The sequence below is a fragment of the Ascaphus truei genome, chromosome 6 (genome assembly GCF_040206685.1).
Source record: "Ascaphus truei isolate aAscTru1 chromosome 6, aAscTru1.hap1, whole genome shotgun sequence".
NCBI lineage: Eukaryota > Metazoa > Chordata > Amphibia > Anura > Ascaphidae > Ascaphus > Ascaphus truei.
Window position 1 is genome coordinate 135,930,020 of NC_134488.1, and position 70,820 is coordinate 136,000,839.

General features: G+C 55.2%; 1 protein-coding gene across 1 annotated transcript; it reads left to right on the top strand.

The window, feature by feature from the left end:
- Positions 1–4,900: 4,900 nt before the first annotated feature.
- Positions 4,901–57,723, top strand: LOC142498175 (uncharacterized). Its single transcript, XM_075606686.1, has 5 exons — positions 4,901–5,081; positions 14,344–14,412; positions 55,220–55,366; positions 55,470–55,613; positions 57,040–57,723. Exons 1-5 carry the CDS (start codon positions 4,901–4,903, stop codon positions 57,222–57,224), a joined length of 726 nt encoding a protein of 241 aa, XP_075462801.1. The 3' UTR covers positions 57,225–57,723.
- Positions 57,724–70,820: the final 13,097 nt, after the last annotated feature.

Below are 70,820 nucleotides of genomic sequence, written 5' to 3' on the forward strand. Positions count from 1 at the left end.
ACACAGTAGAAGAAAGGTTTCTTACAGTTAGTAGATGTGTTAGGAAGGGAGATTTAAATGATATCAGACCCCACCGCTTTCACACAGAATACTAGGAAACGTGCTTTATATATCCACATATAATATGTCCTTTGTATAATCCCACCTCTACCTCCATATAACCCAGTCAATATGGTACTCTATACGTCTCTGTGGTCACAGAAGGGATACGAGTTCCTCCCGGAATTAGTTCTGCTCTGCAGGTCTCACCACAGAAAGGGAACAATCCTCTCCTTCCAGTCTCGCTCTGCAATGAAGAGGATTACAGGAGCATCGCGTCTCTCTCTGCCAGGAGCCCGGAAACATTGAACTTTGCCTTTTGTTGCAGGTCCTACGGCAGCGAATGGGTGCAGAGTTCCTCTGCTATTGTGGCTTTTGTTTCTTCATCTGTCGTGCATCATTTGCAGTCAACAATTGAGTGTAAGCAGTGCCCTGGCACACACATGCCCGTCCCCAGAGATGTGTGTGAGCGTGTGTGTCAGGTATTGATCAGGTATTTCATCATCGCCGCTTCAGAGTTTCACCACCATGCCACTCTCAGATAAACTGAACACTAAGACACAGCAAGTCACCGCAAACATCAGTAACAGCCTAAAGGCAAAATGCGTCAAATAAGAATAAAATCATAAAAACGAAATTCAATTATTATTATTAGAACTAAATAACTTGAAATAATTAAAAAAAGAGATGCAGAGAAACACAAAGTGGAAGGTCAGGAGATGGCATTCCCATCTCATATACTATCCCTCACATGGAACTGCCGGAGTATTATACTATACCCAGCAAGCCCAGGTCACCTGTGATATGGTGAGTAAGTCTAGCAGAGGTGAAGCAGTGATTTGTGGGTGGGTGGGAAGCAGCAAAGAGTTGCACTCAGACAAGACAATGAGCCAACAATTAAAGACTGTGCACTTACAGTACCATAAGGAGAGGTGAGGACTTCTACTTGGAATTGTATGGGAACACTGATAACAAAGGACCTAATCCAGCAGGGGAAGAGTGAGAATGAAGCGGACCTAGCCTGAATGGGCGGCACACCACGTGACCGTGGGGCTCGGCCTCCCCGAACTGGATTTGCCACAAGGGCTGCCGGGGGAGGGGTCTCCCTATTAAAGCCGGAAGCCAGGAGGGAGGTCCGGCCTCTTGCTCCTGGCTGGCCAAGGATTGGAGTAACAGCAACGGCGCTAGCGGGGGCGCAGGATCAGCAGCTAGCGGACACGTTTAGTAACAATTCACAGGAGGGTTCGGAATGGTTCGTATGGCCGGCAGGGAGGGGACGCGCAGTCGGTAAACAGTCGGGCATATGCTGGGGTTTTAACGAGTCGAAATGCAGATTCCCCAATTGTCATTTCCAGAATAGCTGCGCCGGGTGCGGGGGCCAGCACCCCAAGTCCAAATGTTATAAGAAAGACAGTAATGGGTTAAAGGGGGAGGGCGCGAACGCCAATTTCGGTAATGAATATGGCGCCTTGGCGGGAAAGGCACCCCAATAAAGCGTCAGCAGGGTTTTGGCAGAAGGGTTCGGGAGGCAGCGAGCGAGATTATGGCGGTACGGGTCTGATTTAAGGGGGGGTTAAACAGGCCCGTCGGTGGCGGCAGTTGGGGGGGGTAGGTGCTTGTCCTGCAGAGGGGGCTCGGAGCTGGTAAAGCAGGTTGAAGCGAGGGGGCAGGTCACCGGGACGTACTTCCGGGTGCCCCCTCTTGCAATGCCCAGCACCGAGCACTTTCTGGCGCAGACGGGCAGCACGCTACCTCACTTATGATTATGTTTATTATTAATAAACAAAGCCGCGGCCATTTTACCTCCAGACTGTGTCCTCTCGTTATTGAGGACACAAAAATAATTCTAGGTGAGGGGGGGAAGCTCGCACCTCTCTGGTCAGAAACCAGCTGCTTACATCTCAGCCCTAATTTCTCGCTATACTCCTGTCTGACGCTTGTGTTCTGATCAAGGATGTCTTCTCTTTGCCCCTTTTGTATCTAAAGCCCTGTCCTGCCTTAACCCTCTCTCACTGACTGCCCGACACCTCTGGAATGTCCTTCCCCTCAATACCCGACTAGCACCCTCTCTATCCACCTTTAGGACCCATCTTAATCCCTCCTCCTTAATGAAGCATATGAGTAGCACCGTGGCTGATACTATACACCTCATACATTGACCACAGCCCCCTGCAGGCGCACTTCCAAGAACACCTTCCTACTGTCTCTGTACGTTCTTCCTACTTACCAATTAGATTGTAAGCTCTTCAGGGCAGGGACTCCTTTTCCTAAATGTTACTTTTATGCCTGAAGCACTTCTTCCCATATGTGTTATTTGTACTATTTGTTATTTATATGATTATCTCGTGTATTACCGCTGTGAAGCGCTATGTGCATTAATGGTGTTATATAAAGATATATATATACATATTATTGATGTACCATGCGTCCTCCCAGAAGACGTGGCAAAAGCAATACATGTGTGAAGACAGACCCCTGTCCGGGATCTCCACTGAACTCTCTGTACCTCAAGGAGGAGGAGGGGGGGGGGAACATGATCGCAGCCATGTTTGCAGCACACAGAAAACCCGGCCGGCATCTCCAGCAGCGCCCCCTAGCTGTTTATTTTTTCCCCCCGTACATCGATTGTAAGACGCAGTTCAATTCAGCCATGTGAAAATGGGGAAAAAAGTTGCGTCTTAAAATCACTTGCAGAGGATCATAGCGAACCAGGTTGCCAGCGGAGGAGAGCAGGAACACAGCGCTATTAAAGCGCTATAAAAGGCAGACACCGGAAGGAGGGGTGTTTAACATCACAGCGCTGGGGCATGCTCCTCCAGGTAGCTCCGAAGACCCTGCGTGTGTGCACACACCATCCCGTGGCCGCCACCTACACTAGCCTGTTTGGCCGGCCGCGCCCCCTAGTTTGCGCACCGCTGCTGTACAGTATGTCAAATTGGAACCTGGTTGAAACCCATATGCGTGTCATCACATTTATGCGCATGCGTGTATGTTAAATTGGAACCTGGTTGAAACGCATATGCCCGTCATCACATTTATGTGCATGCGTGGATGTAATTTCCTCATGGCGTCGCTAGATACTGTATCTGCTAGACCCAATCATTTTTGACTGAACCACCTGTCCACAACCAGGGATATGCTTAAAACCTGCCCTGTTGGGGTTCCTAGAGGACTGGATTTGGGAAGAAGTACAGTACTGTTAGTGTATCTAGACAGTAAAAAACACATTTATTTTAATATATTTAATTTATTATTTATTTTATTTCCTAGATTTATATATTATTTTGTACATACTGTACAGTACTGTATTCTGTACATTTTTATATATTGAAATGCCCAGAGAAATTTAGGTATACAGTAGTACATCTGTAAGTGTATAAACAGTAAAAACATGAACACCCAAAAAAGTATATTTAAAGAATGAAAGGTTGTATTTGTACAGGAGAATATTCAAAATGTACAATCTTGTCTTTTTCTTCTTCATAATGGCAGCTGCTTCTTGGACATCTGGGTCTGAAAAGACAGAGACAATATTCTATATAACAGTTGCACCGTACATTATGGTTAAAGTATGCCTGTATCTTATATAGAGTTTACAGCATGATCTACTGTACGCCAAAACCAAATTGTATCCAACAAAATGATGCATGCTAACAATAAGCATTAGGTTTTGCTAGAGGTTTACATTAGGTTTTGTGGGGTTTGGGGTAGGGGTGGGGGGAAGGGATTTGTTATGCATGGATTGGAGCACTGTGTCTTATCTGGCAGTATTGTTGTGAGAGTTTCCTGCACCAAGGGGGGGGGGGGGAGGGGGTTACCAGGGAGAGTGTAGCAGGGTTCCCCCTAGGCCCCCTTACCTCCGCTTAGCGGGGGGACCCCTGCGCTGTGTCAGGGAGCTACAGGGGTGAGCACGTTGCCGGGGGCTCCCGGCAGCATCTGCAGCCCGGCGTCGCCATTTTGTGTGCATTTGCGCATGCGCGGAAGCTCGCGCCTGCGCAGTGTAGACCCAGGAGATGCGGCGGCCATTACAGAGAGGGAGGCAGGTCGCAGATGGCGCTCCATAGTGCAGGGATCCCTAGAAGTCGCGCATGCGTATGCGTTAGGGCAATGCGGCGGCCATGACAGAGTTGCGCAGGCTCAGTGGAGAGTAGCGGCGGCCATTACACATCGTGCACGCGGCCCCAATGCTAAAGAGGTCCTGAGTGGACTACAACTCCCAGCAGCCTCTGGGGACTGTGTCACAGGAGCTTGTGCAGGGTTATAATATAACACAAAAATCACTGGGTTGAATCGAATGCGACTATGATATAAAAAAGAAAGTTTATTCCTTGAAAAAGGTGAACACACAGAATATACAAATAACAGACAGGATATATACACTTACTTGGGGTTTGGGCAATGAAGCAATCAGGATCTGGATTGGCAATCCATTCAGCAATACAGGATACAAACGAAGACACTGGGCATAGAGCTTACAATCAGTTATATAGGATTTAAGCCCTATCCCTTCACACTGGGTGTCAGGTATTGGTTACCAATTACCTACACCCAATTACAGTACCCCTTGCCAGTTCATGTGGGAAGGGAGGCAATACCTGCCCACAGGGGTAGGCATTATTCTAATCAGGGGCCCATTTTGCTAGGCCCACTCCTAAAAGATTGGCGTCTCCTAGTCTGCCTTTTGGGTCTCTGGACAGGAAAATCTTTGGGATATATGAGAGTACGCTGCTGAATAACAAGGAAAAGCACAAAAAACGGTCATAGTAGAGTATTGTTGAGTACAGTCTTGGAATAGCGACAATGGCGAGATATGCACGTACGGAAAGAAATGGGTTAAAAGCATGTAGGTAAAAGCCGTGTGATGGATGGTGGAGAAGCTGCAGGTCACCGGGGTGGGTTGGGACCGTCCTCTGGAGACCATGGAAAAGCTGTCCAGCTGAGAGTCATTCAGGGGAACCGCCTGCAGCTTGGATCACACAGGTCTCTGGGACCCACCGCATATCCCCTCAGAGCCGGCGTGGCTCAGCCAGGAAGGGCTCACAGTAAGACGCGCATCGGGTCAGCACCAGCCATGCAAGTTGATGATGTCGAGTGCAGATACACTCAATTAATTATTTATTTAATAAATCATTTGTAAAATGTGTTACCAGGAAGTAATACCGTGAGAGTTACCTCTCGTTTCCACGTATGCCCCGGGCACAGAGTTATGATACTGTAGCAATACATGGTTACATTAAATTAATAGGGTTATACAGTCACATCACAGGCATTTCAAGGGCAGTTAGAGTTGGGAAATTGGGTGCAGGGGATAAAAGGGCTGGAGAGGTTCAGATTGAATGCAGCTGTGGTTTCAAAGTCCTTTGGGGCATTAATATTACAGAATGTGGGGCTGACGAAACACAGCAGTAAGCAAAGGCTGATATTAACCCTTAGCACGCTGGTTCTGTGCAGAGGGGAGCAGCTCTTGGGGAACCCCATCAGGCGTCCGCCTTTGGGGCGATGCAGATGTAGTCTAAGGGATTCAGATTGAATGCAGCCGATATGCCACACGTGGCATTAGGTCAGGCAACAGGAGACAGCTGCATGGCGCGGGTAATATACTGGTTTTCTGTAGCACATATAGATGAACTATAGGTGCCTTGTGACCCTTAGCAAAGGATCACTACATTCATATTACCTCACGTTCCCCGTAACCGCCGCGCAGGCGCATGTCAGCATCATCAGGAACGCGGGTTCGAGAAAATGAGAATTCCCGAAGGCTGAAGCACGCCCGTTCCAGGGGCGAGAATCCCGAAATCCGACATACACGGGGGGACCCCGAAATCCGACATACACGGGGGGACCCCGAAATCCGACATACACGGGGGGACCCCGAAATCCGACATACACGGGTGGACCCCGCAATCCAACATACACGGGGGGACCCCGAAATCTGACATACACGGGGGGACCCCGAAATCTGAGATACACGGGGGGACCCCGAAATCCGAGATACACGGGGGGACCCCGAAATCCGAGATACATGGGGGGACTTTGTAACGACATTCTGCAAGAAGGGGAAACTGGGAAAAATTACTAATATTTCTGTGACTGGATAGTGGCCAGCCCCTCCCTCTGTACTGCACCGCCAGCCCCTCCCTCTGTACTGCACTGCCAGCCCCTCCCTCTGTACTGCACCGCCAGCCCCTCCCTCTGTACTGCACCACCAGCCCCTCCCTCTGTACTGCACCGCCAGCCCCTCCCTCTGTACTGCACTGCCAGTCTCTCCCTCTGTACTGCACTGCCAGCCCCTCTCTCTGTACTGCACCGCCAGCCCCTCCCTCTGTACTGCACCGCCAGACCCTCCCTCTGTACTGCACCGCCAGCCCCTCCCTCTGTACTGCACCGCCAGCCCCTCCCTCTGTACTGCACCGCCAGCCCCTCCCTCTGTACTGCACCGCCAGCCCCTCCCTCTGTACTGCACCGCCAGCCCCTCCCTCTGTACTGCACCGCCAGACCCTCCCTCTGTACTGCACTGCCAGTCTCTCCCTCTGTACTGCACCGCCAGTCCCTCCCTCTGTACTGCACCGCCAGCCCCTCCCTCTGTACTGCACCGCCAGCCCCTCCCTCTGTACTGCACCGCCAGTCCCTCCCTCTGTACTGCACCGCCAGTCCCTCCCTCTGTACTGCACCGCCAGTCCCTCCCTCTGTACTGCACCGCCAGTCCCTCCCTCTGTACTGCATCGCCAGCCCCTCCCTCTGTACTGCGGAGAGAGGGGGAGGGGAAAAAGAAGGGGGGAAGGAGAGAGAGAGAGGAGAGAGGAGAAAGAGGAGAGAGAGAAGAGAGAAGAGAGGAGAGAGACTCTCCTTTAACCCATAATGTGTATATTTTACCCCTGAGCCTGTCCTGAGCCTGTCCTGAGCCTGTCCTGCTCTTTTTATTTTCTAAAATTTTTTTTTCCAGTATTAAAAAACAGGATGTTTTAATCTCTAGTTTCTGATGTTGCCATGGTTACATAGTTACATAGTTACATGTTACATGGTTACATAGTTACATAGTAGATGAGCTTGAAAAAAGACGTTTGTCCATCAAGTTCAACCTATGGTAACCTTTAGGGCGGCATTTCAACCTCCCGGACACTTATTTTCAACGCTTATATCTCCTGTCAGATTTAAAAATAAAGCCAGTTCTGTAACGGGCACGAGGATCTCTCTTAATGCAAGTGCCCCCCCAAAAAAGGGGTGATCAGCAAGGGGGGTGGGAGGGGGGCCTTTAAGCCCAAATTATATCAGTTTGGCTCTAGCCAGCTGCCCCATCACCTTCCCCCTCTCCATGTGAACAGGTGAAAGTGTGTATCTCCCAGCCCCTCCTCTCCCCTCCCCAATAAAGGCACTGAAGTGGGAGGCTGTGTGTGCTGCTCAGTCCCAGGTGAGTTTGGGAGGGGAGATGGAGCCTGTCCCAGCCTGTCCTCAGTAACACCATGTCTGACTTTTTACTATGTATACAGAGAACACCCGCACAGCTTAGTAATTTGAACATATCAATACAACAATATCATCCTATAGGCTAGTAGAGGCTTGGGGAAGAAACTCTCACATGGGTCTCTCTTAAGTGCCTTAGCTTAACCCTATCATTTGATACACAGTCAAGGAGGCTGCCAGCTGTCTCTGCACTGATTACACATATAGCGGATGAATCTAGCATTATATAGCTAATCATTACTTACTCTAGATCTGCCCCTATGGGGACAGAACATTTTTTGAGCAGTGGCCCGGTGACGGCCCTAGTCCTAAATTTACAGGCAGCTATATATTAGCAATGGATCCTGAATATCCATAAGGGATCCCCATATGTTCCATCAACCTAACTTACCAGAGTTACGTTATCAATGACAGTCACGTACTGTTTGACATACATCTTATTTTAAACCCCATTTTTTTATTTATTGGTACAAATAAAGTATTTTAAAACATTCACTATACATTCAGCTGTGAAACAGAGTGCTTATATACTAGGTTTCTTTTCTCTCTTTGATGCTGACTTTTTACTAGCATTATTCCTCCTGCTCTGAAAGATAATGGTGCAGTGTGTGGGGACGTGGAGGTTTTCGATTTATTTTGTTTAACACCCTTATCCGTCTACTTATTTTCCTTAGTGTTTAGGTTAAAAGGCCCCTGTTTTCCTATTTTTTTACAGCAGAAATGGTGATAACATGTACCCAAAACACAATTCATAGGGGCAGATTGCTCTGGGTTGGGTGTGTTAACTTGTACTTTGAGTTGCTGAATCTGCCCTATAGATATTTGTCCCAATGTTTTGTTAAATGTAGATCCTTTTAACATTGGGCACAGTGTCACTACTTTTTATTAAGCCACTTTGAGACCTTCTGCTGTGTGTTTCACACACCACACACTCGCACACCAAATGGTATTGCTCCTGCTGGTTATTTGTGTGGTTATAGTTGGCTGGGTTCCTGGCTAAATCTGAAATGTTTTATGTAACTGTGGAATGTGACACGGTTGCATTACATCTCTTTTAAATGTGGGGGGGGGACAGCAGCGCAGCACTGGGGGGCCGTGTTATTAAATCTGTGTGTGGGGGGGACAGCGGCCCAGCACTGGGGGGCCGTGTTATTAAATCTGTGTGTGTGGGGGGGACAGCGGCCCAGCACTGGGGGGCCGTGTTATTAAATCTGTGTGTGGGGGGGGACAGCAGCGCAGCACTGGGGGGCCGTGTTATTAAATCTGTGTGTGGGGGGGACAGCGGCCCAGCACTGGGGGCCGTGTTATTAAATCTGTGTGTGGGGGGGACAGCGGCCCAGCACTGGGGGGCCGTGTTATTAAATCTGTGTGTGTGGGGGGGACAGCGGCCCAGCACTGGGGGGCCGTGTTATTAAATCTGTGTGTGGGGGGGGACAGCAGCGCAGCACTGGGGGGCCGTGTTATTAAATCTGTGTGTGTGGGGGGGACAGCGGCCCAGCACTGGGGGGCCGTGTTATTAAATCTGTGTGTGGGGGGGGGGGGACAGCGGCCCAGCACTGGGGGGCCATGTTATTAAATCTGTGTGTGGGGGGGGACAGCGGCCCAGCACTGGGGGGCCGTGTTATTAAATCTGTGTGTGGGGGGGGGGGGGGGACAGCGGCCCAGCACTGGGGGGCCATGTTATTAAATCTGTGTGTGTGGGGGACAGCGGCCCAGCACGGGGGGGAGGGAGGGCGTGTCATTAAATCTGTGTGTGTGGGGGACAGCGGCCCAGCACTGGGGGGCCGTGTTATTAAGTCTGTGTGTGGGGGGGGGGGGGAGAGACAGCGGCCCAGCACTGGGGGGCCGTGTTATTAAATCTGTGTGTGGGGGGGACAGCGGCCCAGCACTGGGGGGCCGTGTTATTAAATCTGTGTGTGGGGGGGACAGCGGCCCAGCACTGGGGGGCCGTGTTATTAAATCTGTGTGTGGGGGGGACAGCGGCCCAGCACTGGGGGGCCGTGTTATTAAATCTGTGTGTGGGGGGGACAGCGGCCCAGCACTGGGGGGCCGTGTTATTAAATCTGTGTGTGGGGGGGACAGCGGCCAGCACTGGGGGGCCGTGTTATTAAATCTGTGTGTGGGGGGGGACAGCAGCGCAGCACTGGGGGGCCGTGTTATTAAATCTGTGTGTGTGGGGGGGACAGCGGCCCAGCACTGGGGGGCCGTGTTATTAAATCTGTGTGTGGGGGGGGGGACAGCGGCCCAGCACTGGGGGGCCATGTTATTAAATCTGTGTGTGGGGGGGGGACAGCGGCCCAGCACTGGGGGGCCGTGTTATTAAATCTGTGTGTGGGGGGGGGGGGACAGCGGCCCAGCACTGGGGGGCCATGTTATTAAATCTGTGTGTGTGGGGGACAGCGGCCCAGCACGGGGGGGAGGGAGGGCGTGTCATTAAATCTGTGTGTGTGGGGGACAGCGGCCCAGCACTGGGGGGCCATGTTATTAAATCTGTGTGTGGGGGGGGGGGGGGGGAGACAGCGGCCCAGCACTGGGGGGCCGTGTTATTAAATCTGTGTGTGGGGGGACAACGGCCCAGCACTGGGGGGCCGTGTTATTAAATCTGTGTGTGGGGGGGACAGCGGCCCAGCACTGGGGGGCCGTGTTATTAAATCTGTGTGTGGGGGGGACAGCGGCCCAGCACTGGGGGGCCGTGTTATTAAATCTGTGTGTGGGGGGGACAGCGGCCCAGCACTGGGGGGCCGTGTTATTAAATCTGTGTGTGGGGGGGACAGCGGCCCAGCACTGGGGGGGCCGTGTTATTAAATCTGTGTGTGGGGGGGACAGCGGCCCAGCACTGGGGGGCCATGTTATTAAATCTGTGTGTGTGGGGGACAGCGGCCCAGCACTGGGGAGGCCATGTTATTAAATCTGTGTGTGGGGGGGGGGACAGCGGCCCAGCACTGGGGGGCCGTGTTATTAAATCTGTGTGTGGGGGGGGGGGGGACAGCGGCCCAGCACTGGGGAGGCCATGTTATTAAATCTGTGTGTGGGGGGGGGGACAGCGGCCCAGCACTGGGGGGCATATTATTTATTATTATTTATTTTATTTATAAAATATTTTACCAGGCAGTAATACATTGAGAGTTACCTCTCGTTTTCAAGTATGTCCTGGGCACAGAGTAAAACAAATAATACATGGTTACAAATACAGTTACATAAATGAACAGGGTATACATTTATATACAAGACATTGCATGCACAGTTACAGATAATATATATTATGGGCGTATGAAACAGTTATAGACCAGATTAAAATGTGAGACAGCCTTAGATTTGAAAGTACTTAAACTGGTGGCTGTGAGTCTCCGGTAGGTTGTTCCAGTTTTGGGGTGCACGGTAAGAGGAGGAGCGGCCGGATACTTTGTTGAGCCTTGGGACCATGAACAGTCTTTTGGAGTCTGATCTCAGGTGATAGGTGCTACGTGTGGTAGGGGTGAGGAGCTTCTTCAGGTAGCTGGGTAGCTTGCCCATAAAGAATTTGAAGGCAAGAAAGGAAAGGTGAACTTTGCGCCTAGACTCGAGTGATGACCAATCTAGTTCTTTGAGCATTTCGCAGTGATGTGTGTTGTAGTTGCATTGGAGAACAAAACGACAAATTGAATTGTAGAGGGTGTCAAGTTGGCTAAGGTGGGTTTGAGGTGCCGAGCTATATACTATGTCTCCATAGTCAATAATTGGCATTAGCATCTGCTGTGCGATACGCTTTCTGACCAGGAGACTTAGGGAGGATTTGTTCCTGTAAAGTATCCCTTGTTTGGCATAGGTCTTGGTTGTCAGGGTATCAATGTGCATCCCGAATGTTAAGTGGGAGTCCAACCACATGCCCAGGTATTTAAAACTAGTAACAGGAGTTAGGGTGGTGTTAGCGTTGGTTCTAATCTGGAGCTCAGTCGCTGGAAGCTTTAAAAATTTATTCTTGGTCCCAAATACCATTGTTAGTCTTGTCGGTGTTTAAAAACAGTTTGTTTTGGGAAATCCAGTTTTCGAGTCTCAGAAAGTCAGACTGAAGTATGTGCTGAAGGTCGGAGAGGCTATGGCTGTGGGCATATAGGATTGTGTCATCTGCATACAGTACACGTGTATTGAGGCTTCCTTACAAGCTGTGGGAAGAGAAGAGTAGGGGCCCCAGAACAGAGCCTTGCGGGATGCCACAGGTGATATCCAGGGGGTTGGAGTTCGAGCCTGAGATGGACACATGTTGGTATCTTCCTGATAGGTAGGACTGAAACCAGTTTAAAGCGTGCTTCCCTTTTCCAGAGCTCTGGAGTTTGTTAAGCAGGATAGCATGATCAACAGTATCAAAAGCCTTTGCAAAATCTAGGAATACTGCACCAGTGAGTTGACCACATTCCGTTCCACACTGGATTTCATTGCAAACTTTTAGCAGGGTAGTTACGGTAGAGTTTTTGGGGCGAAAGCCAGATTGGAATTGGCTAGGGAAATTTGTCTTGGTATAGTAATCGCTTAGTTGGGAGTGGACACATTTTTCCATGACTTTGGATAGGATTGGGAGAAGGGAGATTGGTCTGTAGTTTGAGACAGTGTTTTTGTCCCCACTTTTGAAGATTGGGACAACTCTAGCAGTTTTTCAGGTCTTAGGGACATGGCCTGCAGACAGGATAGAGTTGACTATGGAAGCAATTGGTTTGGCAATGGCTGGGGCACCAAGTCTTAGGAACCTAGATTGCAGTAAGGCAGGTCCACATTGGCTGCTTAGTTTTAATTTGAGGAGCGCTTGTGTAATATCCTCTTCAGATACTGGGCCAAATTGAAAATTGTGGGCAGTGTTGGGAGGGGGTGGGGCTATATGGGTACTCCCAGGATGAGATTCAGGTTTGTGGTTTGGGTTGCGTTTCATTAATAAGTTAGTAGCACACCCCACAAAGTAGTCATTGAATGCATTTGCAATGTCAGTGGGGTTTGTCAGGCTAATATCCCCCTTAGTGATATTACTTGGCTGTTGATGGTTAGGAGGCTGGAATATGTTGTTGATAACCTTCCAGAAGTTAGCTGAGTTTGATGTGTTCTGGTGGAGATTGTCATTGTAATATTGTGCATTTGCATGCCTTGTTTGCCTTGTGCACATGTTCCGCAGGCATCTGTAGTGATTGTGATCCTTGGTAGTGCCAATTACTTTGTGGCTTTTCCACAAGGCATCCCTGAACTGGTAGAGTGCTATAAGGTCAGGTGTTACCCATGGAAGGTGGGCACCCCGTACCCTTATTCTGCGTAGTGGAGCATGGGTATCACAGAGTTTTAAGAACTCGGATTGGAAATAGTCAAGCGCAGAATCAGGGTCGGGAATAAAATCGATTCTGTGCCAAGGGCAGTTGGTAAGGTCAGCCAGAAACTGTTGTGGGTTAAAGTTTCTAAATGTTCTAGTGAGGAGAACTTTAGGGCTTGATTGGGGCGGTTTAACTTTCCTTACACAGTACACTATTGCATGGTCACTGAAAATGTCAGGAAGGATGCCAGAGGATTGGATTCTGCTTGGATTTGAGAGAATCCAGTCAAGCAAGGAATGGTTGTGCGATTTCAGGTTTGTTCGTGTGGGTTGGGAAATGAGTTGCGATAGGTTAAGCGATTTAATTTGTGTGGATTTTGTGGTTTTTAGGGTCAAGCCAATTGACGTTAAAATCCCCAAGAACTAGCAGCTCACTCTTCTCATTCAGGGAAGAAATAGAGCCAAGAAACTGGATGATATCAGTCAGGGATTGTAGAGGCGCTTTAGGGGGGCGGTAGATGCCAGTAAGCAAGATGGGCTTAGAAAACGGGAGGCATATTCTGCCAACTAGGATTTCAAAAGAGGTTGGGCTTGGGGGGCAATTTAACAGTGTAAACTGTAATTTGTCTGCAATATAAAATAACACCCCTCCTCCTCTCTTTGACCCATCTCTCCTAGAAATGGTGTATCCCTGAATGGCAATATGTGCATCAGGGGTTTTAGGGGTTAGCCATGTTTCTGTAAGAACGATGGCTTTTGATTTATGCATAAGGCACCATGCTCTTAGTTCATCCAGTTTGGGCAGCAGACTCCGGATATTTATGTGGGCGACAGATAGCCCTTTTTGGAATTTGAAGGGGGTATTCTCAGGAGTATGGGACAGAGTTGAAGTGGGAGGGCCTGGGTTAGATTCAATATCATCATATGAGAGAAAAAAGGACCCAGTCTTCCAGCACTCTCTCTGTTAGATTCAATATCACCTGCTAAAGCGAGTAATAGTATGAGTAGAAATTTGAGCAGTTGTTTGCAAGTTGTTACTTTATGATGTTTGCCATTGGAGTGTGCGGTGGTTGGAGTGCTGGTTTTCAGGGTTCTCCCCCAACATTCAGTAGACAGTGCAAGGCTTTTGAGTAATCCGGGGTGTATGGTGATGTTGGGCGTGGGCCAGGAGGGGGGAGTTTGTAGTGGATAGAGAGAGTAACATTTCAATGAGGCCACGAGAAAGAACAAAGTGGAGGTAAGTATCAGGTTCATACTGCCCGAGGTAGGTAATGCTGCATGGAGCTGTTTTGAGCCAAGTGTGCGCAGCACAAACAGCATGGATCATAGTGTGGTCAGAATAGCTCACCGTTTGTTGCCTTGTGTAGAAGAGTTTGCAGTAGATCCAGTCCCCAGTCACCTCTAGTCCAACTATAGTCTAACTATATATTCTCACTTAAAAGCTAACTTTTTAAATGGCTCACTATATCACTGGGGGGCCGTGTTATTAAATGTGTGTGGGGGGGGACAGCGGCCCAGCACTGGGGGGCCGTGTTATTAAATCTGCTGCTAGTTTCAGGGGGCTCTTGTCTATACAGGTGTTCCTGACCCAGTCACCATGTGCTATCTCGCCCTGCTCTTTGTGTTCTCCACCGTTGTGACTAAAGGTAGGTGTAAAATCATGGTTCAGCCCTAGGCTCTCAGAAAGCTGCAGTAAAGCCTGTAATACTGTAGGTCCCTCTGCCTGCAAAAGAGATTCTCCCCCCCCCCCCCCCTATTGTGTAGGTTCTAGAATGGTTAAACTCTTACTATACACAATACAGTGAGTTCCCCTTAATGCCACCCGTCTCCCCACTGTCCCCTCTCTGACCCCTCACAGCCTTCTCTCTGACCCCTCACAGCCTTCTCTCTGACCCCTCTCAGGCTTCTCTCTGACCCCTCACAGGCTTCTCTCTGACCCCTCTCAGGCTTCTCTCTGACCCCTCACAGGCTTCTCTCTGACCCCTCACAGGCTTCTCTCTGACCCCTCACAGGCTTCTCTCTGACCCCTCACAGGCTTCTCTCTGACCCCTCACAGGCTTCTCTCTGACCCCTCACAGGCTTCTCTCTGACCCCTCACAGGCTTCTCTCTGACCCCTCACAGGCTTCTCTCTGACCCCTCACAGCCTTCTCTCTGACCCCTCACAGGCTTCTCTCTGACCCCTCACACGCTTCTCTCTGACCTGCGTACACTGCCTAAATAACACTGGCGTGCATTGCAGTGGGGCGGCGCAGAACTGCAGTAGCCCGAATGACGCCTGCATGTCCTTGCTTACACAGACAACCACTAGTAGTAAGTATCGGCAGGCGGCGGGGTGCAGGGGTATTGGTGTATGTATAGGCGTGTCCGGGCGGCGGGTGCAGGGATATTGGTGTATGTATAGGCGTGTCCGGGCGGCGGCGGGTGCAGGGATATTGGTGTATGTATAGGCGTGTCCGGGCGGCGGCGGGTGCAGGGATATTGGTGTATGTATAGGCGTGTCCGGGCGGCGGCGGGTGCAGGGATATTGGTGTATGTATAGGCGTGTCCGGGCGGTGGCGGGTGCAGGGATATTGGTGTATGTATAGGCGTGTCCGGGCGGGTGCAGGGATATTGGTGTATGTATAGGCGTGTCCGGGCGGCGGCGGGTGCAGGGATATTGGTGTATGTATAGGCGTGTCCGGGCGGCGGGTGCAGGGATATTGGTGTATGTATAGGCGTGTCCAGGCGGCGGCGGGTGCAGGGATATTGGTGTATGTATAGGCGTGTCCGGGCGGCGGGTGCAGGGATATTGGTGTATGTATAGGCGTGTCCGGGCGGCGGGTGCAGGGATATTGGTGTATGTATAGGCGTGTCCGGGCGGCGGGTGCAGGGATATTGGTGTATGTATAGGCGTGTCCGGGCGGCGGGTGCAGGGATATTGGTGTATGTATAGGCGTGTCCGGGCGGCGGCGGGTGCAGGGATATTGGTGTATGTATAGGCGTGTCCGGGCGGTGGCGGGTGCAGGGATATTGGTGTATGTATAGGCGTGTCCGGGCGGCGGCGGGTGCAGGGATATTGGTGTATGTATAGGCGTGTCCGGCAGGCGGCGGGTGCAGGGATATTGGTGTATGTATAGGCGTGTCCGGGCGGCGGCGGGTGCAGGGATATTTGTGTATGTATAGGCGTGTCCGGGCGGCGGCGGGTGCAGGGATATTGGTGTATGTATAGGCGTGTCCGGGCGGTGGCGGGTGCAGGGATATTGGTGTATGTATAGGCGTGTCCGGGCGGTGGCGGGTGCAGGGATATTGGTGTATGTATAGGCGTGTCCGGGCGGCGGGTGCAGGGATATTGGTGTATGTATAGGCGTGTCCGGGCGGCGGGTGCAGGGATATTGGTGTATGTATAGGCGTGTCCGGGCGGCGGGTGCAGGGATATTGGTGTCTGGTATAGGCGTGTCTGGGCGGTGGCGGGTGCAGGGATATTGGTGTATGTATAGGCGTGTCCGGGCGGTGGCGGGTGCAGGGATATTGGTGTATGTATAGGCGTGTCCGGGCGGCGGGTGCAGGGATATTGGTGTATGTATAGGCGTGTCCGGGCGGCGGGTGCAGGGATATTGGTGTCTGGTATAGGCGTGTCTGGGCGGTGGCGGGTGCAGGGATATTGGTGTATGTATAGGCGTGTCTGGGCGGTGGCGGGTGCAGGGATATTGGTGTATGTATAGGCGTGTCCGGGCGGTGGCGGGTGCAGGGATATTGGTGTATGTATAGACGTGTCCGGGCGGTGGCGGGTGCAGGGATATTGGTGTATGTACAGGCGTGTCTGGGCGGTGGCGGGTGCAGGGATATTGGTGTATGTATAGGCGTGTCCGGGCGGCGGGTGCAGGGATATTGGTGTATGTATAGGCGTGTCCGGGCGGCGGCGGGTGCAGGGATATTGGTGTATGTACTGTATAGGCGTGTCCGGGCGGGTGCAGGGATATTGGTGTATGTATAGGTGTGTCCGGGCGGCGGCGGGTGCAGGGATATTGGTGTATGTATAGGCGTGTCCGGGCGGGTGCAGGGATATTGGTGTATGTATAGGCGTGTCCGGGCGGCGGCGGGTGCAGGGATATTGGTGTATGTATAGGCGTGTCCGGGCGGCGGCGGGTGCAGGGATATTGGTGTATGTATAGGCGTGTCCGGGCGGGTGCAGGGATATTGGTGTATGTATAGGCGTGTCCGGGCGGCGGCGGGTGCAGGGATATTGGTGTATGTATAGGCGTGTCCGGGCGGTGGCGGGGTGCAGGGATATTGGTGTATGTATAGGCGTGTCTGGGCGGCGGGTGCAGGGATATTGGTGTATGTATAGGCGTGTCCGGGCGGCGGGTGCAGGGATATTGGTGTATGTATAGGCGTGTCCGGGCGGCGGGTGCAGGGATATTGGTGTATGTATAGGCGTGTCTGGGCGGCGGCGGGTGCAGGGATATTGGTGTATGTATAGGCGTGTCCGGGCGGTGGTGGGTGCAGGGATATTGGTGTATGTATAGGCGTGTCCGGGCGGCGGCGGGTGCAGGGATATTGGTGTAAGGTATAGGCGTGTCTGGGCGGTGGCGGGTGCAGGGATATTGGTGTATGTATAGGCGTGTCCGGGCGGCGGCAGGTGCAGGGATATTGGTGTATGTATAGGCGTGTCCGGACGATGGCGGGTGCAGGGATATTGGTGTATGTATAGGCGTGTCCGGGCGGCGGCAGGTGCAGGGATATTGGTGTATGTATAGGCGTGTCCGGACGATGGCGGGTGCAGGGATATTGGTGTATGTATAGGCGTGTCCGGGCGGTGGTGGGTGCAGGGATATTGGTGTATGTACAGGCGTGTCCGGGCAGCGGGTGCAGGGATATTGGTGTATGTATAGGCGTGTCCGGGTGGCGGCGGGTGCAGGGATATTGGTGTATGTATAGGCGTGTCCGGGCGGTGGTGGGTGCAGGGATATTGGTGTATGAATAGGCGTGTCCGGGCGGTGGCGGGTGCAGGGATATTGGTGTATGTGTAGGCGTGTCCGGGCGGCGGCGGGTGCAGGGATATTGGTGTATGTATAGGCGTGTCCGGACGGTGGCGGGTGCAGGGATATTGGTGTATGTATAGGCGTGTCCGGGCGGCGGCGGGTGCAGGGATATTGGTGTATGTATAGGCGTGTCCGGGCGGTGGCGGGTGCAGGGATATTGGTGTATGTATAGGCGTGTCCGGGCAGCGGCGGGTGCAGGTATATTGGTGTATGTATAGGCGTGTCCGGGCGGCGGGTGCAGGGATATTGGTGTAAGGTATAGGCGTGTCCGGGCGGTGGCGGGTGCAGGGATATTGGTGTATGTATAGGCGTGTCCGGGCGGTGGCGGGTGCAGGGATATTGGTGTATGTATAGGCGTGTCCGGGCGGCGGCGGGTGCAGGGATATTGGTGTATGTATAGGCGTGTCCGGGCGGTGGCGGGTGCAGGGATATTGGTGTATGTATAGGCGTGTCCGGGCGGCGGCGGTGTGCAGGGATATTGGTGTATGTATAGGCGTGTCCGGGCGGTGGTGGGTGCAGGGATATTGGTGTATGTATAGGCGTGTCTGGGCGGTGGCGGGTGCAGGGATATTGGTGTATGTATAGGCGTGTCCGGGCGGCGGCGGGTGCAGGGATATTGGTGTATGTATAGGCGTGTCTGGGCGGTGGCGGGTGCAGGGATATTGGTGTATGTATAGGCGTGTCCGGGCGGTGGTGGGTGCAGGGATATTGGTGTATGTATAGGCGTGTCCGGGCGGCGGCGGATGCAGGGATATTGGTGTATGTATAGGCGTGTCCGGGCGGTGGGTGCAGGGATATTGGTGTATGTATAGGCGTGTCTGGGCGGTGGCGGGTGCAGGGATATTGGTGTATGTATAGGCGTGTCCGGGCGGCGGCGGGTGCAGGGATATTGGTGTATGTATAGGCATGTCCGGGCGGCGGCGGGTGCAGGGATATTGGTGTATGTATAGGCGTGTCCGGGCGGCGGCGGGTGCAGGGATATTGGTGTATGTATAGGCGTGTCCGGGCGGCGGCGGTGTGCAGGGATATTGGTGTATGTATAGGCGTGTCCGGGCGGTGGTGGGTGCAGGGATATTGGTGTATGTATAGGCGTGTCCGGGCGGGTGCAGGGATATTGGTGTATGTATAGGCGTGTCCGGGTGGCGGGTGCAGGGATATTGGTGTATGTATAGGCGTGTCCGGGCGGTGGCGGGTGCAGGGATATTGGTGTATGTATAGGCGTGTCCGGGCGGTGGCGGGTGCAGGGATATTGGTGTATGTATAGGCGTGTCCGGGTGGTGGCGGGTGCAGGGATATTGGTGTATGTATAGGCGTGTCCGGGCGGTGGCGGGTGCAGGGATATTGGTGTATGTATAGGCGTGTCCGGGCGGCGGCGGGTGCAGGGATATTGGTGTATGTATAGGCGTGTCCGGGCGGTGGCGGGTGCAGGGATATTGGTGTAAGGTATAGGCGTGTCTGGGCGGTGGCGGGTGCAGGGATATTGGTGTATGTATAGGCGTGTCCGGGCGGCGGCGGGTGCAGGGATATTGGTGTATGTATAGGCGTGTCCGGGCGGCGGCGGGTGCAGGGATATTGGTGTATGTATAGGCGTGTCCGGGCGGTGTGCAGGGATATTGGTGTATGTATAGGTGTGTCCGGGCGGTGGTGGGTGCAGGGATATTGGTGTATGTATAGGCGTGTCCGGGCGGCGGCGGGTGCAGGGATATTGGTGTATGTATAGGCGTGTCCGGGCGGCGGTGGGTGCAGGGATATTGGTGTATGTATAGGCGTGTCCGGGCGGTGGTTAGTGCAGGGATATTGGTGTATGTATAGGCGTGTCCGGGTGGCGGCGGGTGCAGGGATATTGGTGTATGTATAGGCGTGTCCGGCAGGCGGCGGGTGCAGGGATATTGGTGTATGTATAGGCGTGTCCGGGTGGCGGCGGGTGCAGGGATATTGGTGTATGTATAGGCGTGTCCGGGCAGCGGCGGGTGCAGGGATATTGGTGTATGTATAGGCGTGTCCGGGCGGTGGCGGGTGCAGGGATATTGGTGTAAGGTATAGGCGTGTCCGGGCGGCGGCGGGTGCAGGGATATTGGTGTAAGGTATAGGCGTGTCCGGGCGGTGGGTGCAGGGATATTGGTGTATGTATAGGCGTGTCCGGGTGGCGGCGGGTGCAGGGATATTGGTGTATGTATAGGCGTGTCCGGGCAGCGGCGGGTGCAGGGATATTGGTGTATGTATAGGCGTGTCCGGGTGGCGGCGGGTGCAGGGATATTGGTGTATGTATAGGCGTGTCCGGGCGGTGGCGGGTGCAGGGATATTGGTGTAAGGTATAGGCGTGTCCGGGCGGCGGCGGGTGCAGGGATATTGGTGTATGTATAGGCGTGTCCGGGCGGCGGCGGGTGCAGGGATATTGGTGTATGTATAGGCGTGTCCGGGCGGCGGCGGGTGCAGGGATATTGGTGTATGTATAGGCGTGTCCGGGCGGCGGCGGGTGCAGGGATATTGGTGTATGTATAGGCGTGTCTGGGCGGTTGCAGGGATATTGGTGTATGTATAGGCGGGTCTGGGCGGGTGCAGGGATATTGGTGTATGTATAGGCGTGTCCGGGCAGTGGCGGGTGTAGGGATATTGGTGTATGTATAGGCGTGTCCGGGCGGCGGCGGGTGCAGGGATATTGGTGTATGTATAGGCGTGTCCGGGCGGCGGCGGGTGCAGGGATATTGGTGTATGTATAGGCGTGTCCGGGCGGCGGCGGGTGCAGGGATATTGGTGTATGTATAGGCGTGTCCGGGCGGTGGCGGGTGCAGGGATATTGGTGTATGTATAGGCATGTCCGGGCGGCGGCGGGTGCAGGGATATTGGTGTATGTATAGGCGTGTCCGGGCGGTGGCGGGTGCAGGGATATTGGTGTATGTATAGGCGTGTCCGGGCGGCGGCGGGTGCAGGGATATTGGTGTATGTATAGGCGTGTCCGGGCGGTGGTGGGTGCAGGGATATTGGTGTATGTATAGGCGTGTCCGGGCGGTGGCGGGTGCAGGGATATTGGTGTATGTATAGGCGTGTCCGGGCGGTGTGCAGGGATATTTGTGTATGTATAGGCGTGTCCGGGCGGCGGGTGCAGGGATATTGGTGTATGTATAGGCGTGTCCGGGCGGTGGCGGGTGCAGGGATATTGGTGTATGTATAGGCGTGTCCGGGCGGTGGCGGGTGCAGGGATATTGGTGTATGTATAGGCGTGTCCGGGCGGTGGTGGGTGCAGGGATATTGGTGTATGTATAGGCGTGTCCGGGCGGCGGCGGGTGCAGGGATATTGGTGTATGTATAGGCGTGTCCGGGCGGCGGCGGGTGCAGGGATATTGGTGTATGTATAGGCGTGTCCGGGCGGTGGTGGGTGCAGGGATATTGGTGTATGTATAGGCGTGTCCGGGCGGCGGCGGGTGCAGGGATATTGGTGTAAGGTATAGGCGTGTCTGGGCGGTGGCGGGTGCAGGGATATTGGTGTATGTATAGGCGTGTCCGGGCGGCGGGTGCAGGGATATTGGTGTATGTATAGGCGTGTCTGGGCGGTGGCGGGTGCAGGGATATTGGTGTATGTATAGGCGTGTCCGCGCGGTGGCGGGTGCAGGGATATTGGTGTATGTATAGGCGTGTCCGGGCGGTGGTGGGTGCAGGGATATTGGTGTATGTATAGGCGTGTCCGGGCGGTGGCGGGTGCAGGGATATTGGTGTATGTATAGGCGTGTCCGGGCGGCGGCGGGTGCAGGGATATTGGTGTATGTATAGGCGTGTCCGGGCGGTGGCGGGTGCAGGGATATTGGTGTAAGGTATAGGCGTGTCCGGGCGGTGGCGGGTGCAGGGATATTGGTGTATGTATAGGCGTGTCCGGGCGGCGGGTGCAGGGATATTGGTGTAAGGTATAGGCGTGTCCGGGCGGTGGCGGGTGCAGGGATATTGGTGTATGTATAGGCGTGTCCGGGCAGCGGCGGGTGCAGGGATATTGGTGTATGTATAGGCGTGTCTGGGCGGTGGCGAGTGCAGGGATATTGGTGTATGTATAGACGTGTCCGGGCGGCGGCGGGTGCAGGGATATTGGTGTATGTATAGGCGTGTCCGGGCGGTGGCGGGTGCAGGGATATTGGGGTGTGGTATAGGCGTGTCCGAGCGGTGGCGGGTGCAGGGATATTGGTGTATGTATAGGCGTGTCCGGGCGGTGGCGGGTGCAGGGATATTGGTGTATGTATAGGCGTGTCCGGGCGGTGGCGGGTGCAGGGATATTGGTGTATGTATAGGCGTGTCCGGGCGGTGGCGGGTGCAGGGATATTAGTGTATGTATAGGCGTGTCCGGGCGGCGGTGGGTGCAGGGATATTGGTGTATGTATAGGTGTGTCCGGGCGGTGGCGGGTGCAGGGATATTGGTGTATGTATAGGCGTGTCCGGGCGGTGGCGGGTGCAGGGATATTGGTGTATGTATAGGCGTGTCTGGGCGGTGGCGGGTGCAGGGATATTGGTGTATGTATAGGCGTGTCCGGGCGGTGGTGGGTGCAGGGATATTGGTGTATGTATAGGCGTGTCCGGGCAGCGGCGGGTGCAGGGATATTGGTGTATGTATAGGCGTGTCCGGGCGGTGGCGGGTGCAGGGATATTGGTGTATGTATAGGCGTGTCCGGGTGGTGGCGGGTGCAGGGATATTGGTGTATGTATAGGCGTGTTCGGGCGGTGGCGGGTGCAGGGATATTGGTGTATGTATAGGCGTGTCCGGGCGGTGGCGGGTGCAGGGATATTGGTGTATGTATAGGCGTGTCCGGGCGGCGGTGGGTGCAGGGATATTGGTGTATGTATAGGCGTGTACGGGCGGCGGCGGGTGCAGGGATATTGGTGTATGTATAGGTGTGTCCGGGCGGCGGCGGGTGCAGGGATATTGGTGTATGTACAGGCGTGTCCGGGCAGCGGGTGCAGGGATATTGGTGTATGTATAGGCGTGTCCGGGTGGCGGCGGGTGCAGGGATATTGGTGTATGTATAGGCGTGTCCGGGCGGTGGTGGGTGCAGGGATATTGGTGTATGTATAGGCGTGTCCGGGCGGTGGTGGGTGCAGGGATATTGGTGTATGTATAGGCGTGTCTGGGCGGCGGCGGGTGCAGGGATATTGGTGTAAGGTATAGGCGTGTCCGGGCGGTGGCGGGTGCAGGGATATTGGTGTATGTATAGGCGTGTCCGGGCGGTGGTGGGTGCAGGGATATTGGTGTATGTATAGGTGTGTCCGGGCGGTGGCGGGTGCAGGGATATTGGTGTATGTATAGGCGTGTCTGGGCGGTGGCGGGTGCAGGGATATTGGTGTATGTATAGGCGTGTCCGGACGGTGGCGGGTGCAGGGATATTGGTGTATGTATAGGCGTGTCCGGGCGGCGGCGGTGTGCAGGGATATTGGTGTATGTATAGGCGTGTCCGGGCGGTGGTGGGTGCAGGGATATTGGTGTATGTATAGGCGTGTCCGGGCGGGTGCAGGGATATTGGTGTATGTATAGGCGTGTCCGGGCGGCGGCGGGTGCAGGGATATTGGTGTATGTATAGGCGTGTCCGGGCGGTGGCGGGTGCAGGGATATTGGTGTATGTATAGGCGTGTCCGGGCAGCGGCGGGTGCAGGGATATTGGTGTATGTATAGGCGTGTCCGGGCGGCGGGTGCAGGGATATTGGTGTATGTATAGGCGTGTCCGGGCGGTGGCGGGTGCAGGGATATTGGTGTATGTATAGGCGTGTCCGGGCAGCGGCGGGTGCAGGGATATTGGTGTATGTATAGGCGTGTCCGGGCGGTGGGTGCAGGGATATTGGTGTATGTATAGGCGTGTCCGGGCAGCGGCGGGTGCAGGGATATTGGTGTATGTATAGGCGGGTGCAGGGATATTGGTGTATGTATAGGCGTGTCCGGGCGGTGGGTGCAGGGATATTGGTGTATGTATAGACGTGTCCGGGCGGCGGCGGGTGCAGGGATATTGGTGTATGTATAGGCGTGTCCGGGCGGTGGCGGGTGCAGGGATATTGGTGTATGTATAGGCGTGTCCGGGCGGCGGCGGGTGCAGGGGTATTGGTGTATGTATAGGCGTGTCCGGGCGGCGGGTGCAGGGATATTGGTGTATGTATAGGCGTGTCCGGGCGGCGGGTGCAGGGATATTGGTGTATGTATAGGCGTGTCCGGGCGGCGGCGGGTGCAGGGGTATTGGTGTATGTATAGGCGTGTCCGGGCGGTGGCGGGTGCAGGGATATTGGTGTATGTATAGGCGTGTCCGGGCGGTGGCGGGTGCAGGGATATTGGTGTATGTATAGGCGTGTCTGGGCGGTGGCGGGTGCAGGGATATTGGTGTATGTATAGGCGTGTCCGGGCGGTGGTGGGTGCAGGGATATTGGTGTATGTATAGGCGTGTCCGGGCAGCGGCGGGTGCAGGGATATTGGTGTATGTATAGGCGTGTCCGGGCGGTGGCGGGTGCAGGGATATTGGTGTATGTATAGGCGTGTCCGGGTGGTGGCGGGTGCAGGGATATTGGTGTATGTATAGGCGTGTTCGGGCGGTGGCGGGTGCAGGGATATTGGTGTATGTATAGGCGTGTCCGGGCGGTGGCGGGTGCAGGGATATTGGTGTATGTATAGGCGTGTCCGGGCGGCGGTGGGTGCAGGGATATTGGTGTATGTATAGGCGTGTACGGGCGGCGGCGGGTGCAGGGATATTGGTGTATGTATAGGCGTGTCCGGGTGGCGGCGGGTGCAGGGATATTGGGGTATGTATAGGCGTGTCCGGGCGGTGGCGGGTGCAGGGATATTGGTGTATGTATAGGCGTGTCTGGGCGGTGGTGGGTGCAGGGATATTGGTGTATGTACAGGCGTGTCCGGGCGGCGGGTGCAGGGATATTGGTGTATGTATAGGCGTGTCCGGGCGGTGGCGGGTGCAGGGATATTGGTGTATGTACAGGCGTGTCCGGGCAGCGGGTGCAGGGATATTGGTGTATGTATAGGCGTGTCCGGGTGGCGGCGGGTGCAGGGATATTGGTGTATGTATAGGCGTGTCCGGGCGGTGGTGGGTGCAGGGATATTGGTGTATGTATAGGCGTGTCCGGGCGGTGGCGGGTGCAGGGATATTGGTGTATGTATAGGCGTGTCCGGGCGGTGGTGGGTGCAGGGATATTGGTGTATGTATAGGCGTGTCTGGGCGGGTGCAGGGATATTGGTGTAAGGTATAGGCGTGTCTGGGCGGTGGCGGGTGCAGGGATATTGGTGTATGTATAGGCGTGTCCGGACGGTGGCGGGTGCAGGGATATTGGTGTATGTATAGGCGTGTCCGGGCGGTGGCGGGTGCAGGGATATTGGTGTATGTATAGGCGTGTCCGGGCGGTGGCGGGTGCAGGGATATTGGTGTATGTATAGGCGTGTCCGGGCGGCGGCGGTGTGCAGGGATATTGGTGTATGTATAGGCGTGTCCGGGCGGTGGTGGGTGCAGGGATATTGGTGTATGTATAGGCGTGTCTGGGCGGGTGCAGGGATATTGGTGTATGTATAGGCGTGTCCGGGCGGTGGTGGGTGCAGGGATATTGGTGTATGTATAGGCGTGTCCGGGCGGTGGCGGGTGCAGGGATATTGGTGTATGTATAGGCGTGTCCGGGCGGCGGCGGTGTGCAGGGATATTGGTGTATGTATAGGCGTGTCCGGGCGGTGGTGGGTGCAGGGATATTGGTGTATGTATAGGCGTGTCCGGGCGGGTGCAGGGATATTGGTGTATGTATAGGCGTGTCCGGGCGGCGGCGGGTGCAGGGATATTGGTGTATGTATAGGCGTGTCCGGGCGGTGGCGGGTGCAGGGATATTGGTGTATGTATAGGCGTGTCCGGGTGGCGGCGGGTGCAGGGATATTGGTGTATGTATAGGCGTGTCCAGGCGGCGGCGGGTGCAGGGATATTGGTGTATGTATAGGCGTGTCCGGGCGGCGGCGGGTGCAGGGATATTGGTGTATGTATAGGCGTGTCCGGGCGGCGGGTGCAGGGATATTGGTGTATGTATAGGCGTGTCCGGGCGGTGGCGGGTGCAGGGATATTGGTGTATGTATAGGCGTGTCCGGGCGGCGGCGGTGTGCAGGGATATTGGTGTATGTATAGGCGTGTCCGGGCGGTGGTGGGTGCAGGGATATTGGTGTATGTATAGGCGTGTCTGGGCGGGTGCAGGGATATTGGTGTATGTATAGGCGTGTCCGGGCGGCGGCGGTGTGCAGGGATATTGGTGTATGTATAGGCGTGTCCGGGCGGTGGTGGGTGCAGGGATATTGGTGTATGTATAGGCGTGTCCGGGCGGGTGCAGGGATATTGGTGTATGTATAGGCGTGTCCGGGCGGCGGCGGGTGCAGGGATATTGGTGTATGTATAGGCGTGTCCGGGCGGTGGCGGGTGCAGGGATATTGGTGTATGTATAGGCGTGTCCGGGCAGCGGCGGGTGCAGGGATATTGGTGTATGTATAGGCGTGTCCGGGCGGCGGCGGGTGCAGGGATATTGGTGTATGTATAGGCGTGTCCGGGCAGCGGCGGGTGCAGGGATATTGGTGTATGTATAGGCGTGTCCGGGCGGTGGGTGCAGGGATATTGGTGTATGTATAGGCGTGTCCGGGCGGCGGCGGGTGCAGGGGTATTGGTGTATGTATAGGCGTGTCCGGGCGGTGGCGGGTGCAGGGATATTGGTGTATGTATAGGCGTATCCGGGCGGTGGGTGCAGGGATATTGGTGTATGTATAGGCGTGTCCGGGCGGTGGCGGGTGCAGGGATATTGGTGTATGTATAGGCGTGTCCGGGCGGTGGTGGGTGCAGGGATATTGGTGTATGTATAGGCGTGTCCGGGCGGCGGCGGGTGCAGGGATATTGGTGTATGTATAGGCGTGTCCGGGCGGTGGCGGGTGCAGGGATATTGGTGTATGTATAGGCGTGTCCGGGCGGTGGCGGGTGCAGGGATATTGGTGTATGTATAGGCGTGTCCGGGCGGTGGCGGGTGCAGGGATATTGGTGTATGTATAGGCGTGTCCGGGTGGCGGCGGGTGCAGGGATATTGGTGTATGTATAGGCGTGTCCGGGCGGTGGCGGGTGCAGGGATATTGGTGTATGTATAGGCGTGTCCGGGCGGCGGGTGCAGGGATATTGGTGTATGTATAGGCGTGTCCGGGCGGCGGTGCGTGCAGGGATATTGGTGTATGTATAGGCGTGTCCGGGCGGTGGCGGGTGCAGGGATATTGGTGTATGTATAGGCGTGTCCGGGCGGCGGTTAGTGCAGGGATATTGGTGTATGTATAGGCGTGTCCGGGCGGCGGCGGGTGCAGGGATATTGGTGTATGTATAGGCGTGTCCGGGCGGTGGTTGGTGCAGGGATATTGGTGTATGTATAGGTGTGTCTGGGCGGCGGCGGGTGCAGGGATATTGGTGTATGTAGAGGCGTGTCCGGGCGGCGGGGGCAGGGATATTGGTGTATGTATAGGCGTGTCCGGGCGGTGGTGGGTGCAGGGATATTGGTGTATGTATAGGTGTGTCTGGGCGGCGGCGGGTGCAGGGATATTGGTGTATGTATAGGCGTGTCCGGGCGGTGGCGGGTGCAGGGATATTGGTGTATGTATAGGCGTGTCCGGACGGTGGCGGGTGCAGGGATATTGGTGTATGTATAGGTGTGTCTGGGCGGCGGCGGGTGCAGGGATATTGGTGTATGTATAGGCGTGTCCGGGCGGCGGCGGGTGCAGGGATATTGGTGTATGTATAGGCGTGTCCGGGCGGCGGCGGGTGCAGGGATATTGGTGTAAGGCAGAGCTGCACAACACGCGGCCCGCCTGGCCTCTCTGTGTGGCCCTCGATGAGATTTAAAAAAAAAAAAAAAAACTTTGAAAAAAAATTAGCGCCAATTCCCTGCGGTCCCGGCGCGCATGCGCTAGGCCCGCTCCGTCCCCCCCCCCCCCTTCCCTGCTCCCAACGCGGGGCGGAAGGGGAAGCAACATGCAGGTCCTCTGCGGGCCCGCTCCCCCCCCTGCTCCCAACGTGGGCTGGAGGGGGAAGTAATAATTAAATAATTCAGCTCCTCCAGCGGCCTGCTTCTCACCGCTTCCCTCCGCGGCCAGCTTCTCGCGTCCCCCACGAGCTCACCTCCCGTGCCCTCCTCCCCCCCCTTCCCCCAACCCGCGCCCCCAAGCCCACCTCCCGTCCCAGGCAGCTGCCGCAGGGATATCGGGGGCAGGAGGAGCAAGCGTCCGGCGGCAACCTGCACCCACCCGGGTCAAGGTAAGTCACTGTCACTGTTAGTCACTGTCACCCAAGTCACTGTCACCCAAGTCACTGTCACCCACCCAGTCACTGTCACCCACCCAGTCACTGTCACCCACCCAGTCACTGTCACCTACCCACCCACTGTCACCCACCCACCCAGTCACTGTCACCCAGTCACTGTCAAGTCACTGTCACCCACCCACCCAGTCACTGTCACCCAGTCACTGTCAAGTCACTGTCACCCACCCACCCAGTCACTGTCACCCACCCACCCAGTCACTGTCACCCACCCAGTCACTGTCACCCACCCAGTCACTGTCACCCACCCAGTCACTGTCACCCACCCAGTCACTGTCACCCACCCACCCAGTCACTGTCACCCACCCACCCACTGTCAGTGTCACTGTCACCCACCCAGTCACCCACCCACCCTGTCACTGTGTCCCACCCTGTCACTCTTCCCACCCTGTCACTCTTCCCACCCAGTCACTGTGTCCCACCCCGTCACTGTCACCCACCCAGTCACTGTCACCCACCCAGTCACTGTCACCCACCCAGTCACTGTCACCCACCCAGTCACTGTCACCCACCCAGTCACTGTCACCCACCCAGTCACTGTCACCCACCCAGTCACTGTCACCCACCCAGTCACTGTCACCCACCCAGTCACTGTCACCCACCCAGTCACTGTCACCCACCTATCCACCCAGTCACTGTCACCCACCCAGTCACTGTCACCCACCCAGTCACTGTCACCCACCCACCCAGTCACTGTCACCCACCCAGTCACTGTGTCCCACCCAGTCACTGTCACCCACCCAAGGGGAAGAGTGATGTGAGGTGCAAGGGGGGGAGAGTGATGTGAGGTGCAAGGGGGGGAGAGTGATGTGAGGTGCAAGGGGGGGAGAGTGATGTGAGGTGCAAGGGGGGGAGAGTGATGTGAGGTGCAAGGGGGGGGAGAGGGATGTGAGGTGCAAGGGGGGGAGAGGGATGTGAGGTGCAAGGGGGGGGAGAGGGATGTGAGGTGCAAGGGGGGAGAGGGATGTGAGGTTCAGGGGGGGAGAGGGATGTGAGGTTCAAGGGGGGAGAGGGATGTGAGGTGCAAGGGGGAGAGGGATGTGAGGTGCAAGGGGGAAGAGGGATGTGAGGTGCAAGGGGGAAGAGGGATGTGAGGTTCAGGGGGGGAGAGGGATGTGAGGTTCAGGTAGGGAGAGGGATGTGAGGTTCAGGTAGGGAGAGGGATGTGAGGTGCAAGGGGGGAGAGGGATGTGAGGTGCAAGGGGGGAGAGGGATGTGAGGTGCAAGGGGGGAGAGGGATGTGAGGTGCAAGGGGGGAGAGGGATGTGAGCTGCAGGGGGGAGGGATGTGAGGTGCAAGGGGGCAGAGGGATGTGAGGTGCAAGGGGGCAGAGGGATGTGAGCTGCAGGGGGGAGGGATGTGAGCTGCAGGGGGGAGGGATGTGAGCTGCAGGGGGTGGTGGGATGTGTGTGGGGTGTAGGGGGGTATTGTGTGTTTGATGTGGAGGGGGGTATTGTGTGTGGGTGAGGGGGAGAGATGGGGGTATGAGAGATAGATGGGGAGTATCGCAATGGTTGATAGTGTTGGGTTCTGGGGGAGATATGAGGATGATGATGGGTGCTGGAGGAGAGATGATGATGATGATGATGATGATGATGATTTTACCCGTGCGGCCCAATTTATTTTTCCTTGGAGCAGTTCGGCCCTTCGCACTTTACGAGTTGTGCAGGCCTGGTGTAAGGTATAGGCGTGTCTGGGCGGTGGCGAATGCAGGGATATTGGTGTATGTATAGGCGTGTCCGGGCGGTGGCGGGTGCAGGGATATTGGTGTATGTATAGGCGTGTCTGGGCGGTGGCGAATGCAGGGATATTGGTGTATGTATAGGCGTGTCCGGGCGGCGGCGGGTGCAGGGATATTGGTGTATGTATAGGCGTGTCCGGGCGGTGGCGAGTGCAGGGATATTGGTGTATGTATAGGTGTGTCCGGGCGGTGGCGGGTGCAGGGATATTGGTGTATGTATAGGCGTGTCCGGGCGGGTGCAGGGATATTGGTGTATGTATAGGCGTGTCCGGGCGGGTGCAGGGATATTGGTGTATGTATAGGCGTGTCGCGGCGGCGGTGTGCAGGGATATTGGTGTATGTATAGGCGTGTCCGGGCGGTGGTGGGTGCAGGGATATTGGTGTATGTATAGGCGTGTCCGGGCGGTGGCGGGTGCAGGGATATTGGTGTATGTATAGGCGTGTCCGGGCGGTGGCGGGTGCAGGGATATTGGTGTATGTATAGGCGTGTCCGGGCGGCGGCGGGTGCAGGGATATTGGTGTATGTATAGGCGTGTCCGGGCGGTGGCGGGTGCAGGGATATTGGTGTATGTATAGGCGTGTCCGGGCGGCGGCGGGTGCAGGGATATTGGTGTAAGGTATAGGCGTGTCTGGGCGGTGGCGGGTGCAGGGATATTGGTGTATGTATAGGCGTGTCCGGGCGGCGGGTGCAGGGATATTGGTGTATGTATAGGCGTGTCCGGGCGGTGGTGGGTGCAGGGATATTGGTGTATGTATAGGCGTGTCCGGGCGGTGGCGGGTGCAGGGATATTGGTGTATGTATAGGCGTGTCTGGGCGGTGGCGGGTGCAGGGATATTGGTGTATGTATAGGCGTGTCCGCGCGGTGGCGGGTGCAGGGATATTGGTGTATGTATAGGCGTGTCCGGGCGGCGGCGGGTGCAGGGATATTGGTGTATGTATAGGCGTGTCCGGGCGGTGGCGGGTGCAGGGATATTGGTGTATGTATAGGCGTGTCCGGACGGTGGCGGGTGCAGGGATATTGGTGTATGTATAGGCGTGTCCGGGCGGCGGCGGTGTGCAGGGATATTGGTGTATGTATAGGCGTGTCCGGGCGGTGGTGGGTGCAGGGATATTGGTGTATGTATAGGCGTGTCCGGGCGGTGGCGGGTGCAGGGATATTGGTGTATGTATAGGCGTGTCCGGGCGGTGGCGGGTGCAGGGATATTGGTGTATGTATAGGCGTGTCCGGACGGTGGCGGGTGCAGGGATATTGGTGTATGTATAGGCGTGTCCGGGCGGCGGCGGTGTGCAGGGATATTGGTGTATGTATAGGCGTGTCCGGGCGGTGGTGGGTGCAGGGATATTGGTGTATGTATAGGCGTGTCTGGGCGGCGGTGGGTGCAGGGATATTGGTGTATGTATAGGCGTGTCCGGGCGGTGGCGAGTGCAGGGATATTGGTGTATGTATAGGCGTGTCCGGGCGGCGGGTGCAGGGATATTGGTGTATGTATAGGCGTGTCCGGGCGGTGGCGGGTGCAGGGATATTGGTGTATGTATAGGCGTGTCCGGGCGGTGGCGGGTGCAGGGATATTGGTGTATGTATAGGCGTGTCCGGGCGGCGGCGGGTGCAGGGATATTGGTGTATGTATAGGCGTGTCCGGGCGGTGGCGGGTGCAGGGATATTGGTGTATGTATAGGCGTGTCCGGGCGGCGGGTGCAGGGATATTGGTGTAAGGTATAGGCGTGTCCGGGCGGTGGCGGGTGCAGGGATATTGGTGTATGTATAGGCGTGTCCGGGCAGCGGCGGGTGCAGGGATATTGGTGTATGTATAGGCGTGTCCGGGCGGCGGGTGCAGGGATATTGGTGTAAGGTATAGGCGTGTCCGGGCGGTGGCGGGTGCAGGGATATTGGTGTATGTATAGGCGTGTCCGGGCAGCGGCGGGTGCAGGGATATTGGTGTATGTATAGGCGTGTCCGGGCGGTGGGTGCAGGGATATTGGTGTATGTATAGGCGTGTCCGGGCGGCGGCGGGTGCAGGGGTATTGGTGTATGTATAGGCGTGTCCGGGCGGTGGCGGGTGCAGGGATATTGGTGTATGTATAGGCGTGTCCGGGCGGTGGGTGCAGGGATATTGGTGTATGTATAGGCGTGTCCGGGCGGCGGCGGGTGCAGGGGTATTGGTGTATGTATAGGCGTGTCCGGGCGGTGGCGGGTGCAGGGATATTGGTGTATGTATAGGCGTGTCCGGGCGGCGGGTGCAGGGATATTGGTGTATGTATAGGCGTGTCCGGGCGGTGGTGGGTGCAGGGATATTAGTGTATGTATAGGCGTGTCCGGGCGGCGGTGGGTGCAGGGATATTGGTGTATGTATAGGCGTGTCCGGGCGGTGGCGGGTGCAGGGATATTGGTGTATGTATAGGCGTGTCTGGGCGGTGGCGGGTGCAGGGATATTGGTGTATGTATAGGCGTGTCCGGGCGGTGGCGGGTGCAGGGATATTGGTGTATGTATAGGCGTGTCCGGGCGGCGGGTGCAGGGATATTGGTGTATGTATAGGCGTGTCCGGGCGGTGGCGGGTGCAGGGATATTAGTGTATGTATAGGCGTGTCCGGGCGGCGGTGGGTGCAGGGATATTGGTGTATGAATAGGCGTGTCCGGGTGGTGGCGGGTGCAGGGATATTGGTGTATGTATAGGCGTGTCCGGCAGGCGGCAGGGTGCAGGGATATTGGTGTATGTATAGGTGTGTCCGGGCGGTGGCGGGTGCAGGGATATTGGTGTATGTATAGGCGTGTCCGGGCGGTGGCGGGTGCAGGGATATTGGTGTATGTATAGGCGTGTCTGGGCGGTGGCGGGTGCAGGGATATTGGTGTATGTATAGGCGTGTCCGGGCGGTGGCGGGTGCAGGGATATTGGTGTATGTATAGGCGTGTCCGGGCAGCGGCGGGTGCAGGGATATTGGTGTATGTATAGGCGTGTCCGGGCGGTGGCGGGTGCAGGGATATTGGTGTATGTATAGGCGTGTCCGGGTGGTGGCGGGTGCAGGGATATTGGTGTATGTATAGGCGTGTCCGGGCGGCGGTGGGTGCAGGGATATTGGTGTATGTATAGGCGTGTCCGGGCGGCGGGTGCAGGGATATTGGTGTATGTATAGGCGTGTCCGGGCAGCGGCGGGTGCAGGGATATTGGTGTATGTATAGGCGTGTCCGGGCGGTGGCGGGTGCAGGGATATTGGTGTATGTATAGGCGTGTCCGGGCGGTGGCGGGTGCAGGGATATTGGTGTATGTATAGGCGTGTCCGGGCGGCGGTGGGTGCAGGGATATTGGTGTATGTATAGGCGTGTCCGGGCGGCGGCGGGTGCAGGTATATTGGTGTATGTATAGGCGTGTCCGGGCGGTGGCGGGTGCAGGGATATTGGGGTATGTATAGGCGTGTCCGGGCGGTGGCGGGTGCAGGGATATTGGTGTATGTATAGGCGTGTCCGGGCGGGTGCAGGGATATTGGTGTATGTATAGGCGTGTCCGGGCGGCGGCGGGTGCAGGGATATTGGTGTATGTATAGGCGTGTCCGGGCGGCGGCGGGTGCAGGGATATTGGTGTATGTATAGGCGTGTCCGGGCGGCGGCGGGTGCAGGGATATTGGTGTATGTATAGGCGTGTCCGGGCGGTGGTGGGTGCAGGGATATTGGTGTATGTATAGGCGTGTCTGGGCGGTGGTGGGTGCAGGGATATTGGTGTATGTATAGGTGTGTCCGGGCGGCGGCGGGTGCAGGGATATTGGTGTATGTACAGTCGTGTCCGGCCAACGGGTGCAGGGATATTGGTGTATGTATAGGCGTGTCCGGGTGGCGGCGGGTGCAGGGATATTGGTGTATGTATAGGCGTGTCCGGGCGGTGGTGGGTGCAGGGATATTGGTGTATGTATAGGCGTGTCTGGGTGGCGGCGGGTGCAGGGATATTGGTGTATGTACAGGCGTGTCCGGGCGGCGGGTGCAGGGATATTGGTGTATGTGTATAGGCGTGTCCGGGCGGGTGCAGGGATATTGGTGTATGTACAGGCGTGTCCGGGCAGCGGGTGCAGGGATATTGGTGTATGTATAGGCGTGTCCGGGCGGTGGCGGGTGCAGGGATATTGGTGTATGTATAGGCGTGTCCGGGCGGCGGCGGGTGCAGGGATATTGGTGTAAGGTATAGGCGTGTCTGGGCGGTGGCGGGTGCAGGGATATTGGTGTATGTATAGGCGTGTCCGGGCGGCGGCGGGTGCAGGGATATTGGTGTATGTATAGGCGTGTCCGGACGATGGCGGGTGCAGGGATATTGGTGTATGGTATAGGCGTGTCCGGGCGGTGGCGGTTGCAGGGATATTGGTGTATGTATAGGCGTGTCCGGGCGGCGGCGGTGTGCAGGGATATTGGTGTATGTATAGGCGTGTCCGGGCGGTGGTGGGTGCAGGGATATTGGTGTATGAATAGGCGTGTCCGGGCGGTGGCGGGTGCAGGGATATTGGTGTATGTAGAGGCGTGTCCGGGCGGTGGCGGGTGCAGGGATATTGGTGTATGTATAGGCGTGTCCGGGCGGTGGTGGGTGCAGGGATATTGGTGTATGTATAGGCGTGTCCGGGCAGCGGCGGGTGCAGGGATATTGGTGTATGTATAGGCGTGTCCGGGCGGTGGCGGGTGCAGGGATATTGGTGTATGTATAGGCGTGTCCGGGCAGCGGCGGGTGCAGGGATATTGGTGTAAGGTATAGGCGTGTCCGGGCGGTGGCGGGTGCAGGGATATTGGTGTATGTATAGGCGTGTCCGGGCAGCGGCGGGTGCAGGGATATTGGTGTATGTATAGGCGTGTCCGGGCGGTGGCGGGTGCAGGGATATTGGTGTATGTATAGGCGTGTCCGGGCAGCGGCGGGTGCAGGGATATTGGTGTAAGGTATAGGCGTGTCCGGGCGGTGGCGGGTGCAGGGATATTGGTGTATGTATAGGCGTGTCCGGGCGGTGGGTGCAGGGATATTGGTGTATGTATAGGCGTGTCCGGGCGGCGGCGGGTGCAGGGGTATTGGTGTATGTATAGGCGTGTCCGGGCGGTGGTGGGTGCAGGGATATTGGTGTATGTATAGGCGTGTCCGGGCGGTAGGTGCAGGGATATTGGTGTATGTATAGGCGTGTCCGGGCGGCGGCGGGTGCAGGGGTATTGGTGTATGTATAGGCGTGTCCGGGCGGTGGCGGGTGCAGGGATATTGGTGTATGTATAGGCGTGTCCGGGCGGCGGGTGCAGGGATATTGGTGTATGTATAGGCGTGTCCGGGCGGTGGCGGGTGCAGGGATATTGGTGTATGTATAGGCGTGTCCGGGCGGTGGTGGGTGCAGGGATATTGGTGTATGTATAGGCGTGTCCGGGCGGTGGCGGGTGCAGGGATATTGGTGTATGTATAGGCGTGTCCGGGCGGCGGGTGCAGGGATATTGGTGTATGTATAGGCGTGTCCGGGCGGTGGCGGGTGCAGGGATATTAGTGTATGTATAGGCGTGTCCGGGCGGCGGTGGGTGCAGGGATATTGGTGTATGTATAGGTGTGTCCGGGCGGTGGCGGGTGCAGGGATATTGGTGTATGTATAGGCGTGTCCGGGCGGTGGCGGGTGCAGGGATATTGGTGTATGTATAGGCGTGTCTGGGCGGTGGCGGGTGCAGGGATATTGGTGTAAGGTATAGGCGTGTCTGGGCGGTGGCGGGTGCAGGGATATTGGTGTATGTATAGGCGTGTCCGGGCGGCGGCGGGTGCAGGGATATTGGTGTATGTATAGGCGTGTCCGGGCGGTGGCGGGTGCAGGGATATTGGTGTATGTATAGGCGTGTCCGGGCGGTGGCGGGTGCAGGGATATTGGGGTATGTATAGGCGTGTCCGGGCGGTGGCGGGTGCAGGGATATTGGTGTATGTATAGGCGTGTCCGGGCAGCGGCGGGTGCAGGGATATTGGTGTATGTATAGGCGTGTCCGGGCGGTGGGTGCAGGGATATTGGTGTATGTATAGGCGTGTCCGGGCGGGTGCAGGGATATTGGTGTATGTATAGGCGTGTCCGGGCGGCGGCGGGTGCAGGGATATTGGTGTATGTATAGGCGTGTCCGGGCGGCGGCGGGTGCAGGGATATTGGTGTATGTATAGGCGTGTCCGGGCGGTGGCGGGTGCAGGGATATTGGTGTATGTATAGGCGTGTCTGGGCGGTGGTGGGTGCAGGGATATTGGTGTATGTATAGGTGTGTCCAGGCGGCGGCGGGTGCAGGGATATTGGTGTATGTACAGGCGTGTCCGGGCAGCGGGTGCAGGGATATTGGTGTATGTATAGGCGTGTCCGGGTGGCGGCGGGTGCAGGGATATTGGTGTATGTATAGGCGTGTCCGGGCGGTGGCGGGTGCAGGGATATTGGTGTATGTATAGGCGTGTCCGGGCGGTGGCGGGTGCAGGGATATTGGTGTATGTATAGGCGTGTCCGGGCGGTGGTGGGTGCAGGGATATTGGTGTATGTATAGGCGTGTCCGGGCGGCGGCGGGTGCAGGGATATTGGTGTAAGGTATAGGCGTGTCTGGGCGGTGGCGGGTGCAGGGATATTGGTGTATGTATCGGCGTGTCCGGGCGGCGGCGGGTGCAGGGATATTGGTGTAAGGTATAGGCGTGTCTGGGCGGTGGCGGGTGCAGGGATATTGGTGTATGTATAGGCGTGTCCGGGCGGTGGCGGGTGCAGGGATATTGGTGTATGTATAGGCGTGTCCGGGCGGCGGCGGGTGCAGGGATATTGGTGTATGTATAGGCGTGTCCGGACGATGGCGGGTGCAGGGATATTGGTGTATGTATAGGCGTGTCCGGGCGGCGGCGGTGTGCAGGGATATTGGTGTATGTATAGGCGTGTCCGGGCGGTGGTGGGTGCAGGGATATTGGTGTATGAATAGGCGTGTCCGGGCGGTGGCGGGTGCAGGGATATTGGTGTATGTAGAGGCGTGTCCGGGCGGCGGCGGGTGCAGGGATATTGGTGTATGTATAGGCGTGTCCGGGCGGTGGCGGGTGCAGGGATATTGGTGTATGTATAGGCGTGTCCGGGCAGCGGCGGGTGCAGGGATATTGGTGTAAGGTATAGGCGTGTCCGGGCGGTGGCGGGTGCAGGGATATTGGTGTATGTATAGGCGTGTCCGGGCAGCGGCGGGTGCAGGGATATTGGTGTATGTATAGGCGTGTCCGGGCGGTGGGTGCAGGGATATTGGTGTATGTATAGGCGTGTCCGGGCGGCGGCGGGTGCAGGGGTATTGGTGTATGTATAGGCGTGTCCGGGCGGTGGCGGGTGCAGGGATATTGGTGTATGTATAGGCGTGTCCGGGCGGCGGGTGCAGGGATATTGGTGTATGTATAGGCGTGTCCGGGCGGGTGGCGGGTGCAGGGATATTGGTGTATGTATAGGCGTGTCCGGGCAGCGGCGGGTGCAGGGATATTGGTGTATGTATAGGCGTGTCCGGGCGGTGGCGGGTGCAGGGATATTGGTGTATGTATAGGCGTGTCCGGGCGGTAGGTGCAGGGATATTGGTGTATGTATAGGCGTGTCCGGGCGGCGGCGGGTGCAGGGGTATTGGTGTATGTATAGGCGTGTCCGGGCGGTGGCGGGTGCAGGGATATTGGTGTATGTATAGGCGTGTCCGGGCGGCGGGTGCAGGGATATTGGTGTATGTATAGGCGTGTCCGGGCGGTGGCGGGTGCAGGGATATTAGTGTATGTATAGGCGTGTCCGGGCGGCGGTGCGTGCAGGGATATTGGTGTATGTATAGGTGTGTCCGGGCGGTGGCGGGTGCAGGGATATTTGTGTATGTATAGGCGTGTCCGGGCGGTGGCGGGTGCAGGGATATTGGTGTATGTATAGGCGTGTCTGGGCGGTGGCGGGTGCAGGGATATTGGTGTATGTATAGGCGTGTCCGGGCGGTGGCGGGTGCAGGGATATTGGTGTATGTATAGGCGTGTCCGGGCGGCGGCGGGTGCAGGGATATTGGTGTATGTATAGGCGTGTCCGGGCGGTGGCGGGTGCAGGGATATTGGTGTATGTATAGGCGTGTCCGGGTGGCGGCGGGTGCAGGGATATTGGTGTATGTATAGGCGTGTCCGGGCGGTGGTGGGTGCAGGGATATTGGTGTATGTATAGGCGTGTCCGGGTGGTGGCGGGTGCAGGGATATTGGTGTATGTATAGGCGTGTCCGGGCGGTGGCGGGTGCAGGGATATTGGTGTATGTATAGGCGTGTCCGGGCGGTGGCGGGTGCAGGGATATTGGTGTATGTATAGGCGTGTCCGGGCGGCGGCGGGTGCAGGGATATTGGTGTATGTATAGGCGTGTCCGGGCGGTGGCGGGTGCAGGGATATTGGTGTATGTATAGGCGTGTCCGGGCGGTGGTGGGTGCAGGGATATTGGTGTATGTATAGGCGTGTCCGGGCGGGTGCAGGGATATTGGTGTATGTATAGGCGTGTCCGGGCGGGTGCAGGGATATTGGTGTATGTATAGGCGTGTCCGGGCGGTGGCGGGTGCAGGGATATTGGTGTATGTATAGGCGTGTCCGGGCAGCGGCGGGTGCAGGGATATTGGTGTATGTATAGGCGTGTCCGGGTGGTGGCGGGTGCAGGGATATTGGTGTATGTATAGGCGTGTCCGGGCGGTGGTGGGTGCAGGGATATTGGGGTATGTATAGGCGTGTCTGGGCGGTGGCGAATGCAGGGATATTGGTGTATGTATAGGCGTGTCCGGGCGGCGGCGGGTGCAGGGATATTGGTGTATGTATAGGCGTGTCCGGGCGGTGGCGGGTGTAGGGATATTGGTGTATGTATAGGCGTGTCCGGGCGGTGGTGGGTGCAGGGATATTGGTGTATGTATAGGCGTGTCCGGGCGGCGGCGGGTGCAGGGATATTGGTGTAAGGTATAGGCGTGTCTGGGCGGTGGCGAGTGCAGGGATATTGGTGTATGTATAGGCGTGTCCGGGCGGCGGCGGGTGCAGGGATATTGGTGTATGTATAGGCGTGTCCGGGCGGCGGCGGTGTGCAGGGATATTGGTGTATGTATAGGCGTGTCCGGGCGGTGGTGGGTGCAGGGATATTGGTGTATGTATAGGCGTGTCCGGGCGGCGGCGGGTGCAGGGATATTGGTGTATGTATAGGCGTGTCCGGGCGGTGGTGGGTGCAGGGATATTGGTGTATGTATAGGCGTGTCCGGGCGGTGGCGGGTGTAGGGATATTGGTGTATGTATAGGCGTGTCCGGGCGGTGGTGGGTGCAGGGATATTGGTGTATGTATAGGCGTGTCCGGGCGGCGGCGGGTGCAGGGATATTGGTGTATGTATAGGCGTGTCCGGGCGGCGGCGGATGCAGGGATATTGGTGTATGTATAGGCGTGTCCGGGCGGCGGCGGGTGCAGGGATATTGGTGTATGTATAGGCGTGTCCGGGCGGTGGTGGGTGCAGGGATATTGGTGTATGTATAGGCGTGTCCGGGCGGCGGCGGGTGCAGGGATATTGGTGTAAGGTATAGGCGTGTCTGGGCGGTGGCGAGTGCAGGGATATTGGTGTATGTATAGGCGTGTCCGGGCGGCGGCGGGTGCAGGGATATTGGTGTATGTATAGGCGTGTCCGGGCGGCGGCGGTGTGCAGGGATATTGGTGTATGTATAGGCGTGTCCGGGCGGTGGCGGGTGCAGGGATATTGGTGTATGTATAGGCGTGTCCGGGCGGGTGCAGGGATATTGGTGTATGTATAGGCGTGTCCGGGCGGGTGCAGGGATATTGGTGTATGTATAGGCGTGTCCGGGCGGCGGGTGCAGGGATATTGGTGTATGTATAGGCGTGTCCGGGTGGTGGCGGGTGCAGGGATATTGGTGTATGTATAGGCGTGTCCGGGCGGTGGTGGGTGCAGGGATATTGGGGTATGTATAGGCGTGTCTGGGCGGTGGCGAATGCAGGGATATTGGTGTATGTATAGGCGTGTCCGGGCGGCGGCGGGTGCAGGGATATTGGTGTATGTATAGGCGTGTCCGGGCGGTGGTGGGTGCAGGGATATTGGTGTATGTATAGGCGTGTCCGGGCGGTGGCGGGTGTAGGGATATTGGTGTATGTATAGGCGTGTCCGGGCGGTGGTGGGTGCAGGGATATTCGTGTATGTATAGGCGTGTCCGGCAGGCGGCGGGTGCAGGGATATTGGTGTATGTATAGGCGTGTCTGGGCGGTGGCGAGTGCAGGGATATTGGTGTATGTATAGGCGTGTCCGGGCGGCGGCGGGTGCAGGGATATTGGTGTATGTATAGGCGTGTCCGGGCGGCGGCGGTGTGCAGGGATATTGGTGTATGTATAGGCGTGTCCGGGCGGTGGTGGGTGCAGGGATATTGGTGTATGTATAGGCGTGTCCGGGCGGTGGCGGGTGCAGGGATATTGGTGTATGTATAGGCGTGTCCGGGCGGCGGCGGGTGCAGGGATATTGGTGTATGTATAGGCGTGTCCGGGCGGTGGCGGGTGCAGGGATATTGGTGTAAGGTATAGGCGTGTCTGGGCGGTGGCGGGTGCAGGGATATTGGTGTATGTATAGGCGTGTCCGGGCGGCGGCGGGTGCAGGGATATTGGTGTATGTATAGGCGTGTCCGGGCGGTGTGCAGGGATATTGGTGTATGTATAGGCGTGTCCGGGCGGTGGTGGGTGCAGGGATATTGGTGTATGTATAGGCGTGTCCGGGCGGTGGCGGGTGCAGGGATATTGGTGTATGTATAGGCGTGTCCGGGCGGCGGGTGCAGGGATATTGGTGTATGTATAGGCGTGTCCGGGCGGCGGCGGGTGCAGGGATATTGGTGTATGTATAGGCGTGTCCGGGCGGTGGCGGGTGCAGGGATATTGGGGAGTGGTATAGGCGTGTCCGGGTGGCGGCGGGTGCAGGGATATTGGTATATGTATATTTGTGTCCGGGCGGCGGCGGGTGCAGGGATATTGGTGTATGTATAGGCGTGTCCGGGCGGCGGGTGCAGGGATATTGGTGTATGTATAGGCGTGTCCGGGCGGCGGGTGCAGGGATATTGGTGTAAGGTATAGGCGTGTCTGGGCGGTGGCGAATGCAGGGATATTGGTGTATGTATAGGCGTGTCCGGGCGGTGGCGGGTGCAGGGATATTGGTGTATGTATAGGCGTGTCCGGGCGGTGGCGGGTGCAGGGATGTTGGTGTATGTATAGGCGTGTCCGGGTGGTGGCGGGTGCAGGGATATTGGTGTATGTATAGGCGTGTCCGGGCGGCGGCGGATGCAGGGATATTGGTGTATGTATAGGCGTGTCCGGGCGGTGGCGGGTGCAGGGATATTGGTGTATGTATAGGCGTGTCCGGGCGGTGGCGGGTGCAGGGATATTGGTGTATGTATAGGCGTGTCCGGGCGGTGGCGGGTGCAGGGATATTGGTGTATGTATAGGCGTGTCCGGGCGGCGGCGGGTGCAGGGATATTGGTGTATGTATAGGCGTGTCCGGGCGGTGGCGGGTGCAGGGATATTGGTGTATGTATAGGCGTGTCAGGGCGGTGGCGGGTGCAGGGATATTGGTGTATGTATAGGCGTGTCCGGGCGGTGGCGGGTGCAGGGATATTGGTGTATGTATAGGCGTGTCCGGGCGGTGGCGGGTGCAGGGATATTGGTGTATGTATAGGCGTGTCCGGGCGGCGGCGGGTGCAGGGATATTGGTGTATGTATAGGCGTGTCCGGGCGGTGGCGGGTGCAGGGATATTGGTGTATGTATAGGCGTGTCAGGGCGGTGGCGGGTGCAGGGATATTGGTGTATGTATAGGCGTGTCCGGGCGGTGGCGGGTGCAGGGATATTGGTGTATGTATAGGCGTGTCCGGGCGGCAGGTGCAGGGATATTGGTGTATGTATAGGCGTGTCCGGGCGGCGGGTGCAGGGATATTGGTGTATGTATAGGCGTGTCCGGGCGGCGGCGGGTGCAGGGATATTGGTGTATGTATAGGCGTGTCCGGGCGGTGGTGGGTGCAGGGATATTGGTGTATGTATAGGCGTGTCCGGGCGGGTGCAGGGATATTGGTGTATGTATAGGCGTGTCTGGGCAGTGCGGGTGCAGGGATATTGGTGTATGTATAGGCGTGTCCGGGCGGGTGCAGGGATATTGGTGTATGTATAGGCGTGTCCGGGCGGTGGTTAGTGCAGGGATATTGGTGTATGTATAGGCGTGTCCGGGTGGCGGCGGGTGCAGGGATATTGGTGTATGTATAGGCGTGTCCGGGCAGCGGCGGGTGCAGGGATATTGGTGTATGTATAGGCGTGTCCGGGCGGTGGCGGGTGCAGGGATATTGGTGTAAGGTATAGGCGTGTCCGGGCGGCGGCGGGTGCAGGGATATTGGTGTATGTATAGGCGTGTCCGGGTGGCGGCGGGTGCAGGGATATTGGTGTATGTATAGGCGTGTCCGGGCAGCGGCGGGTGCAGGGATATTGGTGTATGTATAGGCGTGTCCGGGTGGCGGCGGGTGCAGGGATATTGGTGTATGTATAGGCGTGTCCGGGCGGTGGGTGCAGGGATATTGGTGTATGTATAGGCGTGTCCGGGCGGTGGCGGGTGCAGGGATATTGGTGTATGTATAGGCGTGTCTGGGCGGTGGCGGGTGCAGGGATATTGGTGTATGTATAGGCGTGTCTGGGCGGTGGCGGGTGCAGGGATATTGGTGTATGTATAGGCGTGTCCGGGTGGCGGCGGGTGCAGGGATATTGGTGTAAGGTATAGGCGTGTCCGGGCGGCGGCGGGTGCAGGGATATTGGTGTATGTACAGGCGTGTCTGGGCGGTTGCAGGGATATTGGTGTATGTATAGGCGGGTCTGGGCGGGTGCAGGGATATTGGTGTATGTATAGGCGTGTCCGGGCAGTGGCGGGTGTAGGGATATTGGTGTATGTATAGGCGTGTCTGGGCGGTGGCGGGTGCAGGGATATTGGTGTATGTATAAGCGTGTCTGGGCGGTGGCGGGTGCAGGGATATTGGTGTATGTATAGGCGTGTCCGGGCGGTGGTTAGTGCAGGGATATTGGTGTATGTATAGGCGTGTCCGGGTGGCGGCGGGTGCAGGGATATTGGTGTATGTATAGGTGTGTCCGGGCGGTGGTGGGTGCAGGGATATTGGTGTATGTATAGGCGTGTCCGGGCAGCGGCGGGTGCAGGGATATTGGTGTATGTATAGGCGTGTCCGGGCGGTGGCGGGTGCAGGGATATTGGTGTATGTATAGGCGTGTCCGGGCAGCGGCGGGTGCAGGGATATTGGTGTAAGGTATAGGCGTGTCCGGGCGGCGGCGGGTGCAGGGAAATTGGTGTATGTATAGGCGTGTCGGGGCGGTTGCGGGTGCAGGGATATTGGTGTATGTATAGGCGTGTCCGGGCGGTGGCGGGTGCAGGGATATTGGTGTATGTATAGGCGTGTCTGGGCGGCGGCGGGTGCAGGGATATTGGTGTAAGGTATAGGCGTGTCCGGGCGGCGGCGGGTGCAGGGATATTGGTGTATGTATAGGCGTGTCCGGGTGGCGGCGGGTGCAGGGATATTGGTGTATGTATAGGCGTGTCCGGGCGGCGGCGGTGTGCAGGGATATTGGTGTATGTATAGGCGTGTCCGGGCAGCGGCGGGTGCAGGGATATTGGTGTATGTATAGGCGTGTCCGGGCAGCGGCGGGTGCAGGGATATTGGTGTATGTATAGGCGTGTCCGGGTGGCGGCGGGTGCAGGGATATTGGTGTATGTATAGGCGTGTCCGGGCGGTGGCGGGTGCAGGGATATTGGTGTAAGGTATAGGCGTGTCCGGGCGGCGGCGGGTGCAGGGATATTGGTGTATGTACAGGCGTGTCCGGGCGGCGGCGGGTGCAGGGATATTGGTGTATGTATAGGCGTGTCTGGGCGGTGGCGGGTGCAGGGATATTGGTGTATGTATAAGCGTGTCTGGGCGGTGGCGGGTGCAGGGATATTGGTGTATGTATAGGCGTGTCCGGGCGGTGGCGGGTGCAGGGATATTGGTGTATGTATAGGCGTGTCCGGGCGGCGGCGGGTGCAGGGATATTGGTGTATGTATAGGCGTGTCCGGGCGGTGGTGGGTGCAGGGATATTGGTGTATGTATAGGCGTGTCCGGGCGGTGGCGGGTGCAGGGATATTGGTGTATGTATAGGCGTGTCCGGGCGGCGGCGGGTGCAGGGATATTGGTGTATGTATAGGCGTGTCCGGGCGGCGGCGGGTGCAGGGATATTGGTGTATGTATAGGCGTGTCTGGGTGGTGGCGGGTGCAGGGATATTGGTGTATGTATAGGCGTGTCCGGGCGGCGGCGGGTGCAGGGATATTGGTGTATGTATAGGCGTGTCCGGGCGGTGGTGGGTGCAGGGATATTGGTGTATGTATAGGCGTGTCCGGGCGGCGGCGGGTGCAGGGATATTGGTGTATGTATAGGCGTGTCCAGGCGGTGGCGGGTGCAGGGATATTGGTGTAAGGTATAGGCGTGTCTGGGCGGTGGCGAATGCAGGGATATTGGTGTATGTATAGGCATGTCCGGGCGGCGGCGGGTGCAGGGATATTGGTGTATGTATAGGCGTGTCCGGGCGGTGGCGGGTGCAGGGATATTGGTGTATGTATAGGCGTGTCCGGGCGGCGGCGGTGTGCAGGGATATTGGTGTATGTATAGGCGTGTCCGGGCGGCGGGTGCAGGGATATTGGTGTATGGTACAGGCGTGTCCGGGCGGCGGCGGGTGCAGGGATATTGGTGTATGTATAGGCGTGTACGGGCGGTGGCGTGTGCAGGGATATTGGTGTATGTATAGGCGTGTCCGGGCGGTGGCGGGTGCAGGGATATTGGTGTATGTATAGGCGTGTCCGGGTGGCGGCGGGTGCAGGGATATTGGTGTATGTATAGGCGTGTCCAGGCGGCGGGTGCAGGGATATTGGTGTATGTATAGGCGTGTCCGGGCGGTGGCGGGTGCAGGAATATTGGTGTATGTATAGGCGTGTCCGGGCGGCGGGTGCAGGGATATTGGTGTATGTATAGGCGTGTCCGGGTGGTGACGGGTGTAGGGATATTGGTGTATGTATAGGTGTGTCCGGGCGGCGGCGGGTGCAGGGATATTGGTGTATGTATAGGCGTGTCCGGGCGGCGGCGGGTGCAGGGATATTGGTGTATGTATAGGCGTGTCTGGGCGGTGGCGGGTGCAGGGATATTGGTGTATGTATAGGCGTGGCGGGTGCAGGGATATTGGTGTATGTATAGGCGTGTCCGGGCGGTGGGTGCAGGGATATTGGTGTATGTATAGGCGTGTCTGGGCGGCGGCGGGTGCAGGGATATTGGTGTATGTATAGGCGTGTCCGGGCGGTGGCGGGTGTAGGGATATTGGTGTATGTACAGGCGTGTCCGGGCGGCGGGTGCAGGGATATTGGTGTATGTATAGGCGTGTCCGGGCGGTGGCGGGTGCAGGGATATTCGTGTATGTATAGGCGTGTCCGGGCGGCAGGTGCAGGGATATTGGTGTATGTATAGGCGTGTCCGGGCGGCGGCGGGTGCAGGGATATTGGTGTATGTATAGGCGTGTCCGGGCGGTGGCGTGTGCAGGGATATTGGTGTATGTATAGGCGTGTCCGGGCGGTGGCGGGTGCAGGGATATTGGTGTATGTATAGGCGTGTCCGGGTGGCGGCGGGTGCAGGGATATTGGTGTATGTATAGGCGTGTCCAGGCGGCGGGTGCAGGGATATTGGTGTATGTATAGGCGTGTCCGGGCGGTGGCGGGTGCAGGAATATTGGTGTATGTATAGGCGTGTCCGGGCGGCGGGTGCAGGGATATTGGTGTATGTATAGGCGTGTCCGGGTGGTGACGGGTGTAGGGATATTGGTGTATGTATAGGTGTGTCCGGGCGGCGGCGGGTGCAGGGATATTGGTGTATGTATAGGCGTGTCCGGGCGGTGGCGGGTGCAGGGATATTGGTGTAAGGTATAGGCGTGTCCGGGCGGTGGCGGGTGCAGGGATATTGGTGTATGTATAGGCGTGTCCGGGCGGTGGCGGGTGCAGGGATATTGGTGTAAGGTATAGGCGTGTCCGGGCGGCGGTGGGTGCAGGGATATTGGTGTATGTATAGGCGTGTCCGGGCGGGTGCAGGGATATTGGTGTATGTATAGGCGTGTCCGGGCGGCGGCGGGTGCAGGGATATTGGTGTATGTATAGGCGTGTCCGGGCGGCGGCGGGTGCAGGGATATTGGTGTATGTATAGGCGTGTCTGGGCGGTGGCGGGTGCAGGGATATTGGTGTATGTATAGGCGTGTCCGGGTGGCGGCGGGTGCAGGGATATTGGTGTAAGGTATAGGCGTGTCCGGGCGGCGGCGGGTGCAGGGATATTGGTGTATGTACAGGCGTGTCTGGGCGGTTGCAGGGATATTGGTGTATGTACAGGCGTGTCTGGGCGGGTGCAGGGATATTGGTGTATGTATAGGCGTGTCCGGGCAGTGGCGGGTGTAGGGATATTGGTGTATGTATAGGCGTGTCTGGGCGGTGGCGGGTGCAGGGATATTGGTGTATGTATAAGCGTGTCTGGGCGGTGGCGGGTGCAGGGATATTGGTGTATGTATAGGCGTGTCCGGGCGGCGGCGGGTGCAGGGATATTGGTGTATGTATAGGCGTGTCCGGGCGGTGGTTAGTGCAGGGATATTGGTGTATGTATAGGCGTGTCCGGGTGGCGGCGGGTGCAGGGATATTGGTGTATGTATAGGTGTGTCCGGGCGGTGGTGGGTGCAGGGATATTGGTGTATGTATAGGCGTGTCCGGGCAGCGGCGGGTGCAGGGATATTGGTGTATGTATAGGCGTGTCCGGGCGGTGGCGGGTGCAGGGATATTGGTGTATGTATAGGCGTGTCCGGGCGATGGCGGGTGCAGGGATATTGGTGTATGTATAGGCGTGTCCGGGCAGCGGCGGGTGCAGGGATATTGGTGTATGTATAGGCGTGTCCGGGCGGTGGCGGGTGCAGGGATATTGGTGTATGTATAGGCGTGTCCGGGCGGTGGCGGGTGCAGGGATATTGGTGTATGTATAGGCGTGTCCGGGCAGCGGCGGGTGCAGGGATATTGGTGTAAGGTATAGGCGTGTCCGGGCGGCGGCGGGTGCAGGGAAATTGGTGTATGTATAGGCGTGTCGGGGCGGTTGCGGGTGCAGGGATATTGGTGTATGTATAGGCGTGTCCGGGCGGTGGCGGGTGCAGGGATATTGGTGTATGTATAGGCGTGTCCGGGCGGCGGGTGCAGGGATATTGGTGTATGTATAGGCGTGTCTGGGCGGCGGCGGGTGCAGGGATATTGGTGTAAGGTATAGGCGTGTCCGGGCGGCGGCGGGTGCAGGGATATTGGTGTATGTATAGGCGTGTCCGGGCGGGTGCAGGGATATTGGTGTAAGGTATAGGCGTGTCCGGGTGGCGGCGGGTGCAGGGATATTGGTGTATGTATAGGCGTGTCCGGGCAGCGGCGGGTGCAGGGATATTGGTGTATGTATAGGCGTGTCCGGGTGGCGGCGGGTGCAGGGATATTGGTGTATGTATAGGCGTGTCCGGGCGGTGGCGGGTGCAGGGATATTGGTGTATGTATAGGTGTGTCCGGGCGGGTGCAGGGATATTGGTGTAAGGTATAGGCGTGTCCGGGCGGCGGCGGGTGCAGGGATATTGGTGTATGTACAGGCGTGTCCGGGCGGCGGCGGGTGCAGGGATATTGGTGTATGTATAGGCGTGTCTGGGCGGTGGCGGGTGCAGGGATATTGGTGTATGTATAAGCGTGTCTGGGCGGTGGCGGGTGCAGGGATATTGGTGTATGTATAGGCGTGTCCGGGCGGTGGCGGGTGCAGGGATATTGGTGTATGTATAGGCGTGTCCGGGCGGCGGCGGGTGCAGGGATATTGGTGTATGTATAGGCGTGTCCGGGCGGTGGTGGGTGCAGGGATATTGGTGTATGTATAGGCGTGTCCGGGCGGTGGCGGGTGCAGGGATATTGGTGTATGTATAGGCGTGTCCGGGCGGCGGCGGGTGCAGGGATATTGGTGTATGTATAGGCGTGTCCGGGCGGCGGCGGGTGCAGGGATATTGGTGTATGTATAGGCGTGTCTGGGTGGTGGCGGGTGCAGGGATATTGGTGTATGTATAGGCGTGTCCGGGCGGCGGCGGGTGCAGGGATATTGGTGTATGTATAGGCGTGTCCGGGCGGTGGTGGGTGCAGGGATATTGGTGTATGTATAGGCGTGTCCGGGCGGCGGCGGGTGCAGGGATATTGGTGTATGTATAGGCGTGTCCAGGCGGTGGCGGGTGCAGGGATATTGGTGTAAGGTATAGGCGTGTCTGGGCGGTGGCGAATGCAGGGATATTGGTGTATGTATAGGCATGTCCGGGCGGCGGCGGGTGCAGGGATATTGGTGTATGTATAGGCGTGTCCGGGCGGTGGCGGGTGCAGGGATATTGGTGTATGTATAGGCGTGTCCGGGCGGCGGCGGTGTGCAGGGATATTGGTGTATGTATAGGCGTGTCCGGGCGGCGGGTGCAGGGATATTGGTGTATGGTACAGGCGTGTCCGGGCGGCGGCGGGTGCAGGGATATTGGTGTATGTATAGGCGTGTACGGGCGGTGGCGTGTGCAGGGATATTGGTGTATGTATAGGCGTGTCCGGGCGGTGGCGGGTGCAGGGATATTGGTGTATGTATAGGCGTGTCCGGGTGGCGGCGGGTGCAGGGATATTGGTGTATGTATAGGCGTGTCCAGGCGGCGGGTGCAGGGATATTGGTGTATGTATAGGCGTGTCCGGGCGGTGGCGGGTGCAGGAATATTGGTGTATGTATAGGCGTGTCCGGGCGGCGGGTGCAGGGATATTGGTGTATGTATAGGCGTGTCCGGGTGGTGACGGGTGTAGGGATATTGGTGTATGTATAGGTGTGTCCGGGCGGCGGCGGGTGCAGGGATATTGGTGTATGTATAGGCGTGTCCGGGCGGCGGCGGGTGCAGGGATATTGGTGTATGTATAGGCGTGTCTGGGCGGTGGCGGGTGCAGGGATATTGGTGTATGTATAGGCGTGGCGGGTGCAGGGATATTGGTGTATGTATAGGCGTGTCCGGGCGGTGGGTGCAGGGATATTGGTGTATGTATAGGCGTGTCCGGGCGGTGGCGGGTGCAGGGATATTCGTGTATGTATAGGCGTGTCCGGGCGGTGGCGGGTGTAGGGATATTGGTGTATGTACAGGCGTGTCCGGGCGGCGGGTGCAGGGATATTGGTGTATGTATAGGCGTGTCCGGGCGGTGGCGGGTGCAGGGATATTCGTGTATGTATAGGCGTGTCCGGGCGGCAGGTGCAGGGATATTGGTGTATGTATAGGCGTGTCCGGGCGGCGGCGGGTGCAGGGATATTGGTGTATGTATAGGCGTGTCCGGGCGGTGGCGTGTGCAGGGATATTGGTGTATGTATAGGCGTGTCCGGGCGGTGGCGGGTGCAGGGATATTGGTGTATGTATAGGCGTGTCCGGGTGGCGGCGGGTGCAGGGATATTGGTGTATGTATAGGCGTGTCCAGGCGGCGGGTGCAGGGATATTGGTGTATGTATAGGCGTGTCCGGGCGGTGGCGGGTGCAGGAATATTGGTGTATGTATAGGCGTGTCCGGGCGGCGGGTGCAGGGATATTGGTGTATGTATAGGCGTGTCCGGGTGGTGACGGGTGTAGGGATATTGGTGTATGTATAGGTGTGTCCGGGCGGCGGCGGGTGCAGGGATATTGGTGTATGTATAGGCGTGTCTGGGCGGTGGCGGGTGCAGGGATATTGGTGTATGTATAGGCGTGGCGGGTGCAGGGATATTGGTGTATGTATAGGCGTGTCCGGGCGGTGGGTGCAGGGATATTGGTGTATGTATAGGCGTGTCTGGGCGGCGGCGGGTGCAGGGATATTGGTGTATGTATAGGCGTGTCCGGGCGGTGGCGGGTGTAGGGATATTGGTGTATGTACAGGCGTGTCCGGGCGGCGGGTGCAGGGATATTGGTGTATGTATAGGCGTGTCCGGGCGGTGGCGGGTGCAGGGATATTGGTGTATGTATAGGCGTGTCCGGGCGGTGGCGGGTGCAGGGATATTGGTGTATGTATAGGCGTGTCCGGGCGGCGGTGGGTGCAGGGATATTGGTGTATGTATAGGCGTGTCCGGGCGGCAGGTGCAGGGATATTGGTGTATGTATAGGCGTGTCCGGGCGGCGGCGGGTGCAGGGATATTGGTGTATGTATAGGCGTGTCCGGGCGGTGGCGGGTGCAGGGATATTGGTGTATGTATAGGCGTGTCCGGCAGGCGGCGGGTGCAGGGATATTGGTGTATGTATAGGCGTGTCCGGGCGGTGGGTGCAGGGATATTGGTGTATGTATAGGCGTGTCTGGGCGGCGGCGGGTGCAGGGATATTGGTGTATGTATAGGCGTGTCCGGGCGGTGGCGGGTGCAGGGATATTGGTGTATGTACAGGCGTGTCCGGGCGGCGGGTGCAGGGATATTGGTGTATGTATAGGCGTGTCCGGGCGGCGGCGGGTGCAGGGATATTGGTGTATGTATAGGCGTGTCTGGGCGGTGGCGGGTGCAGGGATATTGGTGTAAGGTATAGGCGTGTCCGGGCGGCGGTGGGTGCAGGGATATTGGTGTATGTATAGGCGTGTCCGGGCGGTGGCGGGTGCAGGGATATTGGTGTATGTATAGGCGTGTCCGGGCGGTGGCGGGTGCAGGGATATTGGTGTATGTATAGGCGTGTCCGGGCGGCGGCGGGTGCAGGGATATTGGTGTATGTATAGGCGTGTCCGGGTGGCGGCGGGTGCAGGGATATTGGTGTATGTATAGGCGTGTCCGGGCGGCGGCGGGTGCAGGGATATTGGTGTATGTATAGGCGTGTCTGGGCGGTGGCGGGTGCAGGGATATTGGTGTATGTATAGGCGTGTCCGGGCGGTGGCGGGTGCAGGGATATTGGTGTATGTATAGGCGTGTCCGGGCGGTGGTGGGTGCAGGGATATTGGTGTATGTACAGGCGTGTCCGGGCGGCGGGTGCAGGGATATTGGGGTGTGGTATAGGCGTGTCCGGGCGGGTGCAGGGATATTGGTGTATGTATAGGCGTGTCTGGGCGGGTGCAGGGATATTGGTGTATGTATAGGCGTGTCCGGGCGGCGGCGGGTGCAGGGATATTGGTGTATGTATAGGCGTGTCCGGGCGGCGGCGGGTGCAGGGATATTGGTGTATGTATAGGCGTGTCTGGGCGGTGGCGGGTGCAGGGATATTGGTGTAAGGTATAGGCGTGTCCGGGCGGCGGTGGGTGCAGGGATATTGGTGTATGTATAGGCGTGTCCGGGCGGTGGCGGGTGCAGGGATATTGGTGTATGTATAGGCGTGTCCGGGTGGCGGCGGGTGCAGGGATATTGGTGTATGTATAGGCGTGTCCGGGCGGCGGCGGGTGCAGGGATATTGGTGTATGTATAGGCGTGTCCGGGCGGCGGCGGGTGCAGGGATATTTGTGTATGTATAGGCGTGTCCGGGCGGCGGCGGGTGCAGGGATATTGGTGTATGTATAGGCGTGTCCGGGCGGTGGCGGGTGCAGGGATATTGGTGTATGTATAGGCGTGTCCGGGCGGCGGCGGGTGCAGGGATATTGGTGTATGTATAGGCGTGTCCGGGCGGCGGCGGTGTGCAGGGATATTGGTGTATGTATAGGCGTGTCCGGGCGGTGGTGGGTGCAGGGATATTGGTGTATGTATAGGCGTGTCCGGGCGGTGGCGGGTGTAGGGATATTGGTGTATGTATAGGCGTGTCCGGGCGGTGGTGGGTGCAGGGATATTGGTGTATGTATAGGCGTGTCCGGGCGGCGGCGGGTGCAGGGATATTGGTGTATGTATAGGCGTGTCCGGGCGGTGGCGGGTGCAGGGATATTGGTGTATGTATAGGCGTGTCTGGGCGGTGGCGGGTGCAGGGATATTGGTGTATGTATAGGCGTGTCTGGGCGGTGGTGGGTGCAGGGATATTGGTGTATGTACAGGCGTGTCCGGGCGGCGGGTGCAGGGATATTGGGGTGTGGTATAGGCGTGTCCGGGCGGGTGCAGGGATATTGGTGTATGTATAGGCGTGTCTGGGCGGTGGTGGGTGCAGGGATATTGGTGTATGTATAGGCGTGTCCGGGCGGCGGCGGGTGCAGGGATATTGGTGTATGTATAGGCGTGTCTGGGCGGTGGCGGGTGCAGGGATATTGGTGTATGTATAGGCGTGTCTGGGCGGTGGTGGGTGCAGGGATATTGGTGTATGTACAGGCGTGTCCGGGCGGCGGGTGCAGGGATATTGGGGTGTGGTATAGGCGTGTCCGGGCGGGTGCAGGGATATTGGTGTATGTATAGGCGTGTCTGGGCGGCGGCGGGTGCAGGGATATTGGTGTATGTACAGGCGTGTCCGGGCGGCGGGTGCAGGGATATTGGTGTATGTATAGGCGTGTCCGGGTGGCGGCGGGTGCAGGGATATTGGTGTATGTATAGGCGTGTCCGGGCGGCGGCGGGTGCAGGGATATTGGTGTATGTATAGGCGTGTCCGGGCGGCGGCGGGTGCAGGGATATTGGTGTATGTATAGGCGTGTCCGGGCGGCGGCGGGTGCAGGGATATTGGTGTATGTATAGGCGTGTCCGGGCGGGTGCAGGGATATTGGTGTATGTATAGGCATGTCCGGGCGGTGGCGGGTGCAGGGATATTGGTGTATGTATAGGCATGTCCGGGCGGTGGCGGGTGCAGGGATATTGGTGTATGTATAGGCGTGTCCGGGTGGCGGCGGGTGCAGGGATATTGGTGTATGTATAGGCGTGTCCGGGCGGCGGCGGGTGCAGGGATATTGGTGTATGTATAGGCGTGTCCGGGCGGCGGCGGGTGCAGGGATATTGGTGTATGTATAGGCGTGTCCGGGCGGTGGCGGGTGCAGGGATATTGGTGTATGTATAGGCGTGTCCAGGCGGCGGGTGCAAGGATATTGGTGTATGTATAGGCGTGTCCGGGCGGTGGCGGGTGCAGGGATATTGGTGTATGTATAGGCGTGTCCGGGCGGTGGCGGGGGCAGGGATATTGGTGTATGTATAGGCGTGTCTGGGCGGTGGCGGGTGCAGGGATATTGGTGTCTGTATAGGCGTGTCCGGGCGGTGGCGGGTGCAGGGATATTGGTGTATGTATAGGCGTGTCCAGGCGGCGGGTGCAAGGATATTGGTGTATGTATAGGCGTGTCCGGGCGGTGGCGGGTGCAGGGATATTGGTGTAAGGTATAGGCGTGTCCGGGCGGTGGCAGGTGCAGGGATATTGGTGTATGTATAGGCGTGTCCGGGCGGTGGCGGGTGCAGGGATATTGGTGTATGTATAGGCGTGTCCGGGCGGTGGCGGGGGCAGGGATATTGGTGTATGTATAGGCGTGTCTGGGCGGTGGCGGGTGCAGGGATATTGGTGTATGTATAGGCGTGTCCGGCAGGCGGCGTGTGCAGGGATATTGGTGTATGTATAGGCGTGTCCGGGCGGCGGCGGGTGCAGGGATATTGGTGTATGTATAGGCGTGTCCGGGCGGCGGGTGCAGGGATATTGGTGTATGTATAGGCGTGTCCAGGCGGTGGCGGGTGCAGGGATATTGGTGTATGTATAGGCGTGTCCGGGCGGTGGCGGGTGCAGGGATATTGGTGTATGTATAGGCGTGTCCGGGCGGCGGCGGGTGCAGGGATATTGGTGTATGGTATAGGCGTGTCCGGGCGGCGGCGGGTGCAGGGATATTGGTGTATGTATAGGCGTGTCCGGGTGGCGGGTGCAGGGATATTGGTGTATGGTATAGGCGTGTCCGGCAGGTGGCGGGTGCAGGGATATTGGTGTATGTATAGGCGTGTCCGGGTGGCGGGTGCAGGGATATTGGTGTATGGTATAGGCATGTCCGGCAGGTGGCGGGTGCAGGGATATTGGTGTATGTATAGGCGTGTCCGGGCGACAGCGGGTGCAGGGATATTGGTGTATGTATAGGTGTGTCCGGGTGGCGGCGGGTGCAGGGATATTGGTGTATGTATAGGCGTGTCCGGGCGGCGGCGGTGTGCAGGGATATTGGTGTATGTATAGGCGTGTCCGGGCGGTGGCGGTTGCAGGGATATTGGTGTATGTATAGGCGTGTCCGGGCGGTGGGTGCAGGGATATTGGTGTATGTATAGGTGTGTCCGGGCGGCGGGTGCAGGGATATTGGTGTATGTATAGGCGTGTCCGGGCGGCGGCGGGTGCAGGGATATTGGTGTATGTATAGGCGTGTCCGGGCGGTGGCGGGTGCAGGGATATTGGTGTATGTATAGGCGTGTCCGGGCGGTGGCGGGTGCAGGGATATTGGTGTATGTATAGGCGTGTCCGGGCGACGGCGGGTGCAGGGATATTGGTGTATGGTATAGGCGTGTCCGGGCGGCGGCGGGTGCAGGGATATTGGTGTATGTATAGGCGTGTCCGGGCGGCGGCGGGTGCAGGGATATTGGTGTAAGGTATAGGCGTGTCCGGGCGGCGGCGGGTGCAGGGATATTGGTGTATGTATAGGCGTGTCCGGGCGGTGGTGGGTGCAGGGATATTGGTGTATGTATAGGCGTGTCCGGGCGGTGGCGGGTGCAGGGATATTGGTGTATGTATAGGCGTGTCCGGGCGGCGGCGGGTGCAGGGATATTGGTGTATGTATAGGCGTGTCCGGGCGGCGGCGGGTGCAGGGATATTGGTGTAAGGTATAGGCGTGTCCGGGCGGCGGCGGGTGCAGGGATATTGGTGTATGGTATAGGCGTGTCCGGGCACCAACTGTAATACTCCCATAGATTGGGGCCGGTGCTTCTGCTGACATAGTACATATTACTGTGTAGTAAGGGCAAACCTGCGCGCACCGAATAGTGGAATAAATGTCTCTGCTACTGTAGCTCAATGTTTCGGCTTCCCAGTGGAGCCTTGTTTTAACCTTGGTGGGCAGTGATCGGGGAATGAGGTCATAAGGTTACGTATGGATACACGTGGCCAACATGTGTGGGTTTTTTTTGAGATTATCGTATCTATATAGTTTTTTGTTGTTTAACATTATGTTCTATAACAAAACATATATCAACATGACCACAAAATACCAGTTTACAGTGATTACAATATTACTTTACAGTTAAATAGTTGTGTTATTGATTGAGACGTTCCTTGCCCCCAGTAATGGCCATCAGCTGTGCTCCCTGGATCAACATCCTCTCTATTTAACATTTCTGAATCCCTTTACACTGTAATAAACACGTCTAATGTCTGCTGAAGCGCGTGGTACACGCGTGTCTGACACGAGGCCCTCTCCTTATCCCCCTCCTAGCCGGGGAGAAGACCGCTACGTTTGAGAGAAGTTGTGCTGAAGCTGCTCACTGCGACAAACCTGGCCGCATGTCTAGTTTTTCCATCTCCACCGGCACAAACAGCACCTGCTGTGCCACGGATTCCTGCGCGCCCGCCACACCTACCTGTGAGTATTACCCCGGCTGGGGTAACAGTGACTGCTGCCCAGTAAGATGCCCCCTGCCCAAGCGATGGGGATCTGGTTCTCAATATTTGTTTTATCTTTTTAGTGCCCGCTGAAGAAGCGCTGGAGAACGGTGTCCGGTGCCGAGCCTGCTTCACTCACAATGTCAGTCTGTGTCCCAACAACACTGTCATTAAATGTAAGGGAACGGAGACCTTCTGTGCGGAGTATGTGGTGAAGAGTGATGCAGGTCAGCAGATACCGAGGGTAACCAGCAGAGGGGGCTGTTTATAAGCCAAACTTTCAGACTATATTGACTTTTTTTTTTTTTTGCACCTTTCATAGCCCTAATTGGCATCTACTGTCATCCCAATGGGTAGTTGTTGCATAGTAGATGAGGTTGAAAAGACTATGTCCATAAAGTCCAATCTATGCTAATGTCCGATGCACTTACCGACTCTTGGTTTCCATTGCAGGAGGGTTATTGTGACTGTGGGATCTGTGCAGTATGTTTTTGTGGGAAGCTGGAAGGGAGAAAGCTTTGAAATATTTCCTTTAAATGTAGGAACGTTTTAACTGCCTCGTTCGGAGTCCCGCACTTCATGCTGCTGGACTCGCAGCTTACTGTACGTGGGACTGAGGTGCAGACATGCTCACGCTGCTGCTTGAGTTGCACGCGTCTGTGTAATTAAGCAAGTAGGATCTACACACCAGTAAATGACTTGTGTACGGTATCTCTAACTGTGTGTGACTGAGCTGGTTTTCTTCCCCTCTGGCATTACATGTAAAGAAGTATCGCTGGGTTCTCCAGTCCTCAAGCCCCCAAACAGGTCAGGTTTTAACGATATCCCTGCTTCAGCACAGGTGACTCAATCTTCGACTGAGCCTCTGCATGAGCCATGTGCTGAAGCTGGAATATCCTGAAAATCTGACCTGGGAGGGGAGGGGCTTGAGGACTGAAGTTAAGCCCCCCTGCTCTAGACACCCTGGCTTATTTTGAGTCACTTGTGCACATGCAGTATTCTTGCCTTGGTGCCATGTACACGGCTCTCCTGCATTGTGAGCAGACAGAGGGATTTATACAGCTGCATAATAAAGGGCTCTGATAAATGCAGGAAATGGCAAAGTAAGTATTGAGGTGCTTGGGCTGTGATAACCGATTGGTCTTCTGGAAAGATCTGTGCCACAATTCCCTACCTTGTGCACACGAACGTCTGTACGATGCTCTGTTCCCCTGCTAATCGGAATCGCAGCCGCAAAGTGTGTGCCTTGTACAAGCGTTCAATGCGCAGTAAGCGTGAACACGTCTGTTCCCGAGACTTCAATCTAAAGTTCTTACATGTAAACGTCGCAAATTAAAAATGCTTGAGGGGGAAAAACAAGGCTATTTTTAAACTGACCGCGTATCTATTTGGGCTTTAGGGTTTATAGCAGATGCCAAACTAGAGTCTAGATGGGGAAAGAGCTGGTCAAGTGTCTTTCTATGCCTGACTTTCAATTAAAAGGGAAGCCTTTCCTCTGTACAGAAATGCTGTGGCTTTCACGTGTGCTCCGTACGTTGCTGCTCTTTGGTTCTGTACGTAGTTGATACCTTTTTTGTTGACGCCTAGTTATCGGGACTGCTTGTGCATCCTTTCTAGATCCTGTAATCACAAGATCTGACGTGTATCTTCCAGAATCTGCCATTATCTGGGGCTGTTCCAGCGAGAGCTTCTGCCATTCTGCCAACAGGAGCCAGAACCTGGTGAACGGGAAAGGAACTACCGTGTCTGCGAGGTGTGTCAGAAGTGGGAGCCGTCTCCAGAGAAGCCCAAGTCTTCCACTCCTGGCCGCTCTGCTCCTGGGGACCAAAGGCCTTTAATCTCCTCCACTCTGCGTCATTGTTACTAGAGTTGGTTAAACCTTCTCCTTATTAGGGCCGGTCATTTCTTCGGAGGTGTCCACGTCTCAGTATTACAGTATATAAATGCTGCTTAAATCTTCTCAAACCAAAGTTGTGTGCTACCGTAAGTGCACGTTATTGATTTGTGTGGACACTCCCTTTGCTGCCAGAGGTAGCATAGAAAGCTGCTGCTATTTGGTTTGCAATGTATTGCAGGTTAGTGCCATGTGTGCATCGCTTGCATGGTACGATCATGCAATGGCCCCCTAAGAGATCCATTGGAAGGATAATGATGCAGATCCCCAGTAACCCGCCTTATTATGTTGCTGGTTACAGGGCTTGCTATGTTGCAGGAGGCCCGGGTGCAGGCGGGGTTCTCTATTGCTGTTTTGCAGAACACCATGAACAGTGAGGGGGGGGGAGAGGGTTCATCTATTTCCTTAACTCCCAATTCCCCTCGTCACCTTGCGCAGAACTGAAAAATACCCATTTATATGGAATCTTAACTTTTGTATATTGTGAATTTTTTAAACTTGCATAATAAAGTGTGGCTAATTTATTGAATATAATTAATGGCTGATTTGTTTTGTTAAATACCCTTCTGCTGTTTGGTATTTACAGAGTAGAATGTATATTATATACTGTGTGTGGCACAGACTTGTGTTTTGCATCAAACCCACCTCGAGTAAAAACTCAAAATACCCATATGCTAAAATCTAACCACAAAAAAGTACGGTAGTCACTTAAAAAGCTGCTTACCTGTGTGACTATGCTTACCTGTGTGACTAAGCTTACCTGTGTGACTATGCTTACCTGTGTGACTATGCTTACCTGTGTGACTATGCTTACCTGTGTGACTATGCTTACCTGTGTGACTATGCTTACCCACATTGTACAGCTGGGGTGGTGTGAAGGTTTTTTTTTTTTTTTAATACCACAACTGTAGACTGAGTGGGTAACTATCTCGGTGACCAGTTTGTGTCACCCTTATTGAGCAGTGTGTGTGTGTGTGTGTGTGTGTGTGTGTGTGTGTGTGTGTGTGTGTGTGTGTGTCACTCTGCAAAGTGAGTGAGTAATTCCACATAGAACCTATATTCTCTCCTTAAAATATATGACTCTTGCTTACCAGAGTAGAATGTGCTTGTTTCCTAGGTGCAAAGGTGATTGGTTCTGATGGGAAACGGTTATCCCTGCCATGTTTTCTAATGGCAACTCTGACCTGTGTAATATAATGCTAAATATTAATAGGAGATGATCTCCCATCTTCTACCCCCGCACCCCGATTCTGTGCAAAGCCTCGTATTTGCATTAACGACATAGCTTCATTAAATATACTAACAAGGACTATTTTTTTAATATGATGGTTGTATAAGAACAGCAGTACTGTGTGAAAAACCTATTTAGGTGCATGGATCTGAAAATTCAGGGGGGGAAATACATTCACTCTAAGGCCTCGGGCATGGTGCCTCGGGCCGCGCTGATCCGCGCTGATCCGCGCTCCTGCTCTGCCTCGCCTGCTCAAACTGGAGCTTTTTTGTGTCCTGGCAGGCGAGGCAGTGAGCGCGCTTTGGGGTGGGGTGGAGGCGAGTCGGGGCTAGTCCCTCGCTCCCATTGTATGGGAGCGGTCACGTGACCGCTCCTCCGCTTCCCTGAGCGGCAAATTTAAAATTTGCCTGTCTGCTGAAATTTTCTGAGCCTCCGCACGCATCCGCACGCATGCGGAAGCAGCTGCTAAAGCTGCGCTGATGACAGATGCAGGGGGTAAGTGCATCTGCTCAGCGCGGCTCAGCACAGCTTAATCTACTATGTCCCAGGCCTAAGATGGGGGTGAGGCTAATGTGATGCATAGGAACAGTGATTACTGTGCAGCTACTGGAATTGTTGAACCTTTTTAAAGAGGCGATCCAAGCAGCATAAAAAATACACATACCATACACACGTGTTCGATCAGCAAAGATCTGGTTTCCCAGGGTTCACTAAATGGCTCACTTTCAGTTTAAATCAATCCTTCAGTCAGTGTAACTCAGCAGCTACAATGTATTCTTATAGTACCAAGGTAACATTGCATATTGTTGGTTTGCAGCTCAAACTGCCGGGAATATTGGAATCACAAACAGGAATGTGTTGCAAAGCTTTTGCACTGCTGGTGAAGTGGGCTAAAGCCTCCTGTAGTAATCTACAGATGTTCAGTATATTAAAAATCATTAAGAGTTTATACTACTGTACACTTAGATTATTTTTTTTATTGAAAAATAAAAAAAATTATAGAACATATTGATTTTAAAACAAATGTAGGATATTGTTTGGATAGCACCTTATTTCCCCCATAATACTTGACCTGTTTACCCTGATTTTGTTCTTATTTTAAGCTACAGAATGGGTGTTTTGTTAGTAACAGAGCGCACACGAACGGCGCCTCTGGCAGTATTCCTGCTGCTGACATCATTTAATAGGCCAGGAAGAGGATGGGCTGTAGGCGAGCCTGGGTTTAAATCCTTCGGACAGTCTCCTGGGCGAGACCATTGCCAGGCTCTAGGGGTGTTGGACTTTTATATACATTAACTTGTGCTGCAGCGATCTCAAAAGAGATTAAATGTTACACATCAGAACCTGCCGCCCAGTATGATAATGGTTCAGAGTAAAGGGGACAAAATGCAGCTAATCCTAGTAGGAGCTTCGCCTACACTTTGCATACTGTCCTTGCTTGTGCTCTGTATGTATTCCGTTCTGCACTTATGGATATTATAAGGAGCCGCGTCGTCATTGTTTTATCTGTAACATCTCGGTTACAAGAACAGGGCTGGGCTACTCCAGTCCTCAACGGCCACCAAAGGTCAAGTTTTCAAGATATTCCTCTTTCAGCACAGGTGGCTCGGTCAAAGACTGAGCCACCTGTGCTGAAGCAGGGATATCTTGAAACACTGACCTGTTGGTAGCTCTTGAGGACTGGGTTTGGCTACCCCTGTGTTAGAGAGACTTGTATGTGAACAAATGGGCCTTCCATGGTACAAGGATAATATTGGCTTTATGCCAGGAGCTGTGCCCTGTGCTTGAGTCTCGTTGGGGTATTAGAGAAGAGCAAAGCACAGTAATGGTGAACCCCCAAGAGTAATACAATTGGCTTGGACTCTGGAGGCCTCCCAGTTATAATTATATTATTGCCATAGAACTCATTTAAAATGGGGAGAATCCGTTTTGCTCCCGTCTCTGGGATACGTTAGTGACGTGACGGTGGTGGGCTGTGTCCCAGTGTTAGTCAGGAGACTTTGGTAAATAGAACCTTGGCGTGTCCTGGGACCCGCTAAGCACAGATTCGATGCGGATAAGGAACGTGTAATAACTCTGCGTAGAGCGCCTGCACCGGACAATGCCGTATAGCACGGTCTTGTCTTTCTTTATAACAAGCTCTGAAGAGAGAGAAATGGATCCAACGCTCTACGGATTTGATAATAAAGCAATTTATTTGTGCCACACAACGTTTCGACCTGAACAGGTCTTTACCACCTGCCTAGTCACTTGATAAAGACCTGTTCAGGTCGAAACGTTGTGTGGCACAAATAAATAGCTTTATTATCAGATCTGTAGAGCGTTGGATCCACTCTTCTCTAGCATAGACCTGGAATAACCCTGACCCGGTACTCCTTGAACCAGCGGCACCGGTAAACTGTATTTATTTTTGCTGTTCTGCGTACCCTTTTTGTTTACATGGAGCTCTGAAGAGAAGCATATGCTCCAGGTAGTGACCAAACTGACCAATCAGGAGAGGTCAGGGTAATAGCCAAAAATCAGATGGGGACATAGCCACCATTAGGTAGAGTCAAATAGGAGATACTCTCCTTACCATAATTAGGAGCTGATGCTGTGTGCTCACAGGTGCTGCTGTTCTTTATTCAAAGTTTCGGTGTCTCAAGAACACCTTCATCAGAACTTACAGAAGTGACAATGAGTGTTATTAACGGGGCAGTCGGTGAGTAATCACTGACTCTATAACGAATGACACTGAGTTTGAATCAGGGAAACTTGGTACAATTCCCAGGGTCGGCTCCTTGTGACCTTGGACATGTAACTTTATCTCCCTGTGGGTCAGACACCAAAAATATAGAGTGTTAGCTCACCTGTGCAGGGACAGTGTCTGTAACATTCCTATGTGCTGCGTACCGCGCGCTGTACTGTAATTATGACGCGCTGTGAGTCCCATTAGGAGAAAAGCGCTATATGAAATAAATTATTATTGTTATTAAATGTACACCACTCCCCTCATCAGCTGAATCTAATATTACGACATCCAATATAATTACACGCCTTACTGTTCAATGTAAACAGTCATTAAAAGGAACAAAGTTGCAGTTATGCGAGTGAACATAGCGTGACGTACAAAACAATTATGGTGAAAATAAATGTGAACTAGCGCTAAAGTGTAAAACACAGTGTGATATTAAAAAACTTCTAATAAAGGATGGCTGCCCGGTGATACTGCCAGTACTAACAGAATAACACAAAATAGAGAAAAACCTGGCGCCAAATTGTCAGTGGAATGTCCTGTACTCCTCAAGGGATCCGCACACTTGCTTGACAGACCATGCAAAGAAATAAACACAAACAAACAAAAATCATAGCGCAACACTGTAGGGTGAGCAGTACTGCACTAATATACACAGACAATTAAGAATCCTAGCGACAATTAAAACAACTATTTATTAAAAAGAACTATGCCAAGACAAAGAACCGCAGGTCATCTGGGACACAAAAATTGGAGCCCTACTTACAGACAGCAAGGCTTAAACTCGCATGGTAGGAACAAGTCCTAGATAGAGATGGTCTCCCTGCCGGGTGTGATCTCTGCTCCACTGCGGCTCAAACTCCAGTCAGTCCCTACGATGGTAGCCGGAACATCTCCGGCCGTGGGGGCTGGTGTGCGGGGTCCACAGCTCTGCACCGCGTGTAGACACACGCCTCACTTCCTCCTCCGGAGCAACGGGAAGTCTCTGCGCGCCCGCGCGCGATAGTACCCGTGGCCTTAAAGGGACAGCTGGCAGGCAGAATGAAAAGCAGGGCTCCAAAGCCAAACGACCATAAACGTCCAAAGTCAATCAAACAGTGGCTGTGCCACTAGCCCTACGCATTTCGTAGATGTCACTCTACTTCCTCAGGGGCTGATGACAGTAGGGGGGAGTTTAACCAAGTCAGGATTTTTCAAAATTCTCACACTTGTGCAAAATGACAGTTGTGTGCAAGGTTTCCATGCGTGTAAAGCTCAATGCAAGTGGCATTTTCTTGCAAGACACCAGACCTCTATACCTGGACACAGAGGACGCAGGACCCTGCAAGCAGACAACTATCCAGACTCCAGAGACTGGCATAAAATGCCACTTGCATTGAGCTTTACACGCATGGAAACCTTGCACACAACTGTCATTTTACACAAGTGTGAGAATTTTGAAAAATCCTGACTTGGTTAAACTCCCCCCTACTGTCATCAGCCCCTGAGGAAGTAGAGTGACATCTACGAAACGCGTAGGGCTAGTGGCACAGCCACTGTTTGATTGACTTTGGACGTTTATGGTCGTTTGGCTTTGGAGCCCTGCTTTTCATTCTGCCTGCCAGCTGTCCCTTTAAGGCCACGGGTACTATCGCGCGCGGGCGCGCAGAGACTTCCCGTTGCTCCGGAGGAGGAAGTGAGGCGTGTGTCTACACGCGGTGCAGAGCTGTGGACCCCGCACAGCAGCCTCCACGGCCGGAGATGTTCCGGCTACCATCGTAGGGACTGACTGGAGTTTGAGCCGCAGTGGAGCAGAGACATCACCCGGCAGGGAGACCATCTCTATCTAGGACTTGTTCCTACCATGCGAGTTTAAGCCTTGCTGTCTGTAAGTAGGGCTCCAATTTTTGTGTCCCAGATGACCTGCGGTTCTTTGTCTTGGCATAGTTCTTTTTAATAAATAGTTGTTTTAATTGTCGCTAGGATTCTTAATTGTCTGTGTATATTAGTGCAGTACTGCTCACCCTACAGTGTTGCGCTATGATTTTTGTTTGTTTGTGTTTATTTCTTTGCATGGTCTGTCAAGCAAGTGTGCGGATCCCTTGAGGAGTACAGGACATTCCACTGACAATTTGGCGCCAGGTTTTTCTCTATTTTGTACAAAACAATTAAATACACGAGACTAAATATCTGGCACACAGCATTGTATATTTAAAACCAGAGACAGAACATGAAACACAGATAGAGCTCTGTGCACAACCAGTGAAACTTATACACGGTACAGTGCCTAAATATACATGTATAGATATCTTTTGAATAAAATGGTCTTTTAGTTTAACATTTTGGCCAAAGTGTTGTAAGCCCTTGAGCAATTACACGGCAGACCACATCTCAAGGGTACCTAACACTAATATAAATTCTTAATAACCTGTGTATTACCAGGAAGAATGATTTATAATCTGTCCTGTATGTTTTACAACATTGTATACACAGAAACCACAAACCTATAAGATACAAAATGTCTTACCATTTAAATGATACATGCCAGGGGTCGTCAAACCGCGGCTCGCGAGCCTCTTGGGGCACGTCCGTGCGGCTCTCCTAAGAATTTGCGACGGCAGCAGGCAGATGATTCGGAGGCAAGCGCGTGGGCAGCGGATGAGGCGGAGGCAAGCGGTAAAGAAAATGAAAAATCCCTATGTAATTAGATCTTTTATCAACTGCAATACATAGTTTGCAGTTTACTACATATGGTGTAAATGTTCTAAGGGAGAACAATAAGACCATTGAGACAGCGAATGATTGAACATGTGAGGTTTATTAGAAATAAAGATTTAAATCATCCAGTTTCAAGACACTTTGTAGAGTGTCCGCAGGGTGGTCTTGCGAACTTTAGATTCATGGCAATTGAGCACATTGAGATTCCAAGACGTGGAGGAGTATTCTGGAGACCAGGGTCATGTATAGGATGATTAGCCCAGATAGGTTCAACTCGGCCCTCTTTCCAAAGCACAACAAGTTCTGTATCTTTTATTCACTTTATTTAGGGAAAGCAGCATTGAAGACAGGCACTTGTGGAAGAGATGTAGGTGTTTGAATAATGTCTCTCTGTGGGTGCTTTGTAGTTAAGGGCAGGTGAAAAGGATTCGGCCCTGCCACTGGAGCGATTACAAGTGTTGAAGGTCGAAAAGGAAGTCCCAGTGTATTCTGGGTAGCAAGATAGCCTGGGGACAGACCATCTGTGGGCAAGGCAGAGGGGAAGAAGCAGACTAGCCCATTTTAGAGAGAGGCTGGGGTTGCTATAGCAACTCACTGAAATAGTCTAAGGAAACAACAACATGTAGCAATAATGTTGCATTTTCTCATACAGCAAGCTGCTGGGACAGGGGAAATAACAGGCAAATGAACAAGGGAGAAATGGATCCCATAAACTGAAGGGGGAGAAAGAGGAATATGGAATCTAGTTCCAGGACACTCCCCGTCTGGTATCTGGAGATACCACAATATTCTAAGTATATGTGGAACATATGTGCAATATAACATAACATAACAATGCAAAGTTCATGTCCACATAATGATGGGATACCGGCCGGTACCCCCAGCTTGAAGTCCTTTGCCGTCTCTGTAAGGTAGGTAGGCGGATGCACAGCTCTAGGTTAGCTTGATGCACCACAATGTGTCTCAGAGTCCACAGAACTGATAGTCAGTTCTTCCTTGTTATAGTCCGATTTAGACATTAGGAGGATAATCTCTGTGATGGGACTTGAAAAGGTTTTAATAATCCCATTCTGGGTCACCCGAACTTCTACCTTGCGGACCCTTTCATCTTCGCTTGGGATGGTTTCGGTAATAAGTCCCATGGGCCATTCGTTTCTTGTCACCTGTTTGTCTTTCAACAGAACCACATCTCCTTCTTGGATATCTGGTTTAACCGTTTGCCATTTATGGCGTTCCTGGAGTGTCACCAGATACTCGCGTCTCCAGCGATCCCAAAATGTGTTGGCCAAGCGCTGCACCTGGCTCCACTGTTGTTTGTACATATCCTTAGGTTTGAAACCTTCGACTGGGGTGGGGATGTTCCCTACTTTCTGGGTTAGCAGCATTGCTGGTGTCAAAATACTTGGCGATTCTGGATCTGTTGACACTGGAATCAAAGGCCTAGCATGAATTATCGCTGATATTTCGGCCATAAATGTGGTTTTTAGGTAGGCCACCGCTGCTATAGCCTTTGTGGAGGCATCTGAGAATACGCAAAGCTCTTTGCTGTATGCGGCGGTGAGAGATATAGGTGAGTAGGGGCGTGGGATCTGAAGTTGCTCAAGGGCCTTCAAGGAATACTTCCACGTCTCCCACTCTTTCCGTTTTTCTGGGGGTAGTGGGGTGTCTCATTCCTGCTTTTCGAAGGACATTTCTCTGAGAAAAGACTTCCCTTGTATAGTGACAGAAGCCACGAATCCTAGCGGATCGTAAAGACTGTTAACGGTGGACAGGACTCCGCGACGTGTGTAGGGTTTTTCTTCGATGGCTACCTGGAACGTAAAGGTATCTGTTTTAAGATTCCAGCTTATCCCCAGGCTCCACTGTATGGGAGGCGTGTCGGTCCCCAGATCCAAATTCTTGAGATCGTTTGCGTGATCATCTGCGTGGAACGCCTTCATCACTAGGGCACTATTGGAAGCTATTTTGTGTAATCTTAGGTTGGCATTTGCTAACATCTTTTGTGTCCTTTTGAGTAGATCAATGGCTTCTTCTTCGGTGGGAACTGATTTTAATCCGTCGTCCACATAGAAGTCTCTTTCGACGAAGTTCCTGGTGTCTTTCCCGAACTCTGCTTCTCCGTCTTGGGCCGTTCTTCTGAGGCCGTAGGCAGCCACTGCAGGTGGTGGGCTGTTCCCGAAGACATGTACTTTCATGCGGTACTCTATGATTTCGTTTTCTATGTCGTCATCTTGGTATCACAGAAATCTTAGTTAGTTACGGTTGTCTTCTCGCACAAGGAAGCAGTGGAACATCTGTTGAATGTCTGCTGTTATGGTGATTGGCTCCTTGCGGAAGCGGATCAACACTCCCAGAAGACTGTTCGTCAGGTTCGGCCCGTGAGGAGAACATCGTTTAGGGAGACTCCCTGATGCTGAGCACTGGAGTCGAATACCACTCGAATTTGGCCAGGTTTCTGGGGGTGGTAGATGCCAAATGACGGGAGGTACCAGCATTCTTTGCCTTCTCTCAGTGGCGGCGCCGGCTCTGCATGGCCACTGTGGAAGATTTTCTGCATGAAGGCCACAAAGTTTTCCTTGGTCTCCGGTTTCCTTTGTAGGTTACGGCGAAGCGAAGCGAGCCTAGACATGGCGTGGTCTCTGTTGTTTGGGAGGCGTCTTCTTGGCGAGCGGAATGGTAGTGGGGCCACCCAACTGCCTAATTCGTCCTTGAAGAGCTCCTTATCCATTAACCTCAAGAATTCTTTATCTTCCATTGATGGCACCTGTTTGTCGTCGTCCTTTGTTGTCTGGGACGCTATACTCCCTAGGTCATAGGGGTATTTTTCTGTCACAAGCGCGTCTCCATAGTTCCTTTTGGTCTCAAGCTTCTTGTGGACCTGGGAGGGGTTCGGACAGGGTTTGAAGTGGGATGCACGACCGTTCTCCAACAAGTTTGTTCGTAGGGCGTCTATGTTGTCGGGTCCTCGTATCCTGTCTATGCATACTTCTCCCACTACCACCCATCCTAGATCGAGCCTTTGAGCGCTTGGGCCGTTGTGGTCACCGTTTCGCTGTTCGCGGATCTTGTGTGCTCTCATGATGTCCCTGCCAAGTAGCAGCATGATCTGGGCGCCTTCGTCTAGTGGTGGGATACGATCGGCAATAGCTTTTAGATGGGGATGGTGTCGCGCCACGTCTGGTGTGGGGATCTCGCTCCTATCTTCTGCCATGTGATTGCACTCGATGAGTGTGGGAAGGGGCATGTTCACTTTGCCGTCTATTGAGCATATGGTGTATCCATTCACTCTTCTCCCTGTAGTCTCCATTTGCCCTGCGCACGTTCTGAGAGTGTAAGGAAAAGCGCTGTCTTGTATGTTGAACATGTCGAAGAATTCTGACCAGCGATCGGTTGCAATGGTCGTCGATGATTGCATACATCCTTTTAGCTCTTTGGGGTTGTCCCTCTGGGTGCACTGCTACAAGACCTATTTTAGAGCAAGATCTACCGTCGCTTCTTTCTCCACATACCTCTGTGCATTTGGACGCTACCGACGTCGTGGGGGGTGTATCTCCCACTTCTTCCTCCCTGCCCTGCTTTGTCGAAGGGTTAGGTGCTTTGCTTGATTTGGGCTTCATAGCCTCCGGGTGTAAAGCGGCTATGTGCCTGTCGCTATCGCACTCTGTGCATTTCATAGCTTCTTTGCAGTCCTTGAATAAATGAGTTGTGGAAGCACAACATTTGAAACAAGCTCCCCATTCCCTGAGTAAGTTCTTTCGCTCCTCTATGGGCTTCATTCTGAATCCGATACACTTGTTAAGCGGATGCGGCCTTTTGTGTATAGGGCATCCTTTGTTAAGGTCCCTTGGTTTCTTGTCCCTGACGGCCGCCTGGCCGGGACTCATGTGGGTCGTAGGGGGCACGTCCGTCTTGTGGACCGAGATGGGTGTTCTGGTGTCCTTGTATCTCGCTGCTGACCTTTCGTTCCTCGGATGGCTGGCACTGGATGTGGTCTGCGCACCTAAGATGAAACTGGGGTCGTTCCTCGTCCTTGCTGCTTCGCGAATGAAGCTCAAGAAAACTGAGAATGGGGGGTAGGCGACTTGCTTCTCCCTTATGTATTTGGAGCCTTGTGAAAAACACCTTTCTTAGAGGTTGAAGGGTAGCTTCTCCAGGATGGGTCTCACTCCACGAGCTGAGTCTAGGACATTGAGACCTGTTAGGGAATGGTCTTTTCTTGCAACCTCCAGCTCTTGCAGCAGGTATCCGAGCTCTCGTAACTTCGAGTAGTCTCTAGTTGTGATCTTGGGAAAGCTGTCGACTCTTTTGAAGAGCGAATCCTCTACTGCTTCGGGGCTACCATAGCACTCTTCTAGCCTTTCTCACACTAGGTCAAGACATACTTGGGGTTCGTTCGCGTTTGCCGCCCGAAGTCTCTTCGCGTGCTCCCTGGATTCGTTTCCCAGGAACTTGAATAGCAGGTTGAGCTCTTCCCTTGCTGAGAAGCCCAAGCTGTTGATTGCGTCCTTGAACGTGAACTTCCACGTCCGGTAGTTCTCAGGGCGGTTGTCAAAGCTGATGAGTCCTGTTAGCACCAGGTCACGCCGGATCATGTACTTGGCTATGTCTGTCAGGCCTGAGGCATCAGCATGTTGGTCACGTTCTGAGGTAGTTGCTGGGAGGGTCCGTGCGGTCGCCTCTTCTTTGGCGTGGACGCGTGATGGCTGCTGGTCAGTGTGAGGGGCTGTGTTCTCCCGTGTGGGTGTACCTGGATTGCGAGCCTGTTGCGATGCATCCGTATGCGCGCTGGCGTGTGGATCACTGTTGCGGCTGTGGCTATCCCAGGCAGCATGTCCCACTGAAGGAACAGCATCTTCTCCTCGTGGAGCTAGCAATTCTTCGGTGTCTGTGGAGTCACTCCCTCCATGTTGAGATGGTGCGCTGGTGTTTACACTGAAGAGGCTCCTTACCTAGTCTTCAGTGCGTTGGGCTGGATCTTCTGAGGCTATCCATCTGTACGGTTGCTCCCCGCCGTCCTGTCTCGCGGCTGCTTCTAGGACTTCAGCTTGGGCTATGGCGGCGGCAGCTTCTCTTTCTTGATTTAGGGCCTCTAGGTTAACGTCCACCTCTGTCTTTTTCCGGGCAGTGGCTGCAGCGGTGGTGGTGGCAGTGGCTGTCTGCTCCTCCTCTTCTATGCAGGCCCTTTCTAGTTTCATGGCTGCCTCTTTCTGAGCGTATGCGGCCCTGGCACGTGCGGCCTCTGCGGTGACTCGCGCCTTGGTGGCGTTTGCGCTTGCGCTAGACACGTGAGATTGCGCTGATCTTGCTGACCTTGATGAGTGCCTGGATGCACTGGAGCGCTGTGATGCGGTTTCCAGCAAAAGGTCCTTTCTCCTACTCTTCCGTGATGGCGATTTGCGTGATGCCATCACGTTCCAGGTCAATCGCCTTTTGCATACCGCGCTCTCGCAGGCTATCTTCCGTGTTAGTTCTTGTTAGATAGGTGAAATATGCCTGTGACAGCGCTTGGTAGCCGGAGCGATCTACCTTCAAGTGAGTTATCACCTGCTCGAGCTGTTGTACATAATTGCCAGCGCCGGCGACATTGCGTATCCCAAGTGTGGTTGTTTCCCAGGCCAACTCTAATTTAGCGCGGTGCGCTTCAATGTCAGTCTCATATTTTTCACGGGCCTTTTGTGTCAGTGTGACTGTCCGTTTGGGCCTTGCGTCTGCCTGCGCCTGTTGCAGTTGCTCAGCGGTCTCTGTGTCTGAGTGATCACTCTCCTGTGTGATATCTGGTGAGGCTCTGAGTTCTGCCATGCTGTAGGTGTGTGTAGGCCTTTAGCCAGTGCGTGTGGCATGCGGTCTTTTACCTGTGTCAGAGATGGGCGACTGTCTCAGATGATGCCGAGCAGTCTCCTGCAGCGTTCAGCGTAGGGGTAGCTGCACTCACAGGTGTCCGGTGGCTGTGACCCATGTCCTGGCGGGTGTCCGGTGGCGTGGCCCTTGGTGGCGCTAGCCGGGAGACGTGCGCAGGGGGTAGGTGAGATGGTAACTCCTCACTGAGAAACTGTGCAGAGGATGGACTCAAAAAGACAGAGAAGGCAATCAAGGCTCTGTGTGTTATGGACTTTCTGTCTGCAAAGCTGCGTGTGCAGTGAAAGCTGCTTGCTGCTTGTCAGTCTGCCGAGACTGCTCTGTGTTATCATAAAGTCTAGAGTAGCAGCTCCTGTAAGTGTCTGTAAGGCACACGGTCTTCCTTTTCACTATTCTGTAGGCCAGGGTCATGTATGGGATGATTAGCCCAGATAGGTTCAACTCGGCCCTCTTTCCAAAGCACAACAAGTCCTGTATCTTTTCTTCACTTTATTTAGGGAAAGCAGCATTAAAGACAGGCACTTGTGGAAGAGATGTAGGTGTTTGAATAATGTCTCTCTGTGGGTGCTTTGTAGTTAAGGGCAGGTGAAAAGGATTCGGCCCTGCCACTGGAGCGATTACAAGAGGGGTACTCACTCAGCCAGTGTTGAAGGTGGAAAAGGAAGTCCCAGTGTATTCTGGGTAGCAAGATAGCCTGGGACAGACCATCTGTGGGCAAGGCAGAGGGGGAGAAAGCAGACTAGCCCATTTTAGAGAGGCTGGAGTTGCTATAGCAACTCACTGAAATAGTCTAAGGAAACAACAACATGTAGCAATAATGTTGCATTTTCTCATACAGCAAGCTGCTGGGACAGGGGAAATAACAGGCAACTGAACAAGGGAGAAATGGATCCCATAAACTGAAGGGGGAGACAGAGGAATATGGAATCTAGTTCCAGGACAAGGAGATAGACTAAATAGTTTAAATGAAAGAGAGATGTTTTGGGTGTTTTCTTTGGATACTCTGGCCCCAATCGGCATAA

Bases quoted from the DNA above. Each gene is read 5' to 3' on its own strand.
- LOC142498175 (XM_075606686.1), top strand. From the start codon at position 4,901: ATGGATGGTGGAGAAGCTGCAGGTCACCGGGGTGGGTTGGGACCGTCC. The intron at 5,082-14,343 runs GTAAGACGCGCA...TTGTCTATACAG, and splicing joins TCAGCCAGGAAGGGCTCACA to GTGTTCCTGACCCAGTCACC. The intron at 55,614-57,039 runs GTCAGCAGATAC...TGTATCTTCCAG, and splicing joins TGTGGTGAAGAGTGATGCAG to AATCTGCCATTATCTGGGGC.